We start from the raw sequence: 72,089 nt of genomic DNA on the forward strand, positions 1-72,089 counted from the left end.
TGTTAAGAGAAAGACAATAAAAAAGAAAGATACCATATTCTAGAACTAGAAAACTCACATTGTTAAGATGTCAATTCTCCCCAAATTTGTTCTAGATTCAAAGCAAGCTCAACAGAAGTCCCAGGACTTCTTTGTAAAAATTGCCAAACTGATTCTAATAGTTATATGGAAATGTAAAGGACCTAGAGTTGCCAAAATAATTCTTAAAAAGAAAAATAAATTTGAAGGACTTCCTTTTTTTTTTAATTCAAGACTTACCTGAGAGCTACATAATCAAGATAGTGTGGCCTTGGTATAAGGATAAACAAATAGGGGGTGCCTGGGTGGCTCAGTTGGTTAAGCCTTCGCTCGTCATGATCCCAGAGTCCTGGGATCAAGCCCCACATCGAGCCCCACAGCGAGCCCCATATCGGGCTCCCTACTCAGCGGGGAGCCTGCTTCACTGTCTCCCTCTGCCTTCCGCTCCCCCCTGCTTGTGTGCTCTCTCTCTCTCTCTCTCTGTCAAATAAATAAATAAAATCTTCCTCACACCAGTCAGAATGACTAAAATTAACAAGTCAGGAAATGACAGATGTTGGCAGGGATGCAGAGAAAGGGGAACCCTCCTACACTGTTGGTGGGAATACAAGCTGGTGCAGCCACTCTGGAGAACAGTATGGAGTTTCCTCAAAAAGTTGAAAATAGAGGGTGCCTGGGTGGCTCAGTTGGTTAAGCGACTGCCTTCGGCTCAGGTCATGATACCTGGAGTCCCTGGATCGAGTCCCGCATCAGGCTCCCTGCTCAGCAGGGAGCCTGCTTCTCCCTCTGACCCTCCCCCCTCTCATGTGCTCTCTCTCTCTCATTCTCTCTGTCTCAAATAAATAAATAAAATAAAATCTTTAAATAAAAAAAAGTTGAAAATAGAGCTACCATACGACCCAGCAATTGCACTACTGGGTATTTACCCCAAAGATACAAATGTAGGGATCCGAAGGGGTACGTGCAACCCGATGTTTATAGCAGCAATGTCCACAAGAGCTAAACTATGGAAAGAGCCAAGATGTCCATCGACAGATGAATGGATAAAGAAAATGTGGTATATATATACAATGGAATATTATGCAGCCATCAAAAGGAATGAAATCTTGCTATTTGCAATGACGTGGTTGGAACTGGAGGGTATTATGCTGAGCGAAATAAGTCAGTCAGAGAAAGACATGTATCATATGACCTCACTGATATGAGGAATTCTTAATCTCAGGAAACAAAGTGAGGGTTGCTGGAGTGGTGGGCGGTGGGAGGGATGGGGTGGCTGGGTGATAGACATTGGGGAGGGTATGTGCTATGGTGAGCACTGTGGATTATGTAAGACTGTTGAATCACAGACCTGTACCTCTTAAACAAATAATACATTATATGTTAAAAAAAAAAAAAAAGAAAGTAGGAAGGGAAAATGAAGGGGGGGAATTGGAGGGGGAAACGAACCATGAGAGACTATGGACTCTGAGAAACAAACTGAGGGTTCTAGAGGGGAGGGGGGTAGGGGGATGGGTTAGCCTGGTGATGGGTATTAAAGAGGGCACGTACTGAATGGAGCACTGGGTGTTATACGCAAACAAGGAATCATGGAACACTACATCAAAAACTAATGATGTAATGTATTGTGATTAACATAACAAAATAAAAAATGTTAAAAAAAAGGAATAACATAAATAAATGGAATATATATCATTAAAATATCAGGTTATAACTAAAAAAAAATTTGAAAAAGGATAAACAAATAGATCAATGAAATGGAATAAAGAGTTCAGACCAACATTTATAGAAAGTCAATTGATTTTTGCCAAAGGTGACAAGGTAACTTGATGAAGAAGGGTCAATGGATAGTGCTGGGACATCTCGATATTTAAACAGAAAAAAATGAGCCTCGACTCCTACTCACACTACACAAAAATATACACAAAGCATATCATCAAACTAGAGTGGAATCTAACCACATAAAACTTCAAAAGAAAACATAGACATTTTTCAAAATTCGAGGGGAGGCAGATTTTGTAGATAGAACATAACCCTATCTATAAAAATGGATACATTGGACTTTATTAAAGTTAAAAAATTCTGCTCTTCCAAAGATACCACTAAGAAACTGAAAAGGCAAGCCACAGATTAGAAGAAAATATCTGTAATACATATATCTGAAAATGGGCTTACATCTGGACTACATAAGGGACTCTGACAACTCAAAAATAAGACAAATGACAACTAAAAAGGGGACAAAAGAACAGAATCTTCACCATATACACACACATACACACAATGGCCAGTGAGGACATGAAAATATCATTAATCATTAAGGAAGAGTAAATTGAAGTCACAGTTAAGATACTATTACAAGCCCACTAGAATGTTAGAATTTAAAAAGATTGACAGTATCAAGTGTTGGAAAGAATGTGGAGTAACAAGAACTTTCATACACTGCTGTTAGGAGTGTAAAATACTATGATTACGTTGGAAAACAGTTTCCCAGTTTCCTATAAAATTAAACATATACTTACATATGATTCAGGCTTAGGCATTTAATTCAAGAGAAATGAAAATCTATGTCCACAAAAAGACTGTCGCACTAATGTTCATAAAAGCTTTATTCATAATAGTCCCAGTCTGGAAGCAACCCAAACACCTATTTACCGATGATGGATAAACAATTTGTGAAATATTCGTGCACCTTATCCAGCAATAAAAAAGGAACAGGCTACTTACATGCAGGAACACTGATGAATATAAAAAACATTCTGAGCAAAAAAAGCAGACACAAAAGAATGTGTACAATTGTGTATGCTGTATGATTGTGTGTATATGAAGCTCTAGAACAGGCAAAACTAATCCACAGTGATAGAAGTTAGATCAGCAGTTGCCTGAGGAGGGGTTGGAGTTAACTGGAGAATTATGGGGGAGGCTGGGGGGAGGGTGGGGAGAGAATTATTCTATATCTTAATTATGATGATGTATACAGATGCATACATTGTCGAAGCCTACCAAATTATACACTTAAAAGAGGTGCATTTTATTATATGCAAAATATAATTTGATAAAGTTAAATGCATAAACAAACAAATAAATAATAAATAAAATAGTCAAAATCAGGAAAAGTAGAGCTTACAAAGTCCATCTCACTTGGAGTAAGTGTGAAGAATCTAGGAGGATAGTCATTCTCTCTTTATGCTTTTATGTTCTTCATAAGAGGAACTGGTTCCTACACCCTTCCCAGAGTTTCAGGTTTACGGCCTTTTTTTGCTTACAATATAGTTCAAAGTCTTCATAAACATCAAATTAAGCAGTTGAAATTCAAATGCATTTCTACTCTGTTATTTTTCTGTCATTTCAATTTCAAGTATTCTTTGTTCTGTCTGTCAACTCAAGTGTGATATCTCCTGCTTCATCATATTTTGATTATGGCATCTTTAATATAAGCATCTGGATCGTGTTAAAAACAGGGAAAATAGTTCCTTGAATTCATTCCTTATTGGAAATCTCTTCCACATTTGTCTTGCTGTCCTACTTTCTAACTAGTTTCTAACTAGTCTCCCTACCCCCAATCCATTCTACAAATCACCATGTGACTTCTAAAAGTCCTTGATTAAATCACCTGCCTTCAGACAACCCTTCATTTTGCTTACTAAATAGCATCAGATTCAGTAGTTTTCCCAGTATGTATCCTTACTATCTCTCCTAATTATTCTCGTGAGTGACACAGGTTCTAACATTGACCACCAGTCATTCCTTGAGTACCTCTGTTCTTACCTCTACCCTTGGCTTATGCCTTCTTCCCACTTGCGATGCTTCCCCCTCCAACTTTGCCTTTCTAGATCTCACCAGTCTTTGAAACTAGTTTGCATGACCCCTCTTTACCATCACTCACAACTGATGTGATTCTCCCAACTTAAGCATTTTTCCTTTTTCTTGCACTTGCTCCTGTATTAGATCATAAACTCAGAAGGCTGGAGCTCAGTCTCTGACATCTTTGTCTCTCCCATAGCAGTGGCTTTGAATCTAGTAGGAAAAATACACTAATTGAATGAATATAAAGAATGAATCATGCAAGTTCTTGTGGTTGAAAAGCAGAAGAGCGAGAACTAGAACTTCTATCTCCCTCCCTATTCCTCACTCTATTACTTTTTTTACACCTCTAGTGTTGGGAAAATTTCCCACAGGACTTTGAATTGCCTCCAGGAGAAGGATGAGGAGAGCACATTGCTCTAGACATTTAAAATTGAATCCAAGAAGGTAGTAAAATTTGCTGCAGGGAATCATCCTACCAGAAATATTAGCTTAGATGCCTTTTCTATTTCTAATCTCATATGGTAATAGAGCAAATGGACTGTAAAGTCCCCTATGGAAATTGTGACTATTCATTAGATCTTTTCATATGCACTTTCTTTTTCTTTTTAAATGGAACCTGATTGGAGGCTTATAACATAGTTTGTATGTGGTCAATACTTTATGAATGGGTCTCAAACATTTTTGTGTTTGAGGAATGCTTTCACAAAACAGAATTTTGGATGGTACCTTTTTCTCTTTATTATTTTTTCTTGAAGTACAATTAACTTAGAGTGTTATATTAATTTCAGGTGTACAGTATAATGATTCAACAATTCTATACAATGGAGCACCTGGGTGGCTCAGTCAGTTAAGCATCTGCCTTCAGCTCAGGTCATGATCTCAGGGTCCTAGGATTGAGCCCCACGTCTGGCTTCCTGCTTAGTCAGGAGTCTGCTTCTTCCTCTGCCCCCCATCTTGTGCTCTCTCTCACTCTCTCTGTCTCAAATAAATAAATAAAATCTTCAAAAAACCCCCAATTCTATACATTTCTCAGTGCTCATCAGGATAAGTGTACTCTTAATCCCCTTTATTTCACCCATCCTCCTGCCCACTTCCCCTCTAGCAACCTCTAGTTTGTTCTCTTGTATTGAAGAGTCTGGTTTTTGTTTGTCTCTTTTTGTTTGTTTGTTCATTTGATGTTTCTTAAATTTCACATATGAGTGAAATCATATGGTATTCGATGGCACTAGCTTGCGCCTGCCTTTGTCATGGCACACTTCGTAGGCCACCCTTTAACACCATGATGCAGTTTGGGAAGAATCATATGCCATCTTGGACAGCTTGCTTATGTCATTGCATGTTCCAAGGAAAACACAAGTTTTCTTTGGTTTGGCTTGGCATTCACTATAGCTCTTAAACCTTGCACCAAATTGTACCTCAATGCTCTGACAAGCAATACTAGAATGTATGTTGGCTTGGCTGTAGCAAAAATACATTTCTGTGTGGATACAAATGTGATCATTTGCCTTTGACATGCACACAGGTGGATATATGCTACTTTACATGATCAAAGTTGAGGCACTGGGGCAAAAGAGACACACCACGTAGTGGAGACTGTTGGCTGTCCTCCAAAATTCATCCTCTTTGTTTCATTGGGATAAAATTGTAGGTGGACACATGGTTGTTCAGCCAGAGACCCACTTCCCAGCCTCCTTCCCACTCTTGAGGAGTTGTACCTGGGTTCTTGCAGCAGAATGCGAGAGAAACGACATGTCCTGCTCCTGGGTGAGGGCCTTATAACATGGGTGTGCATTCCTTTTCTTGCACAAGTTGGGGACTTAAATATGCCCACAATCCAGCTTCCACCAAGCGGTAAGGTCAAGACCCTAGAGCACAGGAGGCCACGCTTTTTCTGTGAAGGGCCAAATAGTATCTGTGTTCAGTTTTGTGACTACAGTTGTTCCCTTAGGGCACAAAATCATCCAAAGATGACACATAAACAAATGGGCATGGTTGTTTCCAATAAAATGTTATTTATAAAAATAGTTAACCAGTTGATTTGGCTCACAGGCCTGCAGTTTCCGAACTCTTGCCCTACGGTGAAGAGACTATGTAGATGAAGAGGGGCCTACCAGAGTCTCTGTAGCTGCCCACCAGCCCAGGCTGCTCAGCCCAGTTATGACGGAGATATACACTTCATTTTCTTGAAGCTGCTGTGTTCTTGGGCCTCTTTGGTCAACACTTTGGCTTTCCCTCCTAACCAGGACGCATAAGCAGGCATTGTTGATCTTCTTCAGACTCAATTTCCCATTTGAAAGCAAGACCTTTAGTTGGGCACTAGCCATTTTAGATGGATTCCTCACTATGTCTTACTTCTTCTCCCAAGAAGGCTTTTTCCTCTCTGTCCATTTTATTAAGGAAGAAAGATTGGTTTTCCCAGTAGACATCTGTCTATTTGGCGTATTGTCTTATACTTTCTTGAAACCAACACAGGTACTCCCAGGGTCTTCTGTGGTCTGCCAAGCTGCCTGGGGAGCAGAGTCATATCTAGATATAATATGTGAAGGAGGTAACATTTTGTGTCGGGGGGAGCTTTTTGGTCCCTCCTCTACTCAAAGTTCTCTTTCCTCTCCTTAGATGTCTCTTCTGTATCTACAGCTAGTCTCGGAGCATTGCTTTTTCCTAGCTGTAAATTCAAGCGACAGTTCAAAAAACTTCATATGTCTTTTTTCCCCATTCATTTTGTTTTGTTTTGCTTTTTCCAATTATAAATTACATGACATTTAGAGAAAATTTGAAAATATAAAGTTAAAAAGTTATAGACAGTACAGCTCTCACACATAATCATGGCTAACAATTCTAGTGCATTTTTGATTCCTTCTTGGCTTGTATTTAGGCATAATTTAAGAAACCTCTTCAAAATCTGAAAGGGTAAGTTTCAGTAATTAAAGCAAATGGATCTGGTGAATAACAGCAGGCGTGGTCAGTTGTTTCTGCCAGAGGATCAGGGAATGTTTGATGGAAGAGGTAATATTTCAGTTAGGACTTAGAGTACAAATAGAATTTTGAAGAAGAGCAAATGAGGAAAAAGAATCCTATGATAAAAGAAAAACATGGAGGCATTAAAGTATCCATGTATATGAATAACTTAATGGATGACTGTGGTCCTGAAGAATCTATTAAAATTTTGTGCTCCACTTTCCTTGTTTATGCACTGGGGAGAGTCATATTTGCCTTTTTACCATTCTGAAAATGGAATATGTTAAGATAATCCCTTTTCAAGTACTTTGAACTCTTCAAAGGAAAGATACCTAAAAATCTACAGCATAATTGAGGTATCAGATTTTTGCCACTCTTTTTTTTTTTTTTAAGATTTTATTTATTTATTTGACAGAGAGAGAGACAGCGAGAGAGGGAACACAAGCAGGGGGAGTGGGAGAGGGAGAAGCAGGCTCCCCGCTGAGCAGGGAGCCCGACGCGGGGCTTGATCCCAGGACCCTGGGATCATGACCTGAGCTGAAGGCAGATGCTTAATGACTGAGCCACCCAGGCACCCCAGATTTTTGCCACTCTTATGATCTATTATGATTTTATTCACTACTCTTTATTTTGTCATCTAGAATTTTATTCACAAGCAAAAGCTTTTAGAAAATTGTACTTATTTTAGGTTAAATGAGAAAAACATTAGCTTAATTTTTCTTACGTGTCTTTTAATGTTTCTGACTATGATTATAATACCTCACAATAACTTATAAAGTTAATTTTAAATTTCAATCATTATTAATTTGGCTGGTTCAAAATCAGGCTATATGTTATTCAAGTACCATTGTTTGGTGTCATGAAAACAAATCAACACTGTGTGTTCGAAAATAAACATTTTAATTGCAGACACTTGCAAACAGTTCAGAGTATGTGTTAATATGACATCTCTAACATTTCAGATATTTCTGGTTCTCAGTTTTAAAAAAAGCAATCTATTTTTTATTATTATTATGTTATGTTAATCACCATACATTACATCATTAGTTTTAGATGAAGTGTTCCATGATTCATTGTTTGCATATAACACCCAGTGCTCCATGCAGAACATGCCCTCTTTAATACCCATCACCAGGCTAACCCATCCCCCCACCCCCCTCCCCTCTAAAACCCTGTTTGTTTTTCAGAGTCCATAGTCTCTCATGGTTCGTCTCCCCTCTGTAAAAAAAGCAATCTAAAAAGCAATAGAACAAAAGGAAAATATTGAAAAGTAATCTGCTTAAAAACCCATGTGAATACTTGGAAATGTCAGATCTTTACTCATTATAATCTTGAACTCCCCATGTTTTATATGATAAACATTCTAGCCTCTTGTTAGGTACCATGTCATATAAAATTGTATGGGATTACATTCATATTTAAGATTGTATTCTAATATTCACACGGACTAAATAAAAATCTACTTATTTAGACCTACACAAGAGTAATTTCACTGTCATTCCCCAAGTTGGATTTTATAGTTTTACTAATCAAAAGTAGGTTTATTTTTTAAAGAAACTGTAATTTAGGTGTGACAGGTATAGAAAATAAACTCAAGTGTATAAGAAACAGCTCAGTTCTTATTGCCTTTAAATGAGATTAAACAGACTGAGTCCAACCTCACCAGACTTCCAGGAAACCCAATCTCAATCAGTGTTGGGGTCCCTGATTCTCTTAGGATCATAGCATCTGGGAGGTTCACAGGGTGTGGGGTAAGGAAAAGGGCGTCTACTTGCTAGGCCATCATGGTCCCAGCTGACATATCAAAGCGAAAATTCAAAAGGTATGCTTCTTTGGAGTTTCATGGCTCTCTGTTCTGTGGTGAGGCCAAGGCTGCCAACCCCTTCTCCAGTCCAGGCACACTATGGAGCCATGTTGTTGAGGTCTTGCTACATTTTTGCAGGGACACTGTGCATGGTGGTGCACTTTGTGCCCTGGACAAAGGTCAAGATTTAGGGGGTAGAGGGGCTTAGAACCAGGCTGCACCCTGCTCACCAGGCCCTGTCCCCTGATAGGGGGCTGATTCATTGTACTCTGGACAAAGGCACCATTTGTTCGAAAGCTGGGTTCCTTTTGGCTTACATCTGCTCAGAGGGGTGCATCTTCCCGTCAGCACGAAGGCCTCATGTATAGACCAGCCGTGGCACTCCCCTCCTTCTAGAATTGCCGCAGAGCACAGCACAGGGTGCTGCCCCTCGCAGAGCCTCAGATTGTTCATCCTCCTCCGGTTACATGAGAAGGAATCACTTCTCTCAGCATGGATGATTCTCAAGGGCACTATTCTTCTCCTGTTCTCTTCCACGACTCCCAGCACCATCTCTTTTGAGGATTTAGGAGTCTGCAAGAGTGAAAAGGCCTGTGGCTACAGGTGGTCTGGCTTTCCAAGGCCAAGATACTCATGGCAAGGAATCACTAGGGCCTTGCTACTAGCTTGGAACAGGAGACAGGTGAAAACCAAGAGTATGGTAGGCACCCTAATACTCAAGATCACCCACCACACAAGTATGAAGGGGAAATATTAAGTTATAACATTTATGAATTGCTGCTCCTCCCACCTCTACGGAGGAAGGACCAGTTCTTTGGCTAGAGAATCTGTCTCAGACTTGAGAAGTACTGTCCAGGATGAGGAATGGGGTGGGGAGAGCCCAGAGGTCAACACAAAGATAAAAGAAAGGAAGGGGGGTATAAGGCAGAGAGGAGAACAGAAAGGGGACTCCTGAGGAAGAAGTGGGGCGGTTGCCATGACAGTGGGATGTTAGAGAGAGAGCTGTCTTCAGAAGTCCTGCTGTGTATTGTGTGCTATAATTCTTCCACCGCTTTCTCCTCAAGGGACTAAATGAAGATCTCATTGCTTTTCCAGGCTTTCTGGGGGGTGAGATTTATTATTTTTTCGGCATGTCACCATACTGAGATTATCTTCCAGGTGGTCAAGTGTAGTTGGGCACATGGTTATTCTGCATCGTCACCAGGGAGCGTGCGGTACCTCACAGCCACGGACAGAAAAGACAGGATCAAGGATGTGCATTAAGAATAAGTCAAAGATGAACTGATATACCCTTATGAGAATGGCTAAAATTAAAAGAAAAAAAAAGGAAAATGCCAAGTGTTGGTTAGGATGTGGAAGAACCGGAATGCCCCTTCATTGAGAGTAGCTTGTAAATTGACATAACCATTTTGGAAAACTGTTCAGCAGTAGCCTATATATACCCTATAAAGAACATTTATATACCCTATGACCAACAAACGCCTAGGTGGATGCCCAACGGAAGTACATATATATGTACACCAAAAGACATATGCTATTCATAGTAGCCTCAAACTGCCCATCCAACTGACATTCGAATTTACAAACAAACTGTAATATATTCAAGAATGGAATTCTGTACAGATCATTTTTAACTATACATGGCAATAGGGGTGATTCTCACAAACAGAATGTTGAATGAAAGAAGTCAAATGCAGTAGAGTTCTACTCTGCAAATATAGGCGAAGCGATATCACTGGGTTACAAGACAGGATGGTGGTTACAATTGTGGAAGCGTTGGTGACAGGAAGGCGGTACAAAGGCAGCTTATGGGGTATTGATAATGTTCTCTCTCTTTTTTGAATCCGGGTACTGTTCACATGGGTGTGTTCAGTTTGTGGAAACACGACAAGCAGTACAGTTAGTATGTGTGCACTTTTAGTTATGTTTCTCAAACTTCAATAAGAAATGAAACCAAAAAAAATGCATTTAAATTTGGGCACACTTTACATCCTGGCTCTTTTGTAAGACTGTAGTTCTCTCATAAAACTATTGAGTAGGCACAGAATTGAATAATGAATCATTTTGTATCTATCAAATCCTGACACAAAGAACTGAAAAATATAATTAGTTGAGAAACTTGGGAAATGAAATTATCTTCTCTTAAAGATAATCAACATCAGAGGTTGTCTGACATTTTTGTTTCTCCCACAGTAATGCAAAGATGAAAGCAAAGATTAAATGAGATCATATTATAAGTGACAAGCACAGTGCCTTCCCACAGTAGAATCAGTAAGTGGAGCTGTCTGTCTTTCTCATGGCTATAACTATGTGGTCCAAGCAGAGAGGCACACATTTAGCAGGACAGCATGTCTCCTATAGCCTGAATGCTGTTGCTCACCTGTACCTGAAAGCTTAGACAGGATGCTAGTCCCAGTGTGTCTTGGGGCCCCCATGTGTTTGTGGAAATAAGTTTGCTTTTAAGGAATCTAGATGAGAGCTAGTGTCGCTCAACATTTATTCTCTGCTTTGTGCCAGGCACTGTTCAAAGCAGAGCTGACTGGAGAGAGGGGAGAAGCTGGTACACACTACTCGAGCCAGTGGCCTGGAAGGAGGCTTGAGGTGTGTGGAGATTGTATATCAATGCAAAATATAGATGAATTTTTTCTTTTTCTTTTGTTTTTTAGTTGGCTGACCCTGTTGATGGGGGTCTTTCTTTTTTGTTGTTGTTTCGTTTGTCTGTTTTGGTTCCCAACCTTTGAAGTAGGTAGTATTTCACAGAGGAGAAAACAAAGTCACAGAAAGATTTAGTAATTTGCTCAATGTCACACAGCTATTAAGGGGCCCAACCAGGATCTGAATCCTGAGGATCTGACTCCCAAGGCTAAGATGTTAGCAATCAAACTATGCTGAGTACTTGGTACCAGATCATGCCTCTGTCCCCAACTCCAGCAGGACAGAGCAGGAGGGGCTGTCCACAATGCAAAGGCAGAAGCGCTCAGATGTTAGAGGTTAATCCAGACAACAAATGATGTCTAGTCAAAGAGGCTTGGAAATCTCTGGTACATGTATTGCTGGAAGGTTTCAAACATAATTCAAGCTTATTTAAAAGTCTAAAATAGTTTCTATACAAACAAGAAAAGGCTCCATCCTAATCAGCTGGATGCATATCAATATCAAGTAGTCATTTAAGCTATTCTCTCTTATTTGAAGAGTTTTTAATCAATATTCTGAGATAATATACTTCAGTAACCATAAAATTCCTTTTGGCATTTTTTAGTAATTTAAAGTATTCTTCTCCCTGTCAATCAACCAACATTTAAAACACATTTCTTTCATATTAGTGGGATTTTATGTGCCTGTCAAATACCATGTGGAAATAATCAAGCCCCATTATGAACCCAAGGCCAATTCAACACCAATTTCAAAGCAGTTTGCCCACTTAGTCAGCAGCTATGCACTTCTTAACTTGTGGTTTAACTTTCAAAATCCCTTTGTTTGATATTGAGTCCACTTCTTTGGTGTAAGTTAATTACTTTGGCAGGATCTGGACCATGTTGGAGTTTGCACCAGTGGAAACCAGGGTTCACTGCAGCAGGTGGCGACTGTGGATGGCACGGGTGGTGTCTGGTGGGGAGGCTTCGTGTTTCCAGGCAGATGACTAGCTTTTTTTCTTTCCTTCAGGGACTTTCATGGACTTTTTCAGATCACTCAGCCTTGGGTTGGAATGTTATTTCAATTACTTAGAGAACTAATGAAGATTTCCCACTAGCCTTATTCTCTTAGCCAGAGAATCTGAGTCCTTGACTATGTGTGTAGCAATTAAGTCATTTGAGGAAATAATACAGCAAAGAGGAATACAGCATGATGGTGTGGGGTCTACAAAAGAAAAGGTGGTTAAGTCTGAGAAGGCAGCATTTAAAAACAACCCAAATGATAAGAAGGGGTGAGCCATGCAAAGACCTGGAGAAGAGCATTCCAGCAGAGGGAAGAGCAGACATGAAGATCCTGGGGCAGGAATGGACTTGATGTATTTTGCAGGGAGGTGCTGCTTTTCTGCCATTTGTAAAAGGCACAGGCCTGGCCCGCCCGTCTACTGTTATCTTTCCACTGCTAATGTATGTGCTCGAGTTCAGTGTATGTGCTCGAGTTCAGGGACATGAACCAGGGGTGAAGATCAGCAGAGGAGATAGGAAGGCAGGCCAAAGCAAGGTCATGAGAACTTGTAGGTGATGGTAATGAGTACTAGTTTTTAAGCGCAATGGAAAGTGCAATGGAAAGCCTTTGGAGAGTTTAAGTAGGGAGTGACATAATGCAAATTGTGCTATAAAAGATCACTTGGTTGTGGTGTAGATAATGGATTTTATGGGAAGAAGAGTGGAACAATTAGGACGTTATTTGTATATTATAGGCAGGAGATGATGGTGGCTTTGATGTTATCAGTGGAGGTAGAGGAGAAGAGAGTGGATGAAGGATACGTTTTGGAGGGAAAGCTGATAGGAATCGTGATGCATTGGGTGGAGGAGACGAGGGAAAGATATGAAAGAGTGAAATCAAGGATGAGCAACTAGGTGAGTAACAGTAATATTTATTGAGATAAGAAAGACCTCAGTTATGCCTCACAACGGCCCTTTGAGGTAGTTCTATTATCCCATCTATCCTATATGATCCCTATATTTATTTAGCCTATCCTATATCTCTATATATCTAATGTGTATCTATCCTGTATTATTCCTGTATCTATCATAAAAGAGAGGAAAATTAAACCTTAGGACTGTAGGGTGATTTGGCCCTGGACATGCAATTAGAAAGTAGTGAGCAGGAATTTGAGCCCATTCTAACTGAATTCAAGGTCCATACCCTAGTCACCACTCTAAGATTACCTTTTAGTTACCAGCCAACAACAATCATTGTCAGCATTTTTTTTTTCAGGTTTAAGATGAATTTTTGTATTTTAAAACAGATCTGCAACATATAATTTATAAATGATCTTTCATAGCAACTATTATATTAAAGTATTACTATACACTCTTCATAACATCATGTTCTATGTAAACCATCATCCTTCAAATGTTTCTTTTCAAGAGAATGACTTTGAATATCAAGGTGTGGGGAAGAGATAGGTAAATGGCCTAAGAAACTTTCCTCAATGAGAGAATAAAGAGCAAATAAGTGTTTTGTTTCTCTGATTAAATATTTATTTCCCTAAGATTTTCACTCAAATATTTATATATATGAAAAAAATCTATATTTTACAAAAAACATCTCTTTGCACATTATTTGTGAACTGTTTTAAGAATTATTTAGTTTTATTCTTCAGAATTACCTTCAAACTTCAAAAAAAATCTTTAGTTCTCAGCTCTGAGTGGTAGAGCAGTTCACCTATTCCTTAGTATCCAGAATGTACTCTGCCTCATTGTTTTATTCTGGATCCTGTGGTCTCAGGTAATAGAGACCTGATCAAGCTAGTTCAATAATAATAATAATGTGAATAATAGTTATCTTAGACTGGGTTTTCTAGAAAGTAGAGATTGAAGCAAGCAGGAATGTTAAAATCTGAAGTCAATTTGGGAGAGGCAAACCCAGGGAAGCCAGGGTAGGGAAGAAGGGAAACTGCAAAGAAAGATGAATCATGGGATGTGATGCATTCCCACCTTGGCTGCTGCTTCGTGGGAGCTGTGACAAGACATAGCATGTCTTCTAGGGACTTCTCCAGACAGGTCCCATGGAGAAACTGTGCTTTAGAGCCGTCCAGGGATGTGGGAAGGAGGAGGGGATCTGCCCGGCTCCCTCTCATCCCATTGATCAGTTTGTTCCTGGGGGTCTGAATCCCTCTCCCTTGCAGGTTGCATCATAAGGGACCTTCAGTGACCACTCAGGAAGTTTGGTGCAGCTGCCTGGGGCATCCAGCGGGGAGGACCTAGCTCTCCCAGCAACGTGGGCTGTCTGGGAGGTGGGAGGTCGGGGGAATTTGAAGATGTGAGTAATCTGATATATCTGAATGTCAGTAGGCTGAGCACCATACTTGGATTATCTTACTGAAACCTCATCAAAACCCTATAAGGTAGCTGTTATGTGCCTTAATTACAGTTAGGCAAATTTAAATAATAAGTGCTGGAACTAGGTTTTCTTTTCTTTTTTTTTTTTTAATTTTTATTATGTTCAGTTGGCCAACATGTAGTACATCATTAGTTTTTAATGTAGTGTTCAACGATTCATTAGCTGTGTATAACACCCAGTGCTCATCACGGGCTTAATACTCATCACCAGGCTACCCCATCCTCCGACCCCCTCCCTTCTGTAACCTTCAGTTTGTTTCCTGGAATCTCATGGTTTCTCTCCCTCAGCAGAGAAAGACAATTATCATATGGTTTCACTCATATGTGGAACATAAGGAATAGTGCGGAGGACAATAGGGGAAGGGAGGGAAAACTAAATGGAACTAGGTTTTCATGTAGGAAGTCAGATCCTAAAGCTCATGCCTTAACCACTGTACTTTCCTTTTGAAATCTCTGGATGAGTCAGAGGGTCTTATTAAAGTAATGAAATTCCAGGGAAATATACAGGGGACTCTCCTGGGAAACAGGGTTGGGAATTGGACCACCACTGGAAGCCAGGCCAACCCAGAGGTTTCAGAGTTGTGTACCTTCATGGCATACCTGCTTTTTCCTATGATTCCTATCCTTTTTTTTTTTTTTCCACTCTGTGAGTCAACCACCTTTCCTCCGTCTTATCTCTAACTAATGAATAATAACAGTCTCTGCTCACTTTCCATCTCTTCTCTGGCCTCTCTGCCAATTCATAGCATTCTAGCTCCGACTCTACCCTGTGGTATACAATGTCTGTGTCCTGGTTTGCTATTTCTACATTTCTCAGGGAAGCACTGGCCTAAGATAGTTTTTAGAGTGTGTTGGAAAATAACTCTATTAAGTTCTTTGGAAAGCGAATTCATTAGAAACTATGCGTAGATCACAAGACCCCTGTTTGGGACTTACGGGACCTAAGAAGTACACTATGTGCAATGTGTAAGTTCTCAGAAGCAGATTCTGAAGAACGCCCACGAATGTACCAGCCCTGAAACGTTCTTTTTCTTTTCTGCATTTGTGTAACATGGCCTGAAATTCAAGGCCCTTGGAAAGAGGGGTTGATTGGCTGAATGTAATTGATGTACCGGCCCTTAGCTACACCAGGCAATTTTCAGAAGGAAATTAGTTGAAGGAGCCTCCAGTGATACCTCGATTCACTTTCCCAACAGGGTTGCACATAATAAGGGAGATAATTACCTAGCAGGATATTAGGATGCTGGAAAAAAACAGGGGATGAATGTTGGGCCAACAAAATAGGACAAATATTTTCCTTGCCCAGCGCATCGTTTCTCTTACCGCCGCACACAACTCACCATCCATTGGCCAGTCTATAAATGACAGTAAAATTGTGGCCAGACTTCATGCATTTCCAAGTAACATCTAAATGACTTTCCAATGATCTATTTTGAATTATTTATGCCTTCACTTTCTTTTGTTTGCACATCGTAGATCTAATCATAGGAAATGACCATATTATAACCATTTATCAGACAACATTTTGGCATCATATTTCTTTATTTACAAATACTTATTCAGCATTGGTCTTCAATTTACTACTGTGTCAGGTGCTATGGGAGCTAGAGAGGCCCTGGATAAGATGTGATGATTGCTTTCTGGTGCTTAGAATTGAATATAGGAAACATAATACAAAACAAATAATACAAAATAAAATAATAGAATATAAAACAGTGCATAATCAAAGATTAAAAAGTGCATCTATATGTGGGGGGCTAGTGTGGCTGAGAGCCTAACTGGTGCTGACATAAGAGGAGCTATGTGCAATGTATAATTTAAATCTGGGAGGAAATATTTTTCATCCAGGGAAGAGATTTGTGGTGTGGCAACCAGGTGATCTTTGCCCAGGCTATGTTAATCTAAATTATAATTTTTTGCTATTCGTTTGTTCCAAAAGGTAGGACAGAGATTGATTTAGACTCTCTCTCCTTCCGTGTGTAGTAAAGAGATTTTGTCCCGGGGTTATTCCCTTTGGCCACAGTCCCGCTCTGCAGCTTTGCAGGGAGGGGCTGCTTTTCTGCCATTTGTAAAAGGCACAGGCCTGGCCCACCCGTCTACTGCTATCTTTCCACTGCTAATGTCACGAGACGCCTCTGGCAACATAAATAACTTTATTACGAAGCTGTAAAGTAGAGCAAGTTATTAATACTGTATGAATTGCATTCTATTCGTGGGTTTTTTTTTTTTTTTTTCCCTCTAATGAGGGTTAGATCTTACCATAGTCTGGAAAATACATCCTTGAAACTGCTGAGTAACATGTATTGCATGAGATGAATTAGCAAGCTCCATCACTACTGGACATTTTGATTGGAAGCTGGTTTTAATAAGTTCAGATTTCCTTCTGAGATGCTCATTTTCTTCAGGAATTCCACGATTAAGGCAGCCTACCTCTCAGTGCTAGCTACAAGGAATTGGATTTGACAGTGTAGTGTAAACAGATCTGGATCGATGAGATGACATTCTGAGCATTATCAAGAGGCTTGTGGACTGCTTTGTTGTGAGAGGTAACTGACACTGAAAGCTTTTGAAAATTGAGGTTTACAGGAGCAGGGCCAAGTCGATGATGTTTTGTTTCATCTGAGGTATTTGAATAAGACATTAGTTGGTGGGTACTAATACCACTTTGCGAAGCTCAAGTTTAGGCAAGACATTAACCTCCTCTACAGCAAGCAGAAGTTAAGTTAGAAAGGTTAAAGATAAAATTCCCTCCAGATCAGTGCAATTACTCTGTGAGGAACAGAGGAAGAAAGGGGTCTGCAGATATCACAGACCGCGCTTCATTTGATAGAGGTTTATTTATTTCCCTCGGGCCATTAATAACCACATGTTAAATTTTCTCCCTCCTTGATGTTGATCTGATCCTTTATTGTAAGTTGATTTAAAAACAGAACGCTCTGAAAAGACTCAGGATGCTAGGTTCTAGTCCTGAATTTTCTACCAGCGGACCTGATTTTCTGGCTTTTTCGTCCCCAGTGACAGGAAGCACTCATATTATTGATTTGCATAATATTGATTTCCCCACGGGGTTTCCTGGGAGTGTGCAATTCCTGACTCACTTCCCCGGGAATAGACTGACACACTTCTCTCCCACTCTCCAAATGTCACTATTTTATTAGTAGCAACAAACTACTGTGATACACTTCCAACTGATTGTGGCCTCCCAGGTACCTTGACATCTGGCTGCGATCTGCGGCACTCAGCCTGGCCCATGGTGAGTGAACGGCTTAATATCTCTGAGCTTTATTTTCCCTCCAAGTAGGCCCCTTCCAGTTCTGAAATTTTAAAGCACTCTCCTAGAGCAACAACCAAGCCAAATGAGGCCTCTTTGTATATTTCTATCATGCTCACGTAAGACACTGCCTTACTAAGTCAGAGTCTTTCCAGTGCCGAATTCTAAACTTGACAATGGCACAGGGCTGTGAGTTAGGCGCTGTTAGACTCACTAGCATTCGACAGGGTTAGGCTGCTCCCTTGAACATACTCTAACTTCCTTTAATGTCCATGTTGGACCTAGTAACCATTCATGCATAATGAAAACAACTATATTATGGTATGTGTTAGTCTGGTATAAGCCTAACGTTTACACTTGCAATTCATTCCCGCCGTCAGGACCCATGCCTTCAGTCCCACGAGAGCCTGGCCTTCGGTCTGATCTGTTCATCTCCTCACGGTCTGGCACAGAGGAGACGTCCAACAATATTTGTTGAATCAACTAACAACTTCCGCAATAATGATGATATATAGAGTAGTGGTGTCTTTTATTTTTTATATTACTGGACTCTTTTTGCCTGCATGGGATAGAAACCCAGCTTGCACGAATGGAAGCAAAAAGAAAAGATGCTGTTGTGGAAGCACTCCTAGATGGAGGGTGGGTGCCTGTCCTCAGGAGTAGTACTCAGCGACCCACATCTCTCTGGCTCCACCTGGCATCCTTGATTCGTTCCAGCATCCTCTACAAGGTGACTCGTGGCCACATGTAGCACCTGGGTTCACATTTCAGTTTTCCCTTCAGAAGGGAACCACCTTCTTCCCTAGTTTGTCCGGCTCCAGTTTTTTTACCCAGTGTTTGTTGCAAAGGTTAAGGGCCGGGCAGGGTTCAGCAGAAGGTCTTTCATCACAGATTTGTTAGTTCCTGTTGAAAAGCAGATTAAAGACGGGAAAGCTTTAAAAGGCTATTTCTTAAATATTTTATTTTAATGAATTAATTTGCCAATCTTTTGATGTAAAGCCAATCCTTTTTTTTTTTTTTTTTAACTCTGAGACTATTGTTTGGAGCTCTACCTTGCTCTTCTTAAAAAAAAAAAAAAAAAACAGCTCTTCATGCAGCTTTTCAACTGTGATTTCCTTAAAATGGAGAAAAGACTTAATCCTCTAAATGTTTAAGATTCCCCCCTCGATTGTGTATAGTGCTCTTCCCTATGATTTATTTGACGTGTGTGTGTGTGTGTGTGTAATTTGTCTCTATTTTTCCCAAAACTTTTGGGATACATTTGACAAAAATAAAGCTTTCATTTCAGCTGCATTCATTTATTGTTTGTTTAATATCTAATGAAGTTACATACTTATAATAACTATCAAAACCGGCACGTAGGTGTGGGAATAAATACAAGTGACTCTTGATTAGTATACAGCTCCAAAAGGGCAATTGAAGTATGCAGACATTCGAAGAGATGCCAACTCGCCACTGTTTAATGTGCCCTCTGCTGACTGGTCTTGTTAGGAGGGGAAGGAAGAACATCTGTTGCTAGGGTGATTTGGGTTTAACAAAGGCAACCTCTCTGCCTTTGAGTCCTCACAGTGTATGGAGGGACAGACATGCACACGTAAAAACACAGAACATAGAATGTGATGGATCTAATAAAGATGGATACTATGAGAGCAAAGAGGAGGGAGTCACTATTTCTGCTTGAGTGTCAGTCGGTTGGAGCTGCATCTTTAAGAACAGCAAAGGGGAGAAAGGACATGGCAAGCACCAAGGCAGTGAGACATGAAAGAACAAGGCAGAGCTTGTGACCATGTCTAACTACTGAGGGCCTCGGAGTATTCGAACTGGAGAAATGCCAAAACAAATTTATGAAAATTGTGGTAATTATAAATGTTTACCTTTCATACATTAAAACCATTAACACACATAAAAAGTGATATTCAAAAGAAATCACAGGATTTATTTATCTTATTTTATTTTATTTATTTATTTGAGAGAGAGAATGAGAGCAAGAGAGCATGAGCGGGGGAGGGTCAGAGGGAGAAGCAGACCCCCTGCCGAGCAGGGTGCCCAATGCGGGACTCGATGCAGGGACTCCAGGATCATGACCTGAGCCCAAGGCAGTCACTTAACCAACTGAGCCACCCAGGCGCCCTCACAGGATTTATTTTAAAAAGCCATCCAGGCAGTATAGGCCTAGATGGGGCATATTAAAATTCGTATGATGAACCTTTGAATGATGAATATCTTGTCAGCGCATATATATGACTTTATGTGTAATATCATCTGGAGATAACGCAAAAGCCTAACTTTGAAGTGGTTATAAATGTTCCACCATAGCCACATGGCTCTCCTCCATGCATGCCTTCTGGCTCATATGCACCTGAAGCATGGTATATGAAGGTGATTGCAAATTGAAAATTGTTGGGCATGGATGTGATGATTTAGGGTATGTTTTAAAGAACCACATTAACGTAGCAATAATGGAAGATAAGAGAGAAATCATTAAGGACCTTGAAGTCATGTTAATAAATTTGGAATAAAGGTAACAGAAAGCCCAATAGCTCCCCTCTCTGAAAAAAGCTATTGGCCATCACAAGCCAATATTGTTATTTTCCCATTTTTTATATCATTTTCTTATAATACTATGATGCTCTCCTAAAAGCATTGAATTATTGTGTACCCATCAGACTGGATAACAAATACTGAAAAATACCCTTCGTTGAGTAACTTGGGATGTGGAATGATTTGGCCCTAAAGATAAAATTTTGGCTTAGGTTGAATATGAAAAATGTTCAAGAAAATACTCAACATAGGAGCTTTGCACAAATTCCAATCTAGATAAAGTATCCTAGACTCTCACAGTTTCTACTGTTCTTCTGCAGGCTTCCAGCATCATCTTTCATTCTGACATAATCTACAAGGGATTTGGCCAGCGATGTCTCTCCCTATGGCTCCGTGTCTTTACCCTAGCAGGTATGGCTTATGGTGGTGGATGTCATAAACATGCACAGACAGCATGAACATAAAAAAGGTGTGGCGTCTCAAAGAAAAGAATAGGCAGAGAGATGCTATCTGTCAAAGAATGTGATGATCAGGTCTATTTTCTCATAGTTGTTAATAATCCACACTTTTTAAAGAAAAAAAGTATACTTTTGGAAACATTATCAGGGAGGATACCCTTTAACTGAAGGAAGTATATTTGACGGTAAGTCATGGATGGATTTTTAAGAGTGATGAATACTACTATAATGAACATCCATAAGCTGGAAGAAATTATGAGGTAGTTGACAGCTTTTCAAACATCAAAAACTATCCTTTTAGCCCTGAGTCATAGAGTTTGATTCTTTCTGGGTTGGCCAGGCACTGACAGGGCTCACATGTTGACTCTCAACACGATTGATTGAATGGATTAAGGGAGATTTATAAATATACTTGATATTTCTAAGAGTCATGTAAATGTAAAATTGTTTGAAATTTTGATTTTTTTTTTACTTATCATGATGAGTTTTTTTTCCATATGGAATTAAGAGATCTAACTTAAATGATTAAATTATAAGATTACAATTCAATTATTGATCAATAACATGACAGAATTTAAAAAGCCAGTGTAAAATGGTAGATAGGATAGAGGTAATGAAACGTGAAAGTCAAACTTCCAGATCTTTGCATTAATGATTAGACTCAGATGTCTGAATGGGCCCTGAGGTGATTATTTGTTTGGCCTTGTTTAAGAGATGCAATTGTGAGCCGAAGTTTGTGTGACCTTTTTCCATTTACAACATGTCCAGTTTGGAGTTTAAGAGTTTCTGGCTCTGCCCAGTTTAAAAAGGGCTAATTGAATTTAAATTAAAAAAAAGAAAGAAAAAAAGGGAAAATGTATCTATTCTGTTTACTAAACTCATGAATGGGTCATGAATGGAATGAAATGGAATGGTGTGAAATGGAATTATAAATAAACATCTTGTTTTACCTTTTCTAAGTTAATTCGAGATAAACTTTACCTTATATTATGTGTTGCTACTGCCATTTACCAACACTAGTTTTACATGTACTAATCTACTTTTAGGCGAAGGTGGGAGTTCACCAAGGGCAATATTTTTTACTCACAATAAGAAATTTATAGGAATGCCTGGGTGGCTCTGTTGGTTAAGCGTCTGCCTTCGGCTCAGGTTGTGATCCCAGGGTCCTGGATCTCCCTTTGTTTCTACCTCTCTCTGTCTCTCATGAATAAATAAATAAAATATTAAAAAAAAGAAATTTATAATATATCAATGTATATAAATGTAATTGTATAATATAAACATAATATTTATAGAAACACCTCTAGATATTATATAATATTATTAATGTATATTACTTATGTATATAATATATATAAGTTATATAAATATATATATGAAACAAGAGTCTCACAAAACAAACTTTATTCTTACTACTAGTAATGCTTTCTGACCACTTTTAGGAACCACTGTGGTGTGTAGGGTTCCCAAATCAGTGTGTCAGCGCCATCCTGTTAGCCCAATCTCATACAGTTCCTCAAAAGAAAGGCTGTGCCAGCCAGCAAGAGTAATTCCACTCCAATGCATGGGGGGAGGGCCAAGAGTACTGACCTATGATCTATCTATTATTTCATAATTTTTTAAATGTCTTATGACTCTCTAGATTGACAATTCCCAATCTTTTTTGCCTTTCTGTCTCTCCATTTGGTGTCCTGGGAGAGAGAATATGATCAGTTCGGTTTAAATGAAGTGTCTATGCCTGCCCTAATCAGCTGTAGACAAAGAGAATAGGATCCCTGTTTAAAAATGTATTTATTTTATTTAAATTCAATTAGCCAACACATAGTACATCATTAGTTTCAGATGTAGAGTTTAGTAATTCATCAGTTGCCTATAACACCCAGTGCTCATCACATCACACACCCTCCTTAATGCCCATCACCCAGTTACCCCATCCCCCCATCCACCTGCCCTCCAGCAACCCTGTTTCTTTTCCATAGTTAAGAGTCTTTCATGGTTTGTCTCCCTTTCTGATTTCTTCCCATTCTGTTTTCCCTCCCTTCCCCTATGATCCTCTGCACAGTTTCTTATATTCCACATATGAGTGAAACCATATAATTGTCTTTCTCTGATTGACTTATTTCTCTCAGCATAATACCCTCCAGTTCCATCCACATCAATGTACATGGTAAGATTTCATCCTTTCTGATGGCTGCATGATAGTCCATTGTATATATATATACCACATCTTCTTTATCCATTCATCTGTCAATGGACATCTGGGCTCCTTCCACAGTTTGGCTATTGTGGACATCGCTGCTAAGAGAATAGGATCCTGTAGTCCAGGTATGATCATCTTCTATCCCAAACTTTCTGCATCAAGGGGGCTAATTCCAGCAGGTGGGGATCCTGTGAGCTAAGCAGTCACCCTAGTTAGCATGTATTTAAGATGCCAATATCCTTGGGATTTTGGACCCCTCTTCTAAGTTCCTTCAGAGTTCTAGTCCAGAATACATTGACAAGTGGGAATTATTATCTGATTTTACTGGAGGAGAATCCAAGGAATAAAGGATGAATGATTTACTCAGAATTCCTGGGGACTCCATGGAACAGACAAGGCTAGATCCATGCCTTCTTACTTTTGGTGTATGGAAGTATGTTGCTTGTTCAACCAGTGGACTTAGAAACCTTATTGTCATTACAACTGCTTCGTTCATGTCATTCCTACAAAAAAGCCAAAAAAAAAAAAAAAACCCTACATATTTTCATTAGTATGATGCTCTTCAAAAGGTTGTGTTCCCTGTTACATATTTTATGCAATGTTATAATGGCTTGTTTGATCATTTGCTCTGGTACTCATATAAGTCTAGCAGTCTATAATTTCCCATGACACTCCCTTTTCCTTTTTATTAGATAGGGAAAGCATTTCCCTTCTTTCATCTTTAGACATGTTTTGTGTGTCCTTTATAATTTCTCAGAAAGATTGAACAGTGGCTCTGTAGTGACAGCAGTAAAGTAATTTGTGACCCTTCAAAAAGATGCAGTACAAGTTAGAATTATTACTCTGTGTTAACAAAGTAACATATGACACCTAATATGTTTTACTCTGATCTTCCATGTCCATAACTCTGGCTTTTCCAGAATTATGTCTATGAAAGTTATATTTTTAAAATGTGCAATAGACATTGTCAGACTGGAAGCAAAGTTTTTTTTTTTTTTTTCTTTTTCTCTTTCTTTTTAAAAAATTTAGAGCCAGCAGGGTTATGCCGATGGGCGTTCTGGGGAGCATTAAGGGCTATTGGCTGAGGACATTGGCAGATCCAAGCTGAAAATTCTATAACCCTTTCTGGGTCTCTGTCAGGATCCTGGTGTAAAGATTTCTTAGCAAATATATAACACCCAGACAAGGGTACGCACTTGGTCTAAATCATTATGATGATCATCTTACACTTGCTGACTACCCCATTAAATCTCTGCACTGAAGAGTAATGCTTTAAAAGTGCGTGTGTGTGTGTGTGTGTGTGTGTTTCAGAACAGATGTTTTAATTCAGAATGTAGATGACTACTTTTTTTAAAAAAAGACAAGTTTCCAGTAGAGAAAGAAATAGAAGTAAGGAACTCAGCTAGTGGTCAGGAAGGAACTTAGCTGGAGGTAACAAGTCTGTTTCATCAGGACTTAGTGTCTGCTTGTCATCATCACGGGGACATCTCTGGTTTCTTTTCAAAAGCCTGAGCAGTTTTTAGCACTCCTCTGACATTTATTCCCACTACCTGGCTCTCCACACAGAGGGCTTCAGATGATTCAGTATTTTCTAAAGCTTCCTGGGTTTGATTCTCCCCTTCCCCTTGGCGACTGAAAAGACTGCAGCCTCGACAACTGTTGCCCTCCCCCACCCCCACCCCTGACAAAATCTCTGCTCATAGTTTTCCAAGAAGGAACGTAAGTTGCTTCCTAAAATTATCATTCAATACTACCAGGAACTGGAAATCAACAGGACTGAGCAAGACATTTCCTGCCAAGGCAAGGGCCAAATACATTCAAAGAACATTTAAGGGAAGAGGGAGAGAGTCCTGTATCCATCCCTTCTTAAGCCTTTTGCTGCTCATGGATCTACTCTTCCTTCAGGGGATCTTGTTCTTCCCTCGAAGGACTTGCCTGTCCCAGCCTAACAGTGAACTATAGGGCTGTTCTGTTGATCTTCTAGTTCTCTCTGCAGAAGCTTTCTTTTTCCCATTTAAAGATTTATTATTTATTAGAGAGAGAGAGAGGAGGGGGCAGAGGGTGAGGGAGACAAAGAATCTCAAGCACACTCCACGCTGAGCGCAGAGCCTGGACACGGGGCTCGAGCTCATGACTCTGAGACCATGATCTGAGCAGAAACCAAGAGTCAGATGTTTAACTGACTGAGCCACCCAGGTGCCCCTCTTTTTCACGTTTAAAATGAGCATAGAAACAAGATAAGCCCACACAAGGAAGAATTCGGAGTGCCTGGCTGAAGTTGCTAGTAGCAGAGCACAGAGGTCTGGGGGTGTCCAGGCAAATTATTTATCCCAATTTACCATAAACATTCCACTAGATTCAGGGGTAAAGTGATCACTTTCTGAGAATAGTTTCCTGCAGAGAACTGCCATGCAGGTCTGGTGTTCCGGTGATACACGTTAGATTGTTTCCCAGGGTGGGGCAGGAATATCTCCCTTAGGAAGCTCTTACTTCCAGGCTGAGCTATCAACAAACCATTTCCGGTCTTTGGTCTAATTAAACTACACACATTTGGGGGGGTATAAAATAGAGCTGCTGACATGTCAGCATTTATGCTGCTGACAGAAATGTTCTGCGTATAGTTGATGTAAATGGTGCTGACATAAACCTTCTCCTTGAGAACAGATGCCAGGGGGGCTTTTTCGCTATCTTCCAGTGGATTAAATTTAGGTATTGTCTAGGCCAAGAGTTGAAGCATCTACTACTGATATTCAGTCCTCTACTATGACAAATTAGCCTATTGATTATTCAATACTTACTTCTTTTATGCCAGTATCTTAAATTAGAGCATGACTTCTTTTAAAGTTCAGTATTAGAAGAAGAATGTAGTACTGATTATCTTTGTACCAGTGTCTTAGTTTGCAGGGCCTTAAAGATGACATTTAGTTTTGGGTAGAAAATAGAGGCATGATTGTTTATTTTTTTTTTAATTTTATTATTATTATTTTTTAAATCTTTTTTTTATTTTTTATTTTTAAGATTTTATTTATTTGCGAGAGAGAGAATGAGAGACAGAGAGCATGAGAGGGAGGAGGGTCAGAGGGAGAAGCAGACTCCCCGCTGAGCAGGGAGCCTGATGCGGGACTCGATCCCGGAACTCCAGGATCATGACCTGAGCCGAAGGCAGTCGCTTAACCAACTGAGCCACCCAGGCGCCCGGCATGATTGTTTATTGTATAAAATAAGTTACATTATAATACAGATTTCATGTTAATATGAGTTTTGAACTGTTGCGTTAACTGAGAGTTGCCACTGGTGAGAATTTTGTAGATGGCTGTGATGAAATCTATAGATTTTCTTCAGGGAGAATTGCATACATGCTCAACATAATACACACAAATTTAAGGGGCTCAAGAACTTCAAAATTGCGTATGAACCCGAGGTCAAGAACTTCCTTCATTGGTTCCATTGATCAGAGATGACATTTGCCACCAACATTTGGGGGTATAGTCTCCCAGTAAGGCTTTTAAAAGATGGGCACCTAGGTGGTTCAGTCAGTTAAGCATCTGCCTTTGGCTCAGGTCATGATCCCAGGGTCCTGGGATCGAGTCCCACATCAGGATCCCTGCTTATCGGGGAGTCTGCTTCTCCCTCTGCCCTCCCCCCTTGCTTGCGCACTCTCTCTCTTTCGCGCCAAAATAAATAAATAAAATCTTTAAAAAAAATCACATCTTCATCCATAGTATCTTTTTATAATATTGATACTCAAGAATTTTGTGAGTTAAGACTTATTGGCTATTGGAGGTATATTAGTTTAAGTCCTCCAAAAAGCTAGTGTCAAGGCAGGATGAGATGTGCAAAAGATTCATTGGGAAAAAATGCCAGTGAAGGATAAAAGAGGAGGGAGCAGGAGCTGGTAGGTGACCCTACCGGCCTGGAAACTGATCGGCCACCTGGGAGGAATCTCAGACCACAGTGCTGTTCCAAAAAGTCTCCACCAGGCCAACTGGGAGTCCCTGCGCGAAGTTCGTACATTAGAGGAGTTGCGCGTCGGGCAGGCTGGCCCGCCCGTTTTGCCTGGGAGAAGCGTGGGGGAAGCGTGGCCGGGGCATGGATGCTGTGGCAGACTCAGAGATGCAGCACGTAGAGGCCGTCGGGCAAACGGTCCCCACGCGGGACCTCTTGAAAGGGGGTCTAAGCAGTGGTCTTCATGGCCACCGCTTAGGGGAAAGAGGGTCTTTGTAGGTACAAAAGAGCAAGTTCTTCTTTTTTCTCCCACTTCCTTACGTTTTGATAGCTGCTACTCTTTGGCCAGTCTGACTCTGCCAGCCAAAGTGTACACAGGGATAGGTAATATGGTATCGTAATTTTGTGGCTTGGTTTTTGCCTCCCTCTAATACCGTAGCCACGCAAATTGTTCAGTAAGGGGTTAGGATGGCAAGATCATTATCCACAGAGGTTAAATACATCAGCTTTTTACCACAACCTTCACCTTCTGTCCCGGGGCACTCAGCGACAACATTCCTGTTAAATAGGAAGGGACTATAGAATTAAAATTGCTGTTTAAGTGTAGAGCCTGGAATACTCACCAAAGTTTGACAGAAGCCATGCTAATATCCAGTGTCTCAGTGGGATTAAGTCCAAAGAGTGGTGTCCAGTTTGGTTTTTTTACCTCCCTCCCCCCACCAACCCTGTGGCCTCTCGGCCCCTTTCTTTCACGTCTACAAAAGACACATGGAGGATTCTCTTCCCTAACATGTAGAGCAGAGCCGGGCTACTCTCCTTCGTTCTCCAGGGGATTGAGCTATACTAGATGTGGGCTGGGTGGGAGAAGAGAGCAAAGAGACAGGGACAGCGTGGTGAGCAATGCTGAAGAGAGCTCCTCTGTGGTAGGAACGGGAGATGCTCCCAGGACATGGGAGCTTATGATAATGCATTCACTCACCAAACGAAGAGTCATGGGGCAGTTACTTTGTTTCAAACACTGTTCCAGGTGCTTGGGACATATAAGTGAACAAAATAAAAACCCCTGCCCTTTGGTAGCTTACATTCTAGCAGGGAGACTTTAATATGTACATGAACTAAATACATAAATAAATTATATCTAAATAAATATACTTCTATAAAACACAGCTTTTCTTAAAATTGCTTTTCAGCAGCAATTCCCTCATCTGTTATTACCAGAGGCAGAAGTCTCTTCCTTCTGTTTTCTTTGCCCCTTTTAGTTTCTTTCATCTTGACTTCCTGTTTCTTCCCCAGGGAAGGAAATACTTCCTTTGCAGAAGTTCATGAAATATAACTTCTAGATAGTCACTGATAGAGTAAAATGACCCTGGGTGTATTATTTAGTGAATATTTTGGATCTCTGCAAAGTCTGCTTTTTAACTAGATCTTAATACATTTCCCAAAACCAGTTCAGAAAATGTATCAAAAACGTAATTGGTTAAAACCAAATAAAAACACACAGGTCTTCAGTTCTAAAACCAATGGCATTAACCCACCAAAGGCCGGCATGGCAGTGGATGAAGGCGCCACAAGTCTCACTGATTATGCTCTAAAATCCACAGATCTCCTCAGTAATAAATAGGGAATGGGACAATAAAAAGTACTCAACTGTGAGGAAGGCAGACATTTCGATTCTCCCTTCGCTACATTAAACAATACAGCCTACAATCTAGAGAGACAGGAGGAGAGATCCAAGTGAGAAATAATGACTTCAAGTGTGTAGGACTCACAAGTAAACCCTGACCCTATTTCAAGGCCCACCCCTAGATCCGTAGAGCCTACACAATTCCAGCTGGATTTAATGGAAGTCTTTTTTCTTTTTTCTCTTTCTTTGCTTTTCTTTCTTTCTTACTTTCTTTTCTTTCTTTCCTTTCTTTCTCTCTCTTTCTTTGTCTCTCTCTCTCTCTTTCTTTGCAGAAGGGGCTTTTTAAGGTCTTCTGGGTTCATCTTTAAAAGGGAAAAACCAAAACATGGTTTTTCCATGGATTCATATTTGGAATTAAATGACACACTTTAAAAGACAATATGAATGAATCATTAAACTACTTCCTCACCCTAACTCCAGGCCCATACATAGATTCTATTTCTAACTTCTTAAAGAAACAAAAATTATCTTAGTAGCTGTGGGCGGTTGACTTTAATGAAACTTGATTAAGCCAACATTCAATTAAAAGACAGTGTAGGTCACAACCAGAAATCATTTACAGAATGTATAGAAACATCCCTCATCCCTGTTATGACCGACATTCTCAAGAGCAGGTCATACTCCTGTCTTCAGTCCCTCGCCATCTCCATCCTGGTGCCATCTTCATCCCGCCATTTGGTGAGGCTGCTCTCCTTCACGATGGCAGTGGCTCCATCATTCCATCTCTGGCTCATCGTCAACGTTCTGAGCCTTTGACCTCCCCTGCTCTGAGAATGGCTCCTTTCTTGGCTCCTGGGACACTCAGTTTCCTTGGATCACTTCATTTGGCTTCTCACAGATTCCTTCACTGCCTTCCTTCTTTTCCTCATTTCTTAGATGGAGGCAGAACCCCCAGATCCAGTCATCAGTGACCTTCTCATCAATGTCATCCACTCCATAGCTTCCACTGCTGTGCTGTAAGAACTTTTCTTAAAGCCCAGCTCTGACTCTGAATATACAACCACCTGCTAAGTACCTTAAAATGGGTGTTCCTCTGCACGTCAAGTTTAAAGTCTGAAACAGTAATTCATGTTCTGCCCCCTTCCTAGTCTCCCTATATTTTCAGGATCATCTCTTTTTGTTCTCTCTGTCTCTTGGGCCAGAAAACTTGGTCAGATCATCTTTGGGTCCTTCTCTCTCATTCCCTACATTTAATCACTCGGCTACTTGAATCTATTTTACTTTCATAATTGTGAATTTCCATTCCCAATGCCACTTTCCATAATTAGGCTCATATAAGACTTTCTGTCTGGCTTATTATAATAGCCTTTTAACTGGAATCCCTTTCTCTCTCTCCCATTCTTTCTTTAAGAAATACCGATCAATTCCTTATACTGTGCAAACATTGTGCTGGAAGCTTGGGAAACAAAAGCAGTTAGAGCAGCCTCCCTCCGTGAGGAGCTCACAAAGCAGTGGGAAAGAAGGATGTGAATGATGCTCACTTCCATATACTCTGATGAGCACGGCACACATGAATTGTGTGTAGGTGGCCCAGAGAGAGGGGTAATTTTTTTTTTTTTTCAGGAAGTGGGCAGAGGGCCTTAACAAAGGGCTTAACAGAAAAGGTGGCTTTGGGGCTGAAATGTGGGGAAGGCTAGGATTTCACCAGATGGAGAGTCATGAGGAAGGGCATTGTGGGCCAAGGTAACAATGTGCATAAACTCACAGAGACATCAAGGCGTGTGGTATGTTTAGCAGTCTGTTGTCACTGAATGCAGACTGGGGTGGGCCATGGGGGCAGGAGACTGATGGAGAGTTGGGCTGCACTGTGAAGTGCCTCAAACGAGGTTTGTGGGTTTTGTTCTATAGACACTTTGGAACCGTTGCTTTCACTTCCCACATCGAACCAAATACCAAATTCTGAGTAGAATCAATAAACTGATGTGTGAATCTGATCTATTTTCTCCCATGTCACTGACTCTTTCTTATTTCTGCCCTTATTCTTGGGGGCTCTTGGCCAAATTCCCCTTTATAAGAAGGAGAACATTTCCATATCTGATCCTCAGTATTTAATTATCTTTTCTTACAGAAAAAAAAAAAGGGATTTGGCAATATATGGCAATATCAGGATCTACGTGCAAATTTCCTAGAAGACAATCTACACATCCACACCCCCCCCACACACACACATATTTTTCATTAAATTTTCACTACAATTTTGGGAGAAATGTCCCTATCCAGAAATTTTGCTTGCCTATTATTTTTGGCTACTACAGAATGGAGAGATATTTCCTCATTGGTCTAGCCTCAAAAAACATTGAGTGGCCCATGATTTCTGCCACTCATTTCTGCCATAAGGGATATAATGAAAAGGATAGAACACCTGCCCCTGAACCTGATGTGAATGGGGAACAGAGCCCTCTAGTTCTGCTTTTTCAGGAGGAGTATGCCATACGTCCTTGGTGGATCCCAGGCTGCTCAGGCTTTTGCAGTAGTCCACATAGGCAGAAGAATGCAAACACAAGGCTGCTGGTATCCACCATTGCCCTGAGTAGAAAATAAGTGGAACTGCAGAACAATTCTTCGTCCAGTTTCAAAATGTCCCTTGGTGTTTGAAAACACCAAAATGTCTGTCTCATTATTTATTATACAGAATCAAAGTAGGCCTATCTTAGAAAAGGGAACATCCCTAATTTTGGAAAGATTTTTAAACAGGATCTCACTATGTCTCACCCAGATTATTGTTCTGTAAACTGACTAACGATCTCCTTGCTTCCTGTCCTTCTTCTTCTGTTTACTTTACATTCTACTGTCTGATTTTGCTGTTTAAAATGCGTATCTTCCACTTCTATGTTTAAATATTCCAGTATACTTGTTGTTGCTTATGGGATAAAGTCCAAAATCTCTTGGTATGGCATACCTCTCTCTCCAACCTCATCACCCATCTTGACTCAAAAACAACATATAAAAGTTCTAGGAATAACCCCCAACATATGTAGGAACTGTATAATTTGTGCCTCTCTCAGGCATTCTGGATGCAGTTGGGAGTTTGTTATGCTAAACAACCCACTAGGGAGCCTATAGATTGATTTCTGAATGTCCCTAAACCTCCTGAAATGAATCTTACTCATTTTGAGTAAGAAATATGTTAGAGCATTTTTTCAGGAGGATAAGCTCCACATCTTCTGTAAGATTTTTGAGTGGGTCTTTCCAATCTCATGGTTAAGAACCATGGTAAATCTATTGAGAGCCTGGGCACTCGATAGTCAAATTTGATAGAATAATATACAGAATAAGAATGGATGACAGTGTTTTAGTCAGATCATCAAGTACAGAACCTCATGACATGTAAACATGGAAGCCCAGGGAATTCAATAACTTGCCTGGGATTATTTACACACCGAATAACAGAATTTAGATTTAACTGTGCATTATCTTCTCTATTGTTTGCCGTTTCATATATTAATGTTACTTTTTACAACTACAGTAGAATGGAAGCTACTTGAAAGTAGGAGCCTTGCCTTGAGGTGATGATGATGATGATAAAGATAATTTTGGAGGAAACTGATTAAATAACACGACTAAGGGCACAGGCTAATCGTTAGCAAGCATCGAACCAAGGTATAAGAAATATAGTGTTACATATTGCTACCTCTTACATATTTAGAACAGTCTACCACTTAAAAATCCTGGATAATGAGAATTTATTTATTTAAATCAAGTACATTCAATAGATCAGGCAATTTCCAAGTAAGTGTGAGGTTTTTTAAATGAAATACTCTTGAAATGATGGAATTACAGATTTGCAGATCTGAGAACACTTCTGTTTTTCATGTTACTCAGTTGATTTATGGAATGATTAAAGAAAGAAACTGCCATTTACCTGAGATATCTTTTATTAGGCTATGGGAAGCAGAGGAACTTGCTTTACATTTTTGTTTAACCTTTACTAGGTATTTCAGATCCTCTCATTGTCTGTTTTACTGATTTATAAAAGGAGTGGTTTTATTTTGTTAGAGAACTAAAGTGCCCTCTCCTGTTTTTTTCTGTCATTACAGTCAAATATCAGTTAAGATTTAATAGAAAAGTTGTCCTTAATAGAAATAAAAGCAATAAATTCATTTTGATAAAACTAAATTAAAACTATAGATTCTAATTATAAAAAAGGAAATTGTCATTGAGCATTTTGAAACACTTACACATTTTTAATTTGATCTGCAAAGAAAATCCCAAATATTTGCCTTAATCATGTTTTTGTCACTTATGTTTTAATCTTAAAAATGCAAATTCTACTTTATAAAGAACACTTTCAACTTTTGGCATTGGTTTTAATTCACTTTAGATAGCCAAAATTTTTTATTATGTTGACTAACACCTTTTTTTAAATAGATTAATCCAATAGATATACTTCCAATTTAAATGTTCAGAAGCACAAAATAACTAAGGAGGGTCAATCCTGATTTTATTAATGTAATTACTACCAAGAAAAAAAATCTCCATCTTGTTAAGATGTCATGTGATTAATATTCTAAATAAAAGTAGAGCTTCTTAAGCTTGTTGCAAACTTAAATTTTGACTAATAATTATGTATATGAGTTCCCTTCACTAAAAGACCTCGTTAGGTCAGATTCATTTTAACTGCTGTTACTAATGGCATCATTAAAGAATAAGTAAATGTTATCTCCAAGTCCTAATATTCCGGTTATCTACGTTCTGAGAGGCTTAGGCCCTGTGGAGCATGTTCTTTTTACGAGTTCATAAATCTCATCACTTCAGAAGTATTTCTCTCTCACTGTCTTTTCATAGGACTGTTCTATCACTGCCATGGTTTAAAAATTTTTTTTGCTGTTGGTAGCTATTCAGTTCTTGCACAAAGACACAAATCCTGGCTGCTGGCCTTTTGGCATCTGCTAATATTTTCATAGACCTCAATTGAACTTTCAGTCTGTTCATGGAATTTCAGAGGCTGACAATAGAAACCACTTTTATTTGTCTTTTAACCCTTCACTTTTAGTCCTTTCCATAATCCACTTGAAAGTCCTGTACTAGCCGGTTTAGGGAGAGAAAGGGAAAAGAAGAAAATCTAGGTTCCCTCCATAATGTTTGAGTCTCCCTTCTCTCTTCATCCAGAGAAAAGTAAATTAAGCAAACATTCAAACTGGGTACAATGTGGTACGTATAACTAAGATTAATACTGGATGAGCCTCAAACTCGTAACACAGTCCTTTGAGCTTCTCCTGGGTGCCAGAATTAGTCAGTGGAAGCAGCGGTGAAAGCACACACAAAAAAGGGAAAATGGCTTAGCAGCGTGGAGCCGAAGCAAGCGGGTCCTGCCAAAGAGTAGTGAGCTCACCCTTTACAAACTACAGACCTAGACATTTGCCGTAACACACAGGTCCTTCGTGGGCCCGTCAGTTTGGGGGCACTCCCACCTTTTCTGAAGCCCTGGGAAGAATAGCTCTCAGGTTCCCTTCCTCACGCTCACCGACTCTTACCCCAAGGGAAGAGGCATGGCCTGGGGTTGGTGACTGTTCTGCCCCTGATTCCCAACGGTCAGCAGGTCTGGGTCCGAACTCGGACCATCTCAGGGTAGATGGAAGGCCAGTCTCTGCAGCCGCAGTTCTAGGTGAGAGGGCCTCTTGTGCCTAGTGGCCCTTCCTCGGGGAGGTTGCCCCACAGGCTAGGGCACGCTATCATGGACATGCTCACGTAAGCGGTCGTCTCCAATCCAAGGCTACTCGTGATGAAAATGTTAGGTGGATACTTGGGAGACGATAAAGGGTCAATTTATGATGATGCAGATGGTCCCGGGTGTATTTTCCCCTGTGCGCCGAGACCGGTTGTATTGTCAGCCAGTGAACTGTAGGGTACAGTCCTGGCCAAGGAGCTTTAGCACAGACACACTGCAGATCCTCTCAGCAGCTGAAGTTTATGTTTGTTTTTGTTCTCATTTTTTACCATGCTGTCCTGAATGCGTGCTTCTACAATGTGTGCTGTTTAATTAGTTGTGGCCAATTTTTCTGACATTTGTGTTCTGGCAAACCTTTAGAACTATAATGTCAGACAAATGTATGGAAGTAGACATGTGGAACCAATTGCAAATAAGAGAAGCTTACCATGATGCAAATAAAAATTGAGTTTTATATGGCCTTTCAAGGAATGTTCGCAGGAGCGCAGGATAAAAATAAGCAACAATTTGGGATTGGTGGAAGTTCTTTAAAGTCCTGAGGAGCATAATAAACTTTATGGCAGCCCAGAGAGATTGACTGGAAATCATGTCAATAGTAGGTAGAAGAACCTGTGTACAGATTCACAGGACTTGAAAGGGAGAACAAGTGTTGGATGCCAGAGGCAGCCTATCTTCTTGGGAACTAAGCTACCCTGTCCCAGCCCTGGAATCAGCCACTTCTAGAAGCCTTGATTCGTTTCAGTGGGACCAAGGTTTGGGAGCTAGGTTTGCTTGTTGCTACTCTGGTCTTTTCTCTGTGACCCTTTCAGTGAAGAGACCTACGATGCGTATGTACGTGTATGCATATGCCTGCGTATCAGTATACAGACACATACACATATATGCGTGCATATGTATGCGCACATAAACATTCATATAAATATTTTAAAAGTCATGAGTTTACACCAATTCCTCCAGTTGCAATACACTCCCAGAGGGTTCTTTCTTGCCTTCCAGCATTTCATATTTGTATTTCCTTCTTCCATAGTGAGAACTCTAGTTTCCAACAACATCAACACATTTACTCATTTGTACATCTAAACCCTTTAGTACATCTAAAAGAGTTTCAAAATTGCTTAGCCCACGACATTACAATAAACAATGTACTAAGAAGAGTTTGGGATTTGTTTGTAGTCTCTCTCCCCATCTACCCCAAGACTGAGGGTATATAGTGAAATACTGTGTTTATAAATCATTTAGATTGGTTATTCTTTCCCCACCCTCTCTGCCTGTCTCCCTTCCTTCTGTAAGTGTGGCTATAGTATTCATTTGAAATACAATTAGGTCCACGTGTTTCAGCTTGCTTTCAGTTTTAGCACTTTCTTTGTATTCTTACTGATTTAATTTTATTTTTGAATATGTAGAATACTAACATGACTTCAAAGGTCAAACAATACAAAAGATATAATGAGAAATGTGCCATTGCTTCCTGTATTCCTTCTACCCAATTTCCCCAACCTCTTGTAGACAACCGATTTCACTGTTCTCTGGTTTGTGCTTCTTGTGTTACTTTCTGTAATGTTAAGCCATGTATTTTAAGGTTTCCCCCTTATTTTTACACAAAAATTAGCACACTAAACACTTTTTTTTTGTATTTTGCTTTTTTAACTAATAATATTTCCTGGAAATCATTCCATATCAGCACATAGCACTCCTCCTGATTATGTTTCACAGCTGCATAGTACTCCATTGTGTGTATGTACCGTCATCTATTCAACCAATCTCTTATGCTTGACAATGACAAATAATACTCTGTAAATAACTTTGTGCATTTGTGTTTTCATATTGTTGGAGATAGGTGGTCAGGATACATTCATAGAGGGAATGCTGTGTTGCGGTTTGGTTCGGTTAAATATAGTTGGTTAGATACTGTTAAATTCCCCTTCTTAGGAGTCACACCGTTTTTCATATTGATCAGCAATATCAGTGCTGATCCGTGCCTGTTTTTCCACCATCTCATCAACAGAGTATATTGTTAAGTTTTTCAGTTTTGTCATTCTGTCTGGTGAAAATAGATTTACACAGGAATTTTTCCTCAATTCAAAAGCATTATTAATCAATTGGGGATTTAACCCTTTATCTGTGACATATGCTGTGAATATTTTTTCCTAGTTTGTCAGATGTCTTTGACCTTGTTAATGTTTTTGCCAGGCACAACATTTTATTAGTTTTTTATTAGTAAATAGTCATATTTACTAACCTTTTCTTTTATTGTACCTGGGACTTTAGATCATAGCTAGAAAGCCTCATCTTATACATGGGTTTTAGAAGAATTCGCTTATGTTTTCTTCTGGTGCTTGTAGAGTTTTACTTTTTATATTTAGATCTCTGATCCATCTGAAGTTTATTCTTGGGTGTGATGAAAAGTATAGACCTGCTTTTACCTTTTTCCAAGTGGCTATCCAGTCATCCCTATGCTATACGTTGAACAGAGCATCTTTGCCCCAGTGATTCGAGATACCTCTTTTATCATAAACTAGATTTGTATATGTATTTGGATCTATTTCAGGAGGTTTACTCGTTCCATTGGTCTTATGGCTCCTTCTTGTGCCAATACTATACTGTTTAATGAAAAAGGTAGCACATTTTTATACCTGGTAACAGTTCTTCCTCTTGTCCCCCAAGCCCCACCACCACCCATCACCCTACAGATCTTCATATTCAGTAATTTCCCGGCTATCCTTGTGTTTTTTATTTTTCATTTTTAGTTTTTAATAAAACTAAAATTTTAATCAACACAAAGGTGGCTTTCACTGTATCATTATTAATAAATCATACTAAACCTGGATTATGGGAACTGCTTTTGTAAACAGAGAAGAATGATAGGCATTTTATTCCTGACTGTGAAAAATACTTATTCCTTCTCTTTTTGAGTTGAGTATAGAAGAAAATTATTTCAGTTCAATACAACCTTGAAAAAAATTAATGTTATTGCCTTATTCCTAATATCTTCTTGTTCTTCTTACTTTTTATATGTCACAAAATAACCCATCCCACCAAGGGGGAAAGAAAACCATGCTATCACCATGTTCTGGTAGCTCCTCCTTCTGGAATTTACAGTTGAAAACAATCTTTTATCTCATCACTCTTTGAATTACTAGAACCCTCCACTGTATGTATTGATGTTCCTAAAACTAACTCGAGATGATTGTATTCCACTGCTTCTGCCTTGGGATTGTGTCTATACTGATGTGCTCCTACAGAAGCCGGAGAAGATCAAACTGGCCCTAATTCCATCATGGTAAAACATGCTAGTTTAAATTAAGAGTAAGCAAAACTACAATCAATTTCACCTGCTTCAAATCTTGATTCAAGAAATCGTATCTGCTGACTGCAGGGGTCCACGGAGATCTATTATGTCTTAAAAATTCGGATTCCATGGAACTTATGTTTATTGTCATAGTACATTTTCTTTTGTTTTTTGGCATAAAATAGTATTTGAAAAAAATTGTATTCCCCATCAAGTTTCATCAAACACAGCCATTCTTCCCATTAATTCTGGAAAAAATTTTGTAATCTCAAGTTCAAACCACATATCATAGTTGATCAATAGACTACTATAATCCATTGAGATAGTCCAAGGTTACTAAAAAATGCAGCTCAAAATCAGAGAGGGAGACAAATCAGGGAGACTCTGGACTCCGGGAAACAAACTGAAGGTTGCAGAAGGGAGGTAGGTGGGGGGATGGGGTAACTCGGTGATGGGCTTTAAGGAGGGCACGTGAACTGATGAGTTCATTATATGCAACTAATGAATCATTGAACAGTACATCAAAAACTAATGATGTACTATATGTTGGCTAACTGAACTTAATAAAAAAATTAAGAAAATAAAAATAAAAAACGCAGCTCAAAAAATAAAAATGAAAAAATGAAAAAGCAGCTCAAAAGATGTGTCACACCAACTTAGGTACTCAATTTTATGTGCCAGTGATAAGCCAATGGACCATTTCACGAAGACTTAACTTTTCAGTCAGAAGAGATTGCCTTCAAGGTTAGAGAACTTTCATTTTAGAAAACTTTGTGATTATTCTTGCTATTGAGACTTTTAAGCATTTTTATCAGTCAGCTTAGTGTCTTTTGTGATTGATCATTTGATGTGTTTTCCCAATTTTTTCTATTAAAATCTCTGTCTTAATTAAGAGTCTCTCGAATATTATGTCTATTAATCCTCTCACTCTCATAAGTTTTGCAGATATTTCCCCCAAATTGTTGTTTTCATATTTGGTTTGGCATATTTTGGTACATAAGGTTTTAATTATCTTTATTTATACTGGTCCTTTGTATTGTGGATTTTTGAAAATTCCTGTAATGCTTGGAAGATTTTCTGCCATCTTCAGATCATATAAATATTCACCTATTTGACTTTTAAAAAGTAACTTAAAAAAAAGATTTATTTATTTATTTGAGAGAGAGAGTGCAGCAGGGGTGTGGAGGGACAAGGGGAGAGAGAGAGAATCTCAGGCAGACTCCCCATTGAATGCAGAGCCAGACCTGGGGCTCAATCTCATGACCCTCGGATCATGACCTGAGCTGAAGGCAGATACTCAACCTACTGAGCCACCCAGGTGCCCCCCCAAAATGTTTAATTTTTAATCCAGTTCTAATTTATTTTGTCATGCAGTATGAGGTGAAGATCTCTTTTTTCCTGATAACCAATTGTCCTAGTACTATTTAAAGAATAATTTATTCTTTATCTATTTGTGTATAATGATCTCTATCATAGGCATAATTTTGTATGAAGTCTCTCTTTTCTGCTTTATTAATGTATTTGTCTATTCCTGAGACAGTACTATTCCATTTTAAGTATTGTACCTTTGAAACAATTTTAATATCTGGGCAAAGCAAGTCTCTCCCAGTATACTATTTCAAAATTTTCCCTTGACTATTCTCACCTGTTTTAAAAATAGATGAACTTTCATATAATTTAATAATTCTTTTTTTGTCCAGAACATACCACATTTATTCATTTCATGTTCACTGACAGACTTAGTTGTTTGCTGCATTTCAATCTGTGTATAGTATTTGCATGTTTCTATAGGTGAGATGTTGGGTTGGCTTGGCTGGTTCTCTGCTCTGATTTCATAAAGCTGAAATCATGGTGTCACCAAGCATTCTTTTTTGAAGGCTCTGAAGATGAATCATCTTCCAAGATCATTTATTCTGTTGATAGAATTTAGTTGCATGTGGATGTAGGAAATGTTTTCATTTCCTTGCTGGCTGTAGGCTGGTGGTTGTTCTCAGCTTCTAAGATCTGCCTCCATTTCTTGGCCAGCGACCCCCTTTCTCTGTCTTCAAGGACAGCAATGGCAAGTCACTCAAGGACAGCAATGGCAAGTCAGCCATTCTTATGTTTTGAATCTCTCACACCACCCCTCTACTTCATTTCTGCTTTGCTCCTCTCTTCATCTCTCCGCATCTCTCTGTGTGTGTTTATTTTGTATATGACATTTAAGACCAACTTATCTAGCTCTATAAAAAAGCCCATTGGAATTTTTATTGGGATCAGATTACACTTGTAAATTAACTTAGAATTGACATCTTGATGATGTTGAGATGTGCTAATAAAGAATAAGAGATGTCTTTCCATTTTTTCAAGCCTATTTTTGTGTCTTACAGAAGTGTTTTATAGTTTTCTTCATGTAGATTTTGAGCATTTCTTGTGAAATTTGCTCCAATATATTTTATATTTTTTGTTACCATTGTAAATGGTTTTGTGCATTCATTATATTTTCTAGCTGGTTACAATTTGTGTATATGAATGTTACCAATTTTTACATGTTAGCTTTATATCCTGCTACCTTACTTAATATTTTATTGTTTGAATTCATTTTATCTTTGATTCTCTAGGCTATTCCATGGATTCTATCAGATCATCTGCCAATAGAGGTAGATTTATTTCTTATTATAACTCCTGTACCTCAGGTTGTTTTCTCTAGTCTAATTGTATTGACTATTGCTTTTAGACAGTGCTAGATACCAGTGGAGATAGTGGGCTTGCTAACTTTGTTACTGACCTTAGTAAGAATCCCTCTAGTGTTTCCCTATTAAGTAAGGAAATAGCCATTCATTACTATTTTCCTGAAAGTTTTTATGAGGAATGGGTGTTTAATTTTGCCAAAGTCAATCTTCAACACATATAAATTCTTATCATTTTTACCTATAGACATTAAAATGGTGAATTATATTAATTTGTTATCAATATTAAGCATTTTTACATTTAGTATAAACCTTATTTGATTATGGGGTGTGTTAATTTTTTAATGTGCTATCAGTCAGTTCAGTAGTATTTCATTTATTAAAAATTTTTATATCAATCTCATAGATGATATTGGTCTACAAATTTTTTTAATGTATCAGGTTTAGATATCAATGTTATACTTGGCTTCATAAAAAGACTTCTTGACTTCTTATTGTCTAAGGTAATCTATGTATCATTAGGATTGTCTGGTCTCGAAAGGTTTGGTAGAATTCTCCTGTATGATCATCTGGGCCTGGTGCTATCATGTGGGATAGGTAGAAATTTTTTCCCATTTTTATAAAAATTGGTCTAAGTTTTCTATCTCTACTGGGATCAGTTTTGGTATAGTATACTTGCTTAAGAAATTATCCATTTCTTCTAGGTTTTCAACTGTATTTGCATAAGGGCATGCAAAAGTAGATGTTAATGACTTAAACAATTTTTCTTTTGGATCATAATTATTTCCAAATTGTAATTTCTACTTTTGTATATTTGTGATTTCTCCTCCTTTTTTCAATTAGCTAGTGGTTTGTCTATTTTGTTTATTTTTCTAAGGAAATAGGATTGTGATTAATTTGACCTACTGTTTTTCTCTTCTCTACTTCATTCATTTCTGATTTTAACTTGAATAATTCCTTCTACTTTCATTTGATTTACTTATTTTGTTCTTTGTTTAGTGTTTTGAGTTGGAAATTTAATTCACTTATTTTTATTCTTTCATTTTTATTGATCTTGATATATAGGGTTACAAATTATTCTTTACATTGCTTTAAGTGTATTCCAAAATTTCTGGTATAGAATGTTTTTATTATTGTTACTTTTTCATAAATACATTAATTTTGTTTTATTCTCTTTTTACCCAAGAATGATTTCATGCAAGATCTTTTAATTTCCAGGTGAGATGCCTTTTATTTTTTGATTCTATTTTTATTTTCCAGTTTTATGGCATTGTGGTCAGATCAGTTTTAGTACCGCATTTTATGGTAACTATCAAAGTTCTCTTTGTATCTTAGAAGAGTGGTTTATAAACTATGGCCTGGAGGGTCTGTACCTTTCCTTGTAAATTTTTTAAAAAACATAAATGGAGAACTTAATGAATTCTTTTAAAGTATACACAGAGTGTAACAATCATGAAGTTAGGAAATACATCTATCTCACTTTTTTCCAGTGACAACCTCTTCTTCCCATTGTAGAGGAAACCAGTCTACTGACATTTATGACAATTAGTTTCTTTTCTTTAGTTTTACCACCCAAATATAAATTTCTAAACAATATAGTTTCATCTTGCCCATTTTTTTACCTTATGAAAATAAAATGAGTTTTAAAATAAAACTTTTAATTTTGAGATAATTGAAGAGTACCATGAAATTGTAAAAGATAGTCCAAAGAGATCCCATGTACTCTTTTTGCAGTTTTCCTTAGTGGTAGCATCTTGGAAACCTATAGCACAATTATCACAATCATAATATTGACATTAATACAATCAACCAGTCTTATTCAGCAAGATCTTTAATATTTTCCTCCCCCCCCCCGCCCGCTCCACCACCTCATATCCAAGGAGTACAATCTCTTTTCTCTCTATAATCTTCCCCCAGAAGCACTATCTCTAAGGCTGCTACTTCAAGCCCTGAACTCTTTCAAGGCCCTTCCCTATAGCTAAGGCTCTGAATTACCAAATCCCAATGTATGTTTGACATTTTTTGGTATGTCTCACCTCTTCCTCTTGGCCCCTAACCCTACCTCTCTATGCAAGAGGTTTCCTGGGATGGTTTGCAGGTATTAGAAGCTTTGTTAGAATTTCTTTTCTTTTTTGCCCTCATAAGTGACTTGAAAGTTGCAGTGTTTTCTGTTCCCTAACTATGTTTAAGTCATAGGTCCCATGTAGTTTTATTTGTTCTCCTTTATAACTGTATGGTTATTTTGGGAATGTCATGGGGGAGATTTGGAATCAAGCTACTGCTATTGTTCTTCAACCTCATTTAATCTCTCTAACAGCTTCGTGAGTACTATCACCTCTCAGTCCTTTGAATAGGAGGAAACTGAGGCCCAGAAAAGTTAAGTGATACCCAAGAAGTTGGTAAGTGGGACACTTGGGAATTGTTGATACACATTTAATAAACTCTCAGGGTTGAAGAGACTGTAACATTTCGGTTCCTTGGATCACTGCTATAACACACACCCACTGTGGCTAATGAAATTTCTGCTTGAATATCTCCAGTGGTAAGGAACTCATTGCCTCCAAATCTTTGGATTCTCTAAAATGCCTAAAAAGCTTTTTCTTATGTTCTGTTGAATTCTACTTCTGTGTGTCTTTGACTTTGGTTCAGGTTATGCCAACTTTGTGGTTGGGGTCAACAAAGTTCAAATCTATACCTCTATCCTTGTCCTAGTGCTTTATTGTTGGAAGTCAGAAATGCATCCTGGTCTTCAACAATACATTTTTGAGTCTCCTTTACCAAATGGCCACATTGTTTTGGACATGTCCTACTTTACTTATACCTCTACAGAAATGAACACAAAACTACTTGGAATCTGACCAACATAAAATAGAGTAAGACAATTTGTTCTCCTAGTCTGGACATTATATCATATATTGATAAAATGTCATTATATATATAGTGTTTTTTTGTTTTGTTTTGTTTTACCATCATGCCACTCTATGAGTTGCAAAGGTAGTGGTTAGGACAAGCCCTAAGTCTTTTTCCACATTTGCTGATGACAAGTCACATGTTCCCATGCAGTCCTTGTACATGTAGCTGTCTGACCCCCAAGGCTGAACTTCTACATTTATACCAATTCAGTTTCATTATTTCCAACCTAGCCTATCCTTCCTTTTGGCTTGCTGAGATTTTACCGGGGGCTTGATTCATCTATTGTAACACTGTCTTCTTGCTTTCTTTAAAAAAATTAATCATAAATCCAACAATGTCTTTGTCTTAGTAAACTTAAAAATGTGGTGTAGGGCAGGACTGGAGCAGGGTCCTGTTGCCATTCAAATCTTACCTCTAAATTAATGATTCTTAAGGTGGTATGTTTTAAGATATGTAACAAGTTATGGGTAGAATATAACCCATCTTCTTTAGCTGTTTAATATTAATGCACACCTACCTGAAAATGTAGCTAAACATTTGAAGACCTTGTAAAACTTAGGATTTTTAATTTTGACTTCAGATAAATGGGTCAAATAATTTTTTCAGTAGGTTGTCTTCATTTTTTTGCTGTCTTTCTACCCCCTACCCTAGTGTAGTTATCAAAGAACAAAATTTATCCATGTTCTTTTTAATAGTTACCATTATTTCATTTTAGTGTCACCAGTGTGGATAACATTACACACTTTCTAGTAACTCTTTCTCAGCATGTATTGACATTTTTATTTTACCTGTTTTTTTCCTCCTCTTTAGGCTGGATGGCATTCTGTTTGCCAACTGGTTGCCTCTATGCTCCTTACAATAGATTGTGACCTAATCACAGGTTTATTCGATGAGCACGGAGGAATTATTATATATGGTAAGCATAAAAAGATTATTTCTAATTAAGATAGCAATGAATATATATTTTATTGAAGTATAATCAACAGATAGTGTTATATTAGTTTCAGGTCTACAATATAATGATTTAATAATTCTATACATTTTTCAGTGCTCATCAAGGAAGTGTACTCTTAATCCCCTTTTATTTATTTTACCCATCCCCCTCCTCCTACCTTCCCTCTAGCAACCACCAGTTTGTTCTCTGAATTTAAAAGTCTGTTTATTTGTCTATCTGTTTTGTTTCTTAAATTCACATGAGTGAAATAATATGGTATTTGTCTTTTTCTGATTGCCTTATTTCACTTAATATTATACCCTCTAGGTCCGTCCATTGACAAGATTTCATTCTTTATTTATGACTAATATTCCATTGTATATGTATCCCACATCTCTTTTATCCACCCATCTATGGATGGACACTTGGGTTGCTTCCATAATTTGGTTATTGTAAATAATGTTGCAATAAATAAAAGGGTGTATTTATCTTTTTGAATTAGTGTTTTCATTGTCTTTGGGTATAAATACTCAGCAGTGGAATTACTGGATCATACAGTAATACTATTTTTAATTCTTTGAGGAACCTCCATACTGTTTTCCACAGTGGCTGAAGCAGTTTGCATTCCCACCAACAGTGCATGAGTGTTCCTTTTTCTCCACACCCTTGCCAACAATTGTCATTTCTTGTGTTTTTTTTTTTTTTTTTTTTTTAGCCATTCTGACAGGTGTAAAGTGGTATCTTATTGTGGCTTTAATTTGCATTTCCTTGATGGAGAGTGATGAGCATCTTTTCATGTGTCTTTTGGCCATCTGTATGTCTTCTTTGGAAAAATGTCTATTCAGCAATGAATATATCTTACAGGAATTTATCTTCTGTAAAATTCTCCTACATAGTACACATCCATGTAAACTTAATACAGCGAATGACCATGTTGTTCTAAATGGAAAGTCAAAATTTTTTGTAATGAAAGTTTGTCACATTTGGATTTATATCAAATCCCCACTTCCAGAATGAAACAACCCAAAGGCTTACCATAATTAAATAGGTGTTAGACAAAACCCAGGGCCTACTGGAAGAGCCACACTTTGCACAGCAGTGTCATTTCATCTACTCTTTATTTGCCAGTTGCTATTACCAACAGAAAAAGCTGATGCTGTTCAAGTTATCAAGAAAGTCCTCATCCTCTAAAATACATTAAAATTAATATATCAGTAGATTACATAAAAAATGATTGAAAACGGTATCCCCAAACAAATCTGTATACTAACCCATCATTGTTTAATATGAACAAAAATCTTGGTATGTTTGAGATCTTCCGGATTTTGAATGCTTTAGTTAACATATGAGAAATAACTTAAAAAATGTCCAAGTCTTTAAAAAATACTTTACAGAATGTTTTTGAAATGACAAAATTATAAGGATGAACAAATTAGTGTTTGTCAGGAATTAGGGATGGTGGAGAAAGAGTGAGATCTTTGTAGTGATGGAATAGTCAATGTATTAACTGTAGTGGTGGCGATATGAATCTATACGTGTAATAAAATGGTAGAGAACTACACACATACATTGTTTTCTAGCTTTGATAGGGTACCATAACTTTGTAAGATCTAACTATTGGGGGAAATTGGGTGAAAAGTATATAGGCTCACTCCATCATATTATTTTTGTAGCTTCCTAAAAATCTACAATTATTTCAAAATAAAAAGAGAACTATACAATCTATCCATCATATAGCTCATTCTACAAGTTAGCTCAGTATCACTCAACAGCTATTCACCGAGGTGAAACATACGCACAGTAATTGCCTCTAATCTTTTCTGTATTGAGGCAGGATTATAAACAAACTTAAAATAGTTCAAAAAAGTTATTGAATGAAGGGCTAGGAATTTTGGGTTTAAATGAATAAAGTAAACTTACAGAGCTGAAGTAGCCTAATGGTCAATTTTCAGCAAGTAATAGAGAAAACCACAAGTCTTTAAAAAGGTAACTGCTAGTTTAGAGGATAAAGCTTCCTTTTTGTCTTCTTCATCCTGCACGAACACCTACTACCAGCATGGCATTAGTCATTCAATAATTCAAAAAATGCAAAAGGTAGGGTCCTTAGGGTCTTCTGTTTACTTAGGTTGCAGGAGCATAATCCTCAGGAAAGAGGTTCAGAACCCCTCATATTCTTTGTCACGGTAGTCAGTGCTACACAGCCAAGTTGTTTAGTGTATTCAGCAGGTGGATTCGGAAATCTCCACAACTGAATTTAAACATGAGAACCTGGATAATTTGGTAATTGCATAATGTATACATGGATGATGGGGTGACTTTACAGAGTCATAGTGTCTTAGGGACAATTAACCTAAAAAAAAGGTGAAGTCATATACCGACTTGCACCATAAAAACTATAAGCACTGTCAGGAATTTGGGTAAGACTCAGGACAAATTAACCTTCTTTATCTAACATTATTGTTAACAGTCTGTTGCCACAGTGTGAATCTTAGAATTAAGGAAGGCAGAAAAGAGGCCACCAGATCATGATATTTAAGTTCCAGACCAAACACATGGACCAGAGAATGACAGGAACTTTTCTTCTACATACTATTAATCTTGGATTAACCATAAATATAGATTGTACATTTTACGCACTTTTATTACTATCATAAAACTAAAAGGCAAACAAAGAAACTAAGTTTAGTTTCCTGCAGGTCATGCAATATCAAGAGAGATAATAAATGAAAATAAATGACCTATTGGGTCAGAGAGTCCTGGATTTGAGACATATATCTAGCAGGCTATAGGAATTTGAGAAAGTTTTTTAGGCAAATTATTAAGTTTAGGCTTGATTATGTTATGGTTACAAATAATCTCCATTTCCATCCTCAACCTGAATCTCAGGAGCTTACCAGAAGAAAAATTTCCTTTTTATGTCCAACACTGGTCCAGCAGAGGGCCACTGTCTAGCGTAGTCACTCAAGGATCCAGGTGACAAAGGCTCCATTTGACAAGTGTTTCACCAATACAGGGGGAAAGAAACATGGCAAATTGTATAGAGGCCCTTAATGCTTCCCTGGTGCTTCTGTTCCCATTTCACTGACCAAAGCAAGTCACACCTAAGCTCAGAAGATATGGAGAAGTGCAAACTTCTCAGGTACCAGAAGGAGAGAGCTGAAAATTTGTAAACAACCCCACATCTTCTTAACAATCAACTTCAGCTTCATCCCCTGGAAAAATTGAGACAGTAATATCTAACTTAGAAGGTACTTGTGCGTATCATGTAATACGTAGGAACAGATCTCTGGCGCCACACGGCCCAGGTTGGAATCTCAGCTCTAAGGCTTGTTAGCACAACTTTGGGTACTTTTCTTAATTTCTGTCACTTCAGAGTCCTCATTTGAAAAATAATATTCTTGCTTATTATTTAATTATGAGGATCAAATCAGTTAATATAAGCAAAATGTTTAAAACAGTGCCTGGTGCATAATGACACTAGGTATTTACTTTTGGCCCCTAACATGGCTTCTGGAACACAGACAATCTTTAGTGATGATTGGTAGTTATCATGATGATTATTATTACCTGAACTGAAGCCACGCTTGCTGTTGCCCAGCACCGTCTTACTGATACTTGTGAAATAAAAAAAGTCAGTAAAAATCTAATCAGATTCCACTGACTGAACTGGAGTGGATTATATAGAACTTAAAAGGTTTCACTGAAGCATTAATCTGTAGCAAGGGGAGCAGGTGAGGTCCCCACAAAACTAGTGGAGACATCTTAGTTGTTTGCCACTGTTGTCCAGGGCTATCGCTGTGCTGGCTTATTCTGGAGATGAGTGAATATTTGTGGAGTCAGATGAGATGGAAATGGCCCAGCCGAACTGCAGTGACTGCACTGTACTAACAATGTCTAATCAGAGTGCACAGGAAGGAAGGTGGAGACTTGGCCTCTAGCACGCTCACATGACTGGGCTAGCAGCAACACTAAAACCAGACTATTTTAAAATTCAAAGGTAGTTTTAAGACATGTTGCCTTTTTTTTTTTTTTTTTTGGAATGTCTAAGTCCAGGTGTTTAAAGCATTTTAGTTCATCTAGAAATTCAAAGCTTTCCAAGTGACTGAATTACACAGTGAAGTCCTGGCAGTTGGCAGATTCTCAAGTAATGGGCATTACCAAACTTCAGAAATAACTGTTTTGCCCTATGAGACTTGGAGGTTAAAACAGGATGCATTTTTCTCTTTGAGTCAAAAAAGAAGCACTTTAAGGCCATACTTGGCTTTTTGGTGGCAAAGCTTTTGATGAACTCAACATTACAGAATGTTTGGCAGTCACTCTAAGATCATAGGGTATTTTTCTGGCCAGTCTGTGGAGGCAATTTTTATGCTTTAATTATGATTATTTTTAAGACGATCCAGATCATCATATTTATCTCTTTCAGATCTGCAGGCTCCCAGGTAGTACACTACAGAGGTGTGCTAAACCTAAAAAGTGTGTATCATTCAAATCTAACATTCAAAAGTAAATTATCTTTAAGAATGTGTACATCTATTTTGGATGGATGGGCATACTATTACTTTAGTCAACATTAGTTTTTGTTTGGGACTGTTCCAAGCCTCATAAGACTGTCATTTCCCATTTATTGTGACAACCAAAAATGCCGACACCCATTTCCAAACATCCTCGTGGGGCTGCCCTGTTCCCAGATGAGAATCATTAAATGGAGCTCATTAGCACATGTGACTTGCTGTGTGAAAGAGTCAAGGTTTCCTAGTTTTGGCTGAATATAAAACTATCCTTAAACTAGCGTTTGAAGTTGAAGTCTTTTCTTAAAAAATAAACTTTAAAAGACAATTTTAACAACCACAATCTTTTGTTCAAAGAAAAGACAAAAATTCAATCACAATAATCATTCTAAAGCTGAAAAATAAGAAGGCTAAATTTACAGTCTATTTGTATATTTGACCCTGACTGGTAGAGGGCTTGTATGTTTCTAACCCAATCCTGGATTACCTGGCTATGGAAATACTTTAAGGCATCACAGAGTCAAGCTAGTAGCGTCTCTTTCAGTTCTCGAGTGGCTACTGACACCTATGTAATCCTGTGTAAGTCAGTTAACCTTTTGATGCCTTGACCTTCCCCGAAACGTGGAACTGAAGCAGTGTAGCGGCATGGCAATGGCTGAAAGCCTCTCATCATCAGCCATTTCACTCTGATCTTTCAGTAATTTGGTGACTTGCTGGAACTGGTACAGTGAGATTTTGAGAAGAATGGGGTTCTGTGAAATAGGACAGTATCTTGAAGGAAAGAGGATGTTTGCTTAAAAGTCATTTGCTACATGAACCTCTGGATGGTTGCACAGTTTGCCAGTTTCAGAGAATGTTCCTCAAGATGTGTGCTGTTACTGTTTTGAGAGAAAGATTCTCTGGGAGAAAGAATTTCTTAGTGACTGCTTGAATTAAGAGTTCTACTGGTCTAATTCAAGATCAGACGATTTAATTTTTTATATTTAATTTTAAAAAACTTTTTATTAAAGTATAATACACAATCAGAAAAGTGCAAAAATAAATTTCGGCTTGAAGACATTTCATGAAGTGACACACTTCTGTAACCAGTACTCAGACCAGCATCCTAGATGTCCTGTCCCTCATGCCCACTGACAGTCATTGTTTTCCCACCCCGCAAGGTAACCATATTCTGACTTCTATCACCATACATATAGATCAGATTTGCCTGTGTTTGAAATTATTATAAATAGAAATATAAAGAATGTCCTCTTTTGTGTCTGGCTTATTTCATTCAACTTTATGTTTGTGAAATTCACTGATAATTTCATGTGAGCTGTAAATTGTTCATGCTCAGTGCTGTGGTATTCAGATGTATGAATATACCACAATTTGTAAATCCTACTCTTAACAGGCATTTGTGTAGTTCCCAAGCTGGGGCTGTTACAGATAATACTGCTATGAACATTCTTAGTCATTTCTTTTGGAGAACATTCTACAAATTTCTGTGGGGTAGAAAACAAGAGCTAGGATATAGAATATGGATATATTCAGCTTTAGTAGATACCACTGAACAGTTTTCTAAAGTGGTTGTCCCAACAAATGCTTCCATCTGCAGTGTTGCTCCATATCCTTGCCATTTTTTTTCTTTTTAATTTTACCCATTTTAGTAGTTGCAACTTGGCACTGAGCTGTGATTTCAATTTGCATTTACTTGTAACTAATGAGGCTGAGCCAACTTTTTATGTTAATTGGTCATTTGCGTATCCTCTTTTTGTTCAAGTCTTAGCTCATTTTTCTAGTAGGTTGTCTTATTAATTTGCAGGAATTCTTTATTCTCGGTACAAGTTGTTCGGTATATTTGTTGTAAATATATTCTCATCTTTCCATTTTCTTAATGATTTTTGATGAAGAGAAATTCTTTTTTTAAAGATTTATTTATTTATTTGACAGATTGAGAGACAGAAAGAGTGAGAGAGCACACACAAGCTGGGGGAGCAGCAGGCAAAGGGAAAAGCAGACTGCCAGCTGAGCAAGGAACCCGATGAGGTACTTGATCCCAGGGTCCTGGGATGAAGGCAGATGACCTGAGCTGAAGGCAGATGCTTAACCGACTGAGCCACCCAGATGTCCTGATGGAGAGAAATTCTTGGTATTATTTTCCAAATTGTCGTATTTTTTTCTTTCCACTAGTGTTATCTTGTGATTTTTTAATAAGAATTTTGCCCACTCCAACGTCATAAATATGTTCTTTTTTTTCTTTCTATTTTTTTTTTTTTTAAGATTTTATTTATTTATTTGACAGAGAGAGACACAGCGAGAGAGAGAGCACAAGCAGGGGGAGTGGGAGAGGGAGAAGCAGGCTTCCCGCCGAGCAGGGAGCCCGATGCGGGGCTCAATCCCAGCACTCTGGGATCACGACCCGAGCCGAAGGCAGACGCTCAATGACTGAGCCACCCAGGCGCCCCTGTTCTTTTTTTTTTTCTTAGAAGCTTAATTGTTTTACCTTTCATATTGAGATCTACAATCCGTCTGGAATTTTTTGTGTGCATGGTGTGAGGTAGAGGCTAAAAATTGTTTTTAATAAGGGTATTAAATTAACCCAGCACTGCTTATTGAAAAGACCATCCTGGGGCACCTGGGTGGCTCAGTGGTTAAGCGTCTGCCTTTGGCTCAGGTCATGATCCCAGGGTCCTGGGATCGAGCCCCGCATCGGACTCCCTGCTCCGCGGGAAGCCTGCTTCTCCCTCTCCCACTCCCCCTGCTTGTGTTCCCTCTCTCACTGTATCTCTCTGTCAAATAAATAAATAAAATCTTAAAAAAAAAAAAGAAGAAAAGACCATCCTTTCCCTAATGTACTCAGTATCATCTTTCTCATAATAGTGTTGCTATTCTGTTTTTCCATTGTCTGTATGTTTGTTGCTACACAAATAGTACACTATTATAGTTACTATGACTTTATAATAGATCTTGATATGCAGTCGGGTAATTTCTCCATTTTCTTCAAGACTGCCTTAGTTACTCTTTTGCCATTTAAATTGTAAGTTTTCGAGTTTCTCAATTTCCAAACACACACACACACACACACACACTCACATACACACACACACACATACCTGCTCAAATTTTGTTTGGGACCTTATTGAATGTACTTGATCAACCTGGAAAGAATTAGCCACTTAACAATTTGAGTCCTGTTCTCCATGGCCATGTTATATCATTCCATTTTACTCAAGTCTTCTTTAATTTCTTCCACTATTATTTAATTTCCAATGTAGAGATCTTACATGTCTTTTGTTAGATTTACCCTTGGGGTATTTGAGTTTTTGTTGCTACTATAAAAAGTATTTTTAAGATTTCACTTTTATTTGTCTGTTGCTGATTTAAGAAATAAAACTGATTTTTGTATATTATCCACATAACTTTTCAATGATAGAGTTAACAAAAATAACACCCAAGAACCACTGTTGTGATTGATAACTTGCTCTCAGCAGTTTTAAAAGGGAGAAAGGAACTTTATTTAGATCCAGAGAAATCTAAGCAAGAGAATTTTATAGAAATAGATCACCACTAGGCATAAAAATATTTATATTATAAAGACTTACTAATTTAAACAAACAAGGACAAGGAGACTGAATTCATAATCCAATACAGTATATATTAGACTTATTTCTGTTGAGTTTTTAATGACACAACGAGGCTTGCAAAGAATTGTCAGTTAAAGCTTAGGGTTTTTCAAATATAAATGGAAGTTTAGATTTAAAGTAAGTTTGCTCTTTTAAAGTATTTATAGCATTTGCTTAGCGAACAACAAATATACAAATACAGTGGAAAGATAAATCATCCTTATCAGTATCTGGAGAACTATACATTTGACCAAAGTAAGGTCTAAGTTGAGAAAATCACTTGTACAATATACCATAATTTGAAAATGCATAACATGTTGCATTATATTGGAATATATGTATATACATATCTATATATTCAAATTATTACCATCTATAGGACAAGTAAATTTTATTAACTTGGACCTTACTCTGTATAGATATATACATACACACACACACACGTAAGAACACATATACATTTAACCCTTATATTACCTTCTATTATATAATTGCTAGCAATATCTTCTCAGTAAATGTATATAAATAACAGTGATCTCTCAAGCGTGTTTATTAATACTACTTACCTATGTCACAAAACAGCTTAGTAACAATGAGAACGTATTTGGAAGAATAATGCTAAGTATAAAGGCTAACAATATTATATAAGATTTATATCTAGAGGTTTTTCGTAGACAATGAAATAAATTTTCCAGAATACTTAAATTCATTTAGTTTTGAAAGACTGAAAAAGACAATACCATTGAATAAAACTGGATATTTTAGAGACATAGAATACAGAAGATGTTTATATCCTGACACCTTATATATTTATCTGTAGGTTCATGAGAGCAAGGATTTTGTTTCTGTTCACTGCTATATCCCCAATGGCTAAAACTGGCACACAGTAAGTGATCAATGAATATGTGTTGGCTGATGGAATGACTATCAGCACAAATGTCAATAAACTTGAAACAGCTACATTCATGACTAAAAGACAAAATCAACTTACATCTGAATATGTGAATGCTTCCACTTTTCATTTAGGCAAAATAACTAAAATGCTATGAAAAACTACATGGGTCATTCCTCTACTCTGAGCTGCCTTTGCATTTACCCATATAATCTGCACCTCCTAGCAAAAGTACAATTCTAAACATCCACAATAACAATTTCTTTGAGATGACTGTAGAGCATTGTCTCAAAGAGGTCCTCCTCAAGCCTGCAGGCAAAATCTAAAAAGGTTAATGGCTCAGCCAAGCTGGAGTTGCTCAGCAAGCCCTTCAGCAGCGTCTGCCACTGCAGAAGGCCAGCTTGTGCAAATACTTCCTTGAAATCACATGCTAAGGTGATTGTATTTATACACATTTTTTTTTTTTTTTGGTTAGACTCACATGAAACAATTGCTTCTATTGTCTTAGATCCTGCACTTGGCAAGGAGAAGAAATTAAAAGTTCCTCTAATACTTTTAAAGCAGTAGAGTGTCTTTTGGTTTGAATGACTGGATATGTTGATCTACCAAGACAATGTATTCAAGTAATTGTGTCCAGATTCGTTTAATATTCAAAACAAACATTGTTAGTTTTTTAACCTTTTTAAGTGCTTGCTATATTAGAATATATCTTATTATATAAATATGTTCTATGAAAAGAAGACTCACTTAATATAGATTAGGAAAAAAACCAACAGATTTTGTCAAGTTCAATAATTAAGTCGAGTCCAATAAATCTTTGATTTAAATTATTTACATAGAAGAAAAAAATGAAGAGTTATGGTTTTTCTGGTTAAGGCTTAACCTAAGAATTAGTCTGTGTAGATTTTTCTTAACATTCTTTTGCATCTCCCCCACAATCCTATCTTTTCTCAAGATGTGTAACTAACCAAATTCTGGCTTTAAATAGCGGGCGTTATTCATATTGCTCATCATTACCACTCCAAGCCTGGGTCTCTAGCCTGCATCTGACCCTTGACAAAATAGTAAGTCCCAGGACACCAGAATTTCTGCTTCATAAAAAGCTAAACTCAGGGTAGAAATGCTATGCAAGTTAGTGAAGAATTGTTCAGCTTAATGTGCAGGCACTTAATGGATTGTTGTTTTTACAGACCCAGCTAGAGCAACTCACAAAATGTAGCCTCAGCCTTGTACAGGTTCCCAGAACTTTCATCTCTTGGGTAGTTGGTAAAATTTTTTTTTCTAAACGGTGTTGGACAGATCAAGGATAACTGATCGTACAAATTATTTTATATTTGTTAGTATGACTCAATTTATTTTTTCCTTCTAGAGTTGACCTCATGAAGAAATACTGGATAGGATTAATTACAAGACACATACAAAAATACTCCAAATCCATTTCTCTGTAGTTGATTTCCAAGGCAGAGAGAGTAAACAGCCTTCTCCCAGCTTTCTTACTTTCCACAGCTGAGAGTGTAGGATGTTTACAGTATCTGTCGCTCAGGGTGGGGTTGGCGGTCAGCAGCACAAGCCTCAGGAAACCCAGCATCATTTCAAGATACCATAATGTGTTACAGGAAAAGATCCAAAAAGTACACTTGGAAGTAAATTATGGCTCTTTTAGGACTGGGGCTAGAAGGGTGGGTGAGGAGGCCACATGACACTAATTTCTCACCACCTGCTAAGTTTTTGTCTTCCTGCTCTGCACATTCTAGGATTTTCCTGGGGTCTACAACTTTGGCCTTGCACACTCACGGATTCTGTTCATTAATGTTGGATTTTCAATATTTTATAATTTCCCAAAATGGTCTCAAAAGATTCACCCACCTCTTAAATGGCACCCCTTTCGTTTCCGTATGTGGGAAGATGTGAAATCCAGCCTCTCTCACTCTCCGAGTTATACAACTTTGTTCCAGCTCACTGCTGCATGTAACTGAGAACAATGGCTGAACTGTGCTTGCAGACAAGAAGACCATCCATCAGTGTAATTACTGAAAGTTATTTTAATTACGGGTTACACAGTCACAAGCTCAATCTAATGTGAAAATGTAAATATGCTAGGACACAGGTTGTATGCATAAAATAGTGTATTGTAAATTGCTAACAAAATGCTAAAATTCTAAAAGATCAAATATATTTGGAAGGAAGTAAATCTGTAATTAGAGGCACATACATGAATGGAGTTAGTCAAACCTAAAGTTCTTTTCCAAAAATGATTTATTCAGTGGTTCCTGGACTTCATTTGTTATTACTGATCTGTGATGCACTAAACACTTGGGTGAAAATGAAAAATATCAATACTGTATGTCACAAAACAACCTTCCATGCCACATTGTAAACCAAAGTGGCACCTAATTTCAAACTATTACTGTACATTGTTCATTCATTCATCAAACATTTGTTAGTGCCTGTCATATTTCAACCATGTGTTAAATTCTGAGTGATGAGAAATGGATGGTATCATCCTTTCCCTGAAGAAAAACATGGCCTAATCTTTCAGATGGACACATAAGCCATTGCTATAAGAGTGACAAGTGCTGTGCTGGGTCAAAAGGACACTTCTGAATTGGCTGATAACCTAGGCTGAATCTTGAAGGTTGAATAAGGTTGACTAAGTTGAGATGGTGCTAATATGGGTTTGGAAGGGGTGGGCAGGAAAGGGGATAGTGTAGTTTTAGATGTACCAGAAAGAACAGTCACAAAGTCGGAGAAAGGAAGACAAAGATAATGTATGCTGAGACCTTCAAAATTTCAGTAGAGTTAGAGCCAAAGATGCATGTGGGTGTAGGGGAGGTGAGGTTAGGGGTAGATCAGAGTGGGAGATGATGAGGGTCCTTATATGCCAGCCTAAGAAATTTGGGCATTATCTCCAAACCATGTAGGCCAGTGAAAGATTATAAGCAGGCAAGTGGCATGACCATGAGTGTCCTTTAGAGTTTACTCCACACGTAAGGCTGCAGATAAGGAAAATAAGAAAAGGATTAATGGTATAGAGGAGAGCATGAGAGTCTTAATTAGAGAAGTAGCAGTAAGGACCCACAGAAAATAAATATGAGAAATTAGAAAAAGAACAGAACTCAGTGAGTGACTGCTTGAGGGGATGGAGAAGTCTGGGTAATTCCTAAGTCTTGCTGGGGTGACAAGGCCTTTCACATAGGAGGGAATTAATATGGAGAGGGGTGGTGAAGGAAAGAGCTCAGAATACCAACAATACCTTTAGTGGATCTGGGCTGGAAAGTTTATGAATTCACATTCAAGGCATATTTAATTCTGTCATAACTGAAGGGATGAAGACATTCTGGAGGACTAAATCAGATAAGCCTGTTCTTTATTCTGCTTCTGTACCTCCACTTGTCTCCCTCCCTCCCCCGCCCTCCTGGTGGTAAATGCCCACACATTCTTCAAACCCCAAATCCAGTATTTTGTCTTCGGAAGCCTCCTCTGGCCATCTCCGTCCCTAATATCGGTGCCCTTCCCCCAGCCCGGGGAGGAACTGTTCATTCCCCACTTTGACCATCAGGGTGCTCTGCATATTTCTCTATCACAGCATTTATACTTTATTGCAATTTGCTGCTTACCTATCTATAAAACACCATGTTTCATTTTCCTTCATTTCATTTAATTACAACATTTTTACAACCTGTAGCCAAGTTTGTTTGGCACTACAGGAGGTTCCCAATAAATGTTTGATGAATGAATGATGAGTAAATGTATGATGCCATGTGCCACCTGGCAATTTGTTAACACTTTGAAGATGATTACTTGCATTTTAAATATTTAAATAATGAGTATTTAACCAGTTCCTGAACATGTGTTTTTAAAATCCCAAATAATTCAACGTTAGGCTGCTTTACTTTTCCAAGGAACTTGTGGCTGAGAAGATAAATTACTGCATCATACGCAATCTTTCCTTAAATGACAGCAAAACCTTTTGGAAAGTTAACTTTGCATGACGGCAGTTTGTTTTAATTTAATTTTTTTGTGATGGACTCCAAATGAAGAAAAATCAGGGTACAAACAGTGCAGAGGAGAAGTGCATGTAAACAGTTTATAAATGGACAAGAAAGAAAGGAAATGACCCTAATAGTTGGTTCTGACTATTGAATAATCATTTAAGAGTTTAAAATGTTCTCACTGGGAAGAACCACACCCTAACTAAATACAGTCATTAAAATAATTTTAGTTACATAAAATGATTATTTTAACCACTCTAAGACAAATCAGAGAAGTTCCTGTTGTAACAAGAAATCTACTCTTTTCAAGTAGGGCTTCTGAGATTTCATAGGCATTTTAGTTACATAAAACCAATCTCTGATAAACCAGTAATTTGGTCATTTTGAGTGCTAAATAAAGAGATATTTATTTCAAGTGTATATTATATATGATTACATTTGGTACATTTTGTATTAAAAAATCTTTTTATCTATTATCTGATTTAAAAATATTCTGCACTAGTACCCATCAGCTTTCAGGATACACAGTAGCCTTCTCCATATCTCAGCTTTTAGGTTGAAATGTAGCAGCTTCACAGTACCATGAATGACTGGAGAAAAACCACTGTTACCACTTTTGAAGCTTGATGTATCTTGTGTACTCAGGATTTTCCTGCTGCTCATGCCTTGGCCTATCATGGGTGTTACTAATTCTTAGGCACCAGGTCTCCTACCATTGTTGCATTTTAAGCTGTTGCACATTCCCTGGTGAGGATGTCTGCTTGCATCTTATTCTATGGGCATATCTCCATAAGCCACTTTGCCACCTGCTCTCTTCTCTCGCCCAGGCCATACACTTGCCATTTCACCTCCCATGCCACTTTCATTTTGCCCATTTTGTGAGATGAAAATTTAATAGGAAACCATCATCCCTTTCAGTTGGAAACTAAATCCAAGTGTGACAAACATATTCTCAATGAATAATGGACTATATAGAAATTTCCAGGAAACTATGAGAAAATCACAATTAAAATGTGTCGACATGCACTCTATTTTGAGCCTCCTTCATGTATAGTAACTTTACTCTAACTTACTCTAGAGTTTGTATTTATCTGAGATCCTAAAGGAAAACTGGAAGTATAGACTGCATCACTACCACTTGTCATAATACATGAATAATCAATGATAAGGTGACTTTAAAATAGAAGTGCAGAATATCTTCATAAAATTAAGAGATTTATCCAACTCAAAAATTCCATGGTTTTATTTCCAAATCATTTGCTCTGAGAAAGTCCACTCCTTCTTTAATTAACCTTTCATGTTTATCCTAGAGAAAAAAGCTCTTCTCCCCGATCCCCAAAGTGCTGTCCTTTGAATCTGTGCCTGAAGTGATTCTGTTCTCAAGTTCTCACTGTGGCTTAAATCTAAAATCTAAAAAATTCTATAGTTGTGAGGGAAGAGCCAAAAGTTCGTGTGATCCTTGTGTAGAATGCTGTGAGTAGATTCACAGTCAGTGTGATGTAACCTCTTCAATTACACCTTCCTTAAAAATTCTTTGGGCTCTTAATTTCTCTGGTTATTTTTTCCTTTACACTTACCATTTCATTTATTGTACCCAGAAAAGAAAATGTGGATGAATTAATATTTTTTACTGCCTATCAACATAGTTTCCTATTAAGTATGCAATTTCAAGGTTTTTTTTTTTTTAATATTATGGGGGCTAAAGTTTTAAATGAAAACATATATGGATTTTCAATGAAAGTGGTAGAAAAACTGGGTTCAAAAACATTTTTTAAAAGGCAATTTTTGGAGTCCTCTCCCCATATATTCTGTGAGCAATGTTATAAACTACATGTTATTCTGACAACTTCGGCCGTGTTAATAAATAATTATGGCTCCTGTGTTTAACAGTCTGCTAATTTTGGCACCAGCCATAGTGAGGGGAGTGTCACACTGACAAAAGAGAAGGTAATCAGGCAGTGTTGCCACACTAACATTCATTAGGAAACTCACATGGTGGGCCTGCCAATATTTTAGTTAAATCTTAAGTATTTACTACAGACATCTGAATTAACTTTAGAAATAACTGTCAGTGCTATAGAGTATCAAAATATTATATTACTTAGTGGCACGAGTTCATATTTTGATGGATTTAATCTCTCCACTGAAGAGGTTTTACCAACATAAAGTTACTTTGGCCAGATACTATCTTTTATGTAAAAAACACACAACCCATCCTTATTTTTAAAACAAAGTGCATGTATGTATGTGTGTGGGGGGTGTTTCTGGAAAGCTACACACAAAACGACAGCAGCAGTGACCTCTGGGGAAAGGAGGAGGGAACTAGGGCTGCGTGTCAAAGAAAATTTCAACTTTATTGGCAATAATTTTTTTTTTAAAAAAGAGAATGTACTCATACTTCTATCTAAATAATATATATTATACATATATATGAAATTATATCTGTATCTATCTGTATAAACCTGTATATATACAGATTTAATTTTAAATTAAAGTTAAAATTCTCTAACGAAATTAGACATAGGGTTCAACTGGGTTCTGGCCTCTTTACAGATTTAATCAAATTGGTTAACTGTGACTTTGGGTACTCTCTAGAACTCTCTCTGAGCCTCAGCTTTTCCATCTATAAAATGATAAAGTAATACAGATGTATCTCATAGGGTATGCCAAGTTCACTCTCAATACATACATATCTGTAGAAACCCTTCATAACGTGTTATTAGTCTTAATATTAGTCTTAATACTTCATGTTTAGCATGTAACAATGTCTATTCTTTCTGCCTTAATTAGTTTTCTCCTATATAAGGGCATGGATCTCTTTTTTCAGCCCAAGGTGGAAATGTAAGGGATACTGGCTGCTCTTGTCAGTAGGGCTTCTGGCTCAAGTATTCCTGCCACAGAAAATAATGTAGGGCTGGGAAGGCAGAGCCCTCTTAGGCACATCTTAGCTGATAAAATGATTACTTTAAAAAAATTCCAGACAGAACAGATCAAATCAGAAAATATTCTTAAAAAACAGTACCACCAGGTGTCACTGTAACCTAAAGCAATGTTGGCCGTTCCTCTATTCAGCTAGAAAGAAATGTACATTACAAGCAAACAAATATTATCTTACAAGGCTTTCCATGTCATTAATTTATATTATCACAGTTACTAAACTATAGTTACTAAATTCTAAATAAATGGATCACCACAGCCTTCATTTTAAGAAAAAACATAATTAATGACAATGAATGCTAAATGCTTTAAAATGCAGTAAGTAGATTTCTGGAGATCAAGGATTTCATATTTTCAGTTTTGTCTTTTAGGAGGCAAACTTGAAGTCCATGATAATAATGATGTATCATTTAACTAAGATTTTATGAGATAACAAGTGAGTCTAGTTGACCGCTCAGCACTTTTCTTGTTCTTTACTGGATATTTGGTATAAATCTTGAAGTAACAAAAAATAACAGTTGGAAATTCTCATAACTGATAAAATTATGAGTTATAAGATTTATTTTAGAGACATAATTCATTTTAATAACTCCCCGGGTATTTTAACATCACTTTTATTCTTTTCAGCCCTTATTTTCTTGAACATATAGGACTGCTTAAAGCAAAATGTATAGCACTATATTTTGGGTTTTAAAATATATAGATGTAATATATATGGCAATAATAGCACAAAGGATGGAGGGGAGGTAAATGAAACTATACAGTTGTAGGATATCTATCTATCTATATATAGATATATATATATACATCTCCAAGTTAATTCAATAATAATTTTAAGTCGATCATGATAAAGAAGCATACTGTAATCCCTATAGTAACCATTAGAAGAATAATGCAAAGAACTATAGCTATAAAAGTCAACAGAATTAAAAAGATACACTAAAAAATGTTTAACATGAAAGAAGGCAGGAAAGGAACAAGAAATACATGACACAAATGGAAAACAAATAGCAAAGGGGTAGACCTAAATTCAACTATATCACTAGTTACATTAAATGTAAATGGACTAAATATCTAATCAAAGGTATACATTATTGGGCCAAGCTGTAAAAAAAGCCAGACTCAACTCTATGCTATCTGTAAGAGATACACTTTAAATATAAAAAACAAATAGGTTGAAAGTAAAAATTTGGGAAGATATACAGTATGCATAAGTAAACTTCAGTGGCTATATCAGAAACATGTAAAATAGATTTCAAGAAATATTATGAGAGTCAAAGACATTTCATATTGATAAAAGAGTCAATACAGCAGGGATTTATAAAAATTATAAGTATATATGTATCCAATAATAGAGCTCAAAAATACATAAAGCAAAAAAACCTATCAGACTTCAAAGGAGAAATAAACAGTTACTATTATAGTTAAGTTAATGACTTAAATGTGTTTCTTTCAGTAATGGATAGAACACATAGACAGAAAATCAGTATGACAGAGCTATACAACACTATGAAACAGATTGGCTGCATTGGTATTTATAGAGCACTCCACCAAACAACAGCAGAACACATATTCTGTTCAAGTTCACACAGAACATTAATCAAAACAGACTATGTGTTGAACCATAAAACAAATCTCAATACAGTTAAAAGGACTGCATTTATACAGAAGATGTTCTCTGACTGCAAATAAGTTAAAATAATAAAAAGATAGCTATATAATCCCCAAATATTTGGACATTAAATAACATATGTGTGAATAATCCATGAGTCATAAAAGAAATTACAAGGGAAATAAAGTATTTTGAACTGAATGAAAATGAAAACACAACATTAAAATTTATGGGATGCAGTTAAGACATACTTAGAAGGAAATGTATATGCTTATATTAGAAATATCTATATTAGAAAAGAAGAAAATTCATTTCTCTTAACTGGGCTTCCAAATTTAATAACTCCAGTTCTCTTATATTCTGCTAGATGAAGATGTTGAAGGACTCTCTGCCAGTTTTCAAAAATTTTTTGGTTGGGATGTATTTCATATTACCTTTGTGAATAATAGAGGAAGATAAGAAGCAAAGAGATATTGACTATGTGCCTACTGGGCAACAAATGGTGTACTTAAATGAAAAAGTTTTTTTTCCTTCTACTTCTGAGATTCAGTGAGGTTATCCAGAGTCACAGGGCTAGTAAATGATGGATAAGTTCAGATTTAGGTCTGCCTGATGTTACAGCTCATACTCCTACTATACAGCAGGATGCCTGAATTCTTGATTTCTGCTGTCCTGTGGTCCACTATGGCTCCTATATTTCCTTTGGTTTAAACTTTAATCTCTTCAACTTATTTCCCATTATAATAGTTTGTTTCTCATTAAATGAAATCTGTTATGATTTGTTTATTGTCAACTTATGAAAGACAAAGCAACTGTCTCTATTTCTGTCATGGTGTTGCCTTTTAGGTTATAAAGTCATAATGGGCAACCCTCATGTTTACTACCTTATACTAACTGCTGCACAATCCCTCCATGTGGATAGGCAGAGGCATTAGATGCACTTCATGATGATGAGAGCATGCTTTCACTTTGCTTCAGGAAACACATCTGGTACAGTATGTTTGAAACTCTAATGCCATCAATTACTGTTAATATTGAATATTATAAATTCCCCAAACAGAAAAAGAAAAGGCATTGATTAAAATTAATTCCACTGAATTACCTGAATAAAGCACTTAACAGTTCTGGGTTATTATGACTGATCAGACTTTAATAATAATAGCTAACGTTTTTGAATGCTTTTCATGTTCCAAGCCCCATGCTAAATGCTAATTACCACAGTGTTGTAAATAAACCCACACGGATGAGGGAATTGAGGCTTAAACTTGCTCAAAATCGCAGAAGAGTTAATATCTAAACTCAGGTTTACTTCTCTCAGCATCAATGTAAACATGCACACCCTACACAGAGAAAAGTATGAAAGAATGGAAGTATATTCTGGTTCTAAAAGCTTTGTATCAAGATCTATTGATACTAGAAAAGTACAAGAGGATCCGATGTATCTGGATACTTTATAGGCTCTTATAACTTCATGGGGTACTATTTACAATTTCAAGTTAATTCTCTGGGGATCATGCAACATCTGTATTTTTCCTTGACTATCAATGTTTCGATATGCAATAATGAAGTCAAGAAATGCTTGCTTCCACAGATATGAGTATGTAACTCCCAAAAGAATAAATACACATATTAACATATAGAGATCACTAGTTTTTTTTTTTGTAATTAAATTCTGATAATTTTTTTTTTGTAATTATTTCCCTTGTAATTCATTCAAATAATGAATTTTTGGCATCAGCATGTTGCAACTACTAAATTAGCAACATTTAAACATACACACTGCACGGGCATGGCTGCAGCAAATCTGTTATATTTATGTATAGCTAAAAAATCTGCTTCTGACTTGGTGATATTGCTTAATTTAGTTATAAAATAAAGGGATAGAACAAAAAAAGATGGAAATATTTGTCATCAAAATGAAAACAATTTTAACAGTACAGTAATTTGGTACAATGTGGTATATCAACATGATATAGTCATTTAAGTGATTAATATATTTAAGTATAATGTAATATTTTTAAAAGGCATACCACTACTTTCAATGTACCACCTGACTGCATCTGTACAAAAATGGGAAACACTCCACAATAGCCAAAATATGGAAAGAGCCCAGATGTCCATCGAGAGGTGAATGGATAAAGATGTGGGATACACACACACACACACACACAGGAATATTACTCAGCCATCAAAAGAATGAAATCTTGCCATTTGCAATGATGTGGATGAAACTAGAAGGTATTATGCTAAGTGAAATAAGTCAGTCAGAGAAAGACAAATACCATATGATTTCACTCATATGTGGAATTTAAGAAACAAAACAGATGAACATAGGCGAATGGAAAGAAAAATAAGATAAAAACTAAGAGGGAAGCAAACCATAAGAGACTCTCATGGAAACAAACTGAGGGTTGCTGGAGGGGAGGTAGGTGGGGGGATGGGGTAACTGTGTGACAGGCATTAAGGAGGGCACTTGATGTAATGAGCACTGGGTGTTTTATGCAACTGGTGAATCACTAAATTCTACCCCTGAAACTAATAATACACTATATGTTAACTAATTTGAATTTAAATTAAAAACTTTTTAAAAACGGGAGACAATGTACATTAACAGGCAAAAACTAAAGTATTTGGGTGTGAATAATAAGATTATGAAATGAATCATTTTTCTTTGGGAACTTTTTGGTTACTATTTTCTCAATGTTTCAACAATTTTTAAGAAGACAAAGAAAGACATGAGAGCACCTAGTCTCACAATGATGAAATTTAGACAAATGATGTAATGTTCTTTTTAGGTCATTCAAATAAAAGATGTTTGCTCACCACACAGCAATTGACTGACTGTGCTTTTAAAATAGTAGCAAAAATATGAAAAAAGTTCTCAGGTGGCTGATTATATTTAGTGAAACCTGAATAGGTGACTCCATATATTTTAAGAAAACTTTTGAAAATGATTTCTTTTCAGCAGCACTGAGGGTGGTATTCTTGTGCAGTTTTTTGCTGCTATTGTATATTGACATGACAGAATGTTTTCTTGTGATACAAAACAGAACCCAGCAGACTCAAGCAAAGTAGAAAATGTGCTGAATTTTTAAAAGCAAACTGTAGTAAAATATTTCGGGACTTTGTTACAGTAGTACTTAATCTCCATGTCTTTCTAATTAGGTTTATACAGACAGATTAATCACAGATATCCATCTTTTCCATTATATTAAAATTAAAAGTATGTTTTAGAAAAAAATATGATAAAAAGTCTTATGAAAGTCATGAGGGTATAATGTACAATATAGGGAATATAGTTAATAGTATTATAATAACTTTGTATGGTGACAGATGGTAACTAGACCTATCATGGTGATCATTTCATAATGCATAAAAATATCATATCACTATCTTGTACCCCTGAAACTAATATAATATTGTATGTCAGTTGTAATTCAGTAAAAAAAAAAAATCTTACAATAAAGGAATATTTAATCTTGTTACCTTTGCAAAATCAAAACCTTAGGCCCAGTCCACTCTGTCTCCTCCCCACTGAGAAAATCTTTGAAAAAGAAATGAAATTCTATCATCTGAAAATTCATCTGAGAACTATACATAACCTTTCCAACTCATCTAAAGGCTGGGGAGTTTGCAAGGGAAGCAAGAAAAAGTTCAGATGCTTTAAAAAAAAAAAAAAATCTGACTGGTTCCAAATCCAGTTGCTTAACCACCAGTGCCCAAGTGTCTCTAGGGAAGCAAGAGACATCTGTGGGTTTGGAAGGAGAATAATTTATAAACATGAAAGATGTATTTCCCCACTATCTCACCCCTGTCTCCAAAGGGGAAGAAAATAACAACACGAGTTAAACATTGAATGAAAAGTTACCTTAGAATTAGACAAAAGGAATGAAAAATAAAATTGAATTGGCGATTTTTTTTTCATAAATATTCCATGTTAAGAGTTCCTGGAGAAAAACTGGAGCACTTGATTGATATGCAACCTTCAGGTTAATTATAATTGATATTCTGGACTTATTCATTCTGATAAGAAGTTGATGTATGAAAAGCAGTTGCTTGTGATAAAGTTTAATGCACTGCCCTTATGTTCACTATGTTTTTTGTATAAAGACATACCAATAAATATTTATAAAATTAATTTATCTCTACTTGAGACATTTTATAGGGTCATATGAATACACAGAGTCCGCAGGTCTGAGCTTGGATGTTGGTTCCGCTTACCACTTCTGTGACCTTGGGCAAGCTCTTAACTTCAATATAATAAGCTTTAAAACTTGATGATAACAGCGACTTCCTCATTAAGATGAACCTCAAGGTTCTTAATTGTCAAAATTTAATAGGGACTTCTTCCTTTAAAAAAAATTTAAGGGCTATGTACCAGGCACTGTTCTAGACTCTAGGGATGTAGCTAGCTGTAAGTCCCTCATCTCATGGTACCCATGAAGAGACAAAATCAATTAAGAAATTAACATACAATCTGACATGTGTGATAAACACTTCAAGGGAAAGTATGGCTGGTTAAGTGATCAGTTGGCAGGGAGTGCGATTTAAATGAAGGTGGGGGGGGCGCCTGGGTGGCTCAGTTGGTTAAGCGACTGCCTTCGGCTCAGGTCATGATCCTGGAGTCCCTGGATCGAGTCCCGCATCGGGCTCCCTGCTCGGCAGGGAGTCTGCTTCTCCCTCTGACCCTCCTCCCTCTCATGCTCTCTGTCTCTCATTCTCTCTGTCTCAAATAAATAAATAAAATCTTTAAAAAAAAAATAATAAATAAAAATAAATGAAGGTGGGGGTCAGGCCTTTCTTACTGAAACTAAATGAAGCAAGCCTAAATGAAGCAAGGGAGTGGGTCATGTGTATATCTGGCGTCACGTGTAATAACTGAGTGTTATACACATTTGTACCAGAAGCTACTACATAGAGAAACAGGGATTTGAAAGGCTTGGGAAGTACAGACTGGCAGGAACATATATAAAGGAAGAGGGGAAGAAAACAGCAATAGGGAGTAAAGAAAACATCCCTCTGTCTGACATGTAGCTTCTTGGTTTGAGCACAAACACCCTGGCTTATAGGATATCTAAAGAGGTGAAGGAAATCTAGACACCTAGGTTCCTGAAAGGCCCCAAAGGAAGAGTGAATATTACTTTTATGCAGTCTTTTCTAGTGGGTCTACTAAACTTTAGACCCAGGAATAAGCTGCACTGGCAAATGGGAAAAGGAACCAAGCTAGGGTAAAACAAGGGGTCTCAGGCCGATTATCTTATGTTTCTCCACCTACACCTACGGTCTTTTTGAGATCTGTGCAAGGGGTATGATTAACTTTGAACTCTGTATAAGAGTCAGTCCAGGTGTAACCCACACCTAAACAAAGAAGGACTTTCAGAAAATGATTAATACAGCCCTTTGGAGAAATAGTGGGAGAGATGGATGTTGTGTAAGCAATTCTCTGAAAACTCTCTGAAGAACATTAGACTTAGGCAATGTAGTAAAAAATTGATTCATTGTTCTGCTAGGTCTTATTTCTCCCTGTGGCAAAAGAATCGAAATTCTTACATGGTAGTTCTAAGTTCAAAGACATTGACTTCAGATGACAGTGCCATTTTTATAGCATGTTAACCAGTGTGTGTGAAAAGTTACTGCTAGTATGCACTTGAATTACTGGAGTGAACTCTATTAACATGAAATGTTTTAGAAAACAAGCTGCTCCTAATTTCAACTTCTTAGGGTTTGTTACATAGTTCAGCCAGTTTCCCAATCTCTCTAGACCTTGACACCATATTTTGTTATAATTTCAGTAACTAGAAAAGCTTCTGCTTCTGCACATGCTATGCCCCAGCTTTGGTCTGTCTCCTACTTAGAACAGCTGCTTTACACTCAAGCCCCACCCTTCAGCCTCTCTGAGAGCAGCCAGGCAATAACGGACATTTCTGGGGAGGGCAGGGACCATGTCTGACTTGTTCACAGCTGTATCCTAAACTCTTAGCATAGGGTCCAGTTTAGAATAGCTCCTTAATAAATATTTATTAAGTGAATAAACCAATATCTGCAGTCCTCTGAGATCCACGATGATCTTTTATCTTTTCTGAGAAGGACCTGGGAGAGAAGGCGGGCAGGTATTATTAGTACAATATGGTTGTTGATTTTTAGTTCCTCCCCTTTCAATAGGATTACTGAACAGGCATACGGAGAAAATGTATTGGGCAAAGTGTATTTGACCAAGTCTCTCATGTCCTTGTGGAGAAATGTAGTCTGGATCCTAATATAATCAGGAAGATTCACAACTGCTGAACAACGGTGCCCCAGAGGAACTGAGGATTGGATAGAGATCAACCTGGAGGAGAGCACTGAGAGCCAGGGTTATAGTGCTGTCTTTGCCTGGACATTTCCTATGCAACGATTTTAATCTTTATCGATTATCTTCAGCTAAACTAGATAATAAAGGCTTTCTGATGTAAAATTTTGTTGGATAACTAAGTCAGGATTCAAAAGGACTTTGACAGATTAGTGCAATGGGCTGATTCTAACTAACAATTAGGTAGCATTTCTAAGAAATTTCTTATGGAGTGAAGGTGATGTAACTGTAGCTCTTGGGATGTCTTATGGATAAATGTAAACACCTATTTTAAATTCAGGTAATGAGCCAAACAAGTACCAACTGGGGCAAAAGAGCAATTCATGTGAAAAAGGAATGAGTTTTAACTGACATTAAGCTCAACTTGGTAATAATACTGATGACTGCCCCCCAAAAAGCTAATGTGATTTTAGCCAACATTAAGAGAATTGTGCTATCTTTAGAAATCAACCAAGTATTTATGGAGCTTCTATTTGCATTGTCCTAGGTGCTATGTGGGATAGAGAAGTATCAGGCATGAAATCCTTGCTCTTAAGGCACATTCTAGTCAAAAGACTGGCAGTCAGAAAACAATGTAAGATATGTGATATGAGAGACTAATTATCAAGGAAATGACCCCTCAAAACTCCTAAACACCCAAAACCAAAACTGCAAACAAAAAAAGCCTAGAGACTTGAATACACTTGACAGGCATACATAGTCCATTAATTGATATTTATAACCATGGCCCAACATCATCAAGAACCTGCTATACATAAGGTCCACTACTCTCTGTATAGAGACTGATAGAAATACATCTTAGAAACTGTCTTTTTTGTTTGTTTAGTTGTTTTAGTTTTAAATGGGATAAATTCACTTATCTAGAAAATTCAATTATGAGGATCAGCTCATTCCTGAATGGGGTCAATAAATCAGGTACTACTGCACACAGTGAAGCACTGAAGTATACAGGTCGATCTGTAATGCTTGAGAAAAGAGGGAAATAAGCATGAGAAGTCACAGAAATGAAGCATCCCACCCCAAACTCTACTGAGCCGAGCCAGATCTGTGGGCTCTCAGCAGTTTGAGGTCGTGGCACAACCAGAGACTCTGGGTGCTGACAAGAGGACGGGGGGGAAAAACAGCTGCTTCCACATAAGTCCAACATATAATTTACCAAAATAGCCAAAAGTTGCACACAACATCATGTTCTCTTTACAGTGATGGCGCACTACACACCAAACCCGTGGCACATTTCCTTCTCAGGTGGGATTTCCAGGGCACAAGGCCCTCCCTCCTTTGTGCCTATATTTGGACTTTGAATTTAAGGCTGGAAAAAAGTGCCACCAGCAAGTGGATACATGCCTCTACATGTATGGCCTCTAATCTCAGCTGGCTCTCAGGGAAACAGAATAGCTTTCACAGACAGCTTTCTTTTCTATGCTCACAGCAGCTTCTCCAACCTCCTCCTCTTCCCTATTTTCATCCCTCTCAGGTGTGACCTACCTAACTCACTCCCTATTTAATGTGGTACCATTCTGTCATAAAGTACATTACTGTGTCCCAGCTCAAATCTGTTCTACGTCCATCTATCATTTCTTATTCACAGGAAGATGCCTCTCCTGTTTAAGACTAAAATTCCTTCATCTCTGTGGAGCTGTTGATACTGTTGACTTCTCTTTCCTTGAATTCTCTACTCCCTTTACACTTGTAGCCTCATTTCCCTCCTCCTCTCCTGGCTCCTTTTCTGGCATGTTCCTCTGCTCAGTTTTCAATGTCATGTTCCTCAGTTAGGTTCACGGTCCTCCTCTCACATTTACTTGGGCAGTATAACCCACCAGTTGCTCTTCCTGAGGATGCTCTGCTCTGCACACCTCCATCCTCTGTACATGCTCTTTATCTTTCCAGTGTATCTGCTCAACTGATCCAATTGCCAACATATTGAGGGTCTGCTTGTCCCTCAATATGTTCAAAAAGTTTTTTGAACTGTTTCCTGATTCTTCTCTGTACACCCCTTCTCCTAAAACTCTCAACAGGACTTCTACCATAGGTTCTCTCATGCAATCAATGATTCTCATGTTTTTATCAACTTTTAAGTTGCCAACTCCTTGAAATGAGGCAGCACTGTTTTTTGCCAATCTCTGTGTGAAGGGGTCAATAAACACCTATCAAATGAATGGATGAATTTTGTATGTGCAAAATGTGATGCTGGAGATCAGGAGATAACGAAATACTGTCTGGATGACCAACTGGTGGGGCTGCCATTTGACAGGGATGTGGGCCAAGTGACTTAATATCCCTGATGAGAGGAAGAGTTTATGATGTTCTGACGATTCTGTACCAAGTAAATCTACTTAAAGTTACTTTTTAAAAAAAAGACTAGATATTAACAAAGTCTAAATAGACTGTACAATGAATTGAAAGGTACATCAGTGATTATTCTGCCCTTCTTTTTTTTGTTGTTGTTGGTAGCAGACACTGACTGAAACACTTTTGGGTAACTACTGCTCTGTGTTATGGTGGCATGGGTTACTGGCTAATGAAGACCTAAACCATTTTTGTATCCTAGACTTGTAAATCCAGTAGGTCCTAGAGGAAAGGGATCTATCTTTGTTCCTCAGCAGAAGACCTCTTTCTACTATAACTGCTAACTAGCCACTTGACCCTATCCGATAGGTACCCTAGACCTAGAAAACTTGTCTTTAGCCCTCGGAGACCTCACATGGTTGGATGCAAACAGGGGATGATGACAAGAACATCATTTCCTCTGCTTTGTGCATTTAAAAAAATTTTTTAACAATAAAGCTACTTGGGTTTAAAGCTTTTTAAAATACCCGGTCTTATGGTGAGTATGCAAAAGAAAATAACTTCATGGTTTCTGGCATGGTTGGAGACATTAAAAGAGCTCTGGTTGCTGAATAAAATCACAGTTTTAAACCTTCCTGAGAGACTGTTATTTCCTCACTAATTCCCCTTAAGCAAAATATTTAAGATCAGTATGAAGAGGCTACAGCTTTTTATTCTAAGGATTATCTTTCATGGCAATGATAAAATGGAAAAATAATTATTCCACAAAGTTCAATAAAAGAGCTAAATCCTCCCAACAAATCCACAGATACCATTACCCTTAAATACCCTCCACTTATCAGGGGGGAGAAAAAGAAAACTTCCTTAGATCCATTCAAATATAAAAACATTCTTTACTACATTGAATTTTATAAAATCCCATTGTTAAATACTTCCTCTCAAACTCCTGCCAAATGGGAGGATTACTGCTGAAACAGACAAGGAATATGTGACCTCCTCTCCCTCCCCTGATGAACATCAGGGTTACACTTTGGCACACATACAGATCTATTTTCTACAAAGGATGCAGCTTTTCAGAGATGTGAAGGATCTGGAATGAGAACACTGGCCCTCATCAACCCACTTCCTCTATTGGAAGGGAGTCTCCCAAATAGTCCTCTAAAGGAAAACACTGGAATGAAGTCACCCATGTTTAGTAAAGTAACAGTAGCCTGATGATGTGATTGTTTCACAAGTGATACAAGGCACAGCGGTTAGACGGAAAGTTCACTGAGACTTTTAATAATGAAATTTTAGATAAATATTTGCACAGATGCACACACATATTTATTTGTTCTGCTTCAACGGGACTCTTCCAAGTGCTAGTTTCAAAATATAAACAGTGGGAAACTGCTGTAGTAATGACTAGCAAAATACAGCAATTATTTGCAAGGGCTGAAAACTATTCATCTAATAAAAAGTAGGAAGCTGTGTGGGAGAGAAAGGAGTGAAATTCTCTAGCAAGTGAGGACAGTTGGAATTTAATAATTCACTTTGGCAATCATATTTGTTTAGTCAGCAGGCCAACGTTCCTACTGTGCTGCACAATGCTGGGGACAGTCTTCATCTTAAATACCCACCATGTTGAGAGAGCGAGTATTTCTAGCCAAGCTGCATAAATACCATCACTGCAGTAGTCCTTGAATATAAAGCTTTTATTACATATCTCTGAGCAGAT

Source organism: Mirounga leonina, unplaced genomic scaffold (assembly GCF_011800145.1).
Source record: "Mirounga leonina isolate KUSES-001 unplaced genomic scaffold, KU_Mleo_1.0 Mir_53, whole genome shotgun sequence".
In the NCBI taxonomy this organism is placed as follows: Eukaryota; Metazoa; Chordata; class Mammalia; order Carnivora; family Phocidae; genus Mirounga; species Mirounga leonina.